This window comes from Ranitomeya variabilis, chromosome 2, assembly GCF_051348905.1.
Source record: "Ranitomeya variabilis isolate aRanVar5 chromosome 2, aRanVar5.hap1, whole genome shotgun sequence".
In the NCBI taxonomy this organism is placed as follows: Eukaryota; Metazoa; Chordata; class Amphibia; order Anura; family Dendrobatidae; genus Ranitomeya; species Ranitomeya variabilis.
In genome coordinates, this window is record NC_135233.1 from 756,434,571 (window position 1) to 756,506,659 (window position 72,089).

Below are 72,089 nucleotides of genomic sequence, written 5' to 3' on the forward strand. Positions count from 1 at the left end.
ATAACAAATTCCCGATTAGAACCTAATCTGGTGATAGCGGCCTGCTCAGCCTTACTGATATTTCTATTTCTATTAGGGTCCAATCTCAACTGCTGTATATCACGAACCACAGCATTGAAGAAATTTTGTACCACTGGGAACAATGAAAAGGCTGGAGTGGCTTGTGAAAGCAACCTACCAGTAAATCTTTTTCTTCTAGGACAACTCTCGTCACCTTCCTCAAGTAAATCCAAGAGATCCCTAAGGACCAATCTATCAGCCATGGAATGTTCATCCAAAACGGAAGGTTGGTGGAATAGCAACTTAAAAGTGAGTTGTCTGCAAAAAAGATAGACATCTTTAATGACAGTAAATTTGTCGAGACTACTGGTAGGGCAAAAGGACAAGCCCTTCTCCAAGACGGTAATTTCCAATTCAGACAAAACATATTCAGATAAATTCAGAATTTGCAGCTTACCCGGGTCCACCCCTGATTCAACCGGAATATCCGTGGCTAGTATCTCTTGTTCGATCGGGTCTTCCTCCCATAACGAGGGGACCAAGCTCTGTAATTCCCGGACTGCTTTTTCCGTACCGTACCTCCTCCTGCGGCACCTCCTATTGCGCCTTCGATGTCGCTTAGATCCGAAGATAAAAAATCGTCACTAGAGGGTTGTTCTGGTGGTGTATTGGTATTTCCTTCAATGGATGCTTTTTCACCAGTGGATCTGTTGTTGCCTCTGTGTACCCATTTAAAGGCCCGTCCTTGTTTGAAGTCAAGCTGATCCCTTCTAAATTTTAACTTTTTTCTATTAATCACATCTTTCTCAAAGATGTCAATAGTAGACTTCAACTGAGCCTGAAAAGGCTCCACCACGGATTTTTTATCAAATTTGTCCAATTTGCCTTCACATGTCTTGATCTTGTTCTTTAGGGAATCTAGAACTCCCCGATCATGTATCAACAACATGTCAATAATGATATTTGAACAAGTCAATAAACCATTTTCCCAAGTCCTCTGAAACTCCCCATCAGCCTCCCAGGCTGGGAAGATCTGTACTCTAAGTCCCCTAGGGACAATCCGTACCTTCTTATACTCTTCTAGTGTTTTTACATTCCACCATGATTTAGTGAGGGATTTATGTAAATTAGTCAACTCCCTAGCCACCTGTTGGAAATCACTCTCACCACCAGTATTACTTATCTCCTCAAAACCACCAGAGAAAATGCCACTGGCCTGGCTGCTCCATGCAGCCTCCCTAGCTGCCAAATCCATACTGTAAAAATTAAACAATCCAACTATATCAAAATACTAAGATAGAATACAAAGTATAGATCCGTGTGCCAACACCCTGAAAATGTAGTGAAAAAAAGCAACTACATATACAACAAGCACAAAATATATACATGTATGGGGGCACCACAGATATATAGTTTTGGGATCCAACCTAGGCCTTAGAATATGAAGATACAAAGAAAAAAGAAAGCAGCAAAGGCCATAAAGAAAATGGGGATCACCAAACAGCAGGAATGTATACAAAAAATCACATTATTTTATTAAGGTATAACACAGGAAAACAATTTAAAAACATTTAAAAACAGTACATGCCCAGAATAGGGCCACATGCCTGAAAACAAAATACAAGGGGAACAATATATGAATAGGTGTACACCTGGTCCCAAGAATCCTATGTGGACAGCATATTGATGAGCAAATATGGTATGAAAAACACCCACATGGGCATAGTGGGAACCATAGATGGAAGCGTGGTGCTATAGAAGTATAAATATAAATACATGCAAACCCAGCAAGTCACAAAAGGACGAATGATAGAACCTCAAAGATAGTAACAATAGAAGGTGTGCCGGCAGTATTTAAAAGCACAAAAATATATACATAGGTAAAACCCACAAGCATATATATATGCATCAATAAATAAATAGTCCTATTTCCAAGATGGTACACATGGACCAAGATTCAACCATCATGGTTGCTTTTTTTCACTACATTTTCAGGGTGTTGGCACACGGATCTATACTTTGTATTCTATCTTAGTATTTTGATATAGTTGGATTGTTTAATTTTTACAGTATGGATTTGGCAGCTAGGGAGGCTGCATGGAGCAGCCAGGCCAGTGGCATTTTCTCTGGTGGTTTTGAGGAGATAAGTAATACTGGTGGTGAGAGTGATTTCCAACAGGTGGCTAGGGAGTTGACTAATTTACATAAATCCCTCACTAAATCATGGTGGAATGTAAAAACACTAGAAGAGTATAAGAAGGTACGGATTGTCCCTAGGGGACTTAGAGTACAGATCTTCCCAGCCTGGGAGGCTGATGGGGAGTTTCAGAGGACTTGGGAAAATGGTTTATTGACTTGTTCAAATATCATTATTGACATGTTGTTGATACATGATCGGGGAGTTCTAGATTCCCTAAAGAACAAGATCAAGACATGTGAAGGCAAATTGGACAAATTTGATAAAAAATCCGTGGTGGAGCCTTTTCAGGCTCAGTTGAAGTCTACTATTGACATCTTTGAGAAAGATGTGATTAATAGAAAAAAGTTAAAATTTAGAAGGGATCAGCTTGACTTCAAACAAGGACGGGCCTTTAAATGGGTACACAGAGGCAACAACAGATCCACTGGTGAAAAAGCATCCATTGAAGGAAATACCAATACACCACCAGAACAACCCTCTAGTGACGATTTTTTATCTTCGGATCTAAGCGACATCGAAGGCGCAATAGGAGGGGCCGCAGGAGGAGGTACGGTACGGAAAAAGCAGTCCGGGAATTACAGAGCTTGGTCCCCTCGTTATGGGAGGAAGACCCGATCGAACAAGAGATACTAGCCACGGATATTCCGGTTGAATCAGGGGTGGACCCGGGTAAGCTGCAAATTCTGAATTTATCTGAATATGTTTTGTCTGAATTGGAAATTACCGTCTTGGAGAAGGGCTTGTCCTTTTGCCCTACCAGTAGTCTCGACAAATTTACTGTCATTAAAGATGTCTATCTTTTTTGCAGACAACTCACTTTTAAGTTGCTATTCCACCAACCTTCCGTTTTGGATGAACATTCCATGGCTGATAGATTGGTCCTTAGGGATCTCTTGGATTTACTTGAGGAAGGTGACGAGAGTTGTCCTAGAAGAAAAAGATTTACTGGTAGGTTGCTTTCACAAGCCACTCCAGCCTTTTCATTGTTCCCAGTGGTACAAAATTTCTTCAATGCTGTGGTTCGTGATATACAGCAGTTGAGATTGGACCCTAATAGAAATAGAAATATCAGTAAGGCTGAGCAGGCCGCTATCACCAGATTAGGTTCTAATCGGGAATTCGTTATCCGGGAAGCGGATAAGGGGGGTAATTTGGTCATTTGGCCAATTGGTTTATATCTGAAGGAAGCTAGATGTCAACTGCTAAATCAAGAGTGTTATCAGACCCTTCCTTCTGACCCCTCTAATATATTTCAGGCTAAATTGCTTCGCCTCCTAGAGGCCGCCTTCATGAATAACATCATTAACAAACGGGAGAGGGACTTTATGTTCAATAGTCATCCGAAACTTCCCACCTTCTATATGCTCCCGAAGGTGCATAAGTCCCTTGCAGCCCCACCGGGTAGGCCCATAATATCTGGGATAGGAGGACTTCTGGAAAGACCGTGTATTTATGTTGATTTCTTTCTGCAGCCCCTGGTCGTCTCTCTTCAATCCTTTGTCAGAGACTCTACCTTCCTGATACAGCAAGTCCAAGATTTGACACTCCCCGCTGGGACGTGGTTAGTGACTCTCGATGTAGAGTCACTCTACACCTCTATTGGACATGATTTAGGGATACAAGCCGTATCCTATTTTCTCGATAAAAACACGTCTGGGGATAGAAAACATGATTCCTTTCTATTGGATCTTCTTCGGTTCATCTTGGACCAAAATTACTTTACCTTTGACCGTGCGTATTACAGGCAAGTTAGGGGGACTGCCATGGGTGCCCGGTGTGCTCCATCTTACGCCAACCTATTTTTGGGTTGGTGGGAGGCAACCAGGGTGTACTGTCTGGAGGGATTTTCCACCTATATTGTCAAATGGTTACGCTATATTGACGACATTTTATTCCTCTGGACAGGCACCCTGGACCAATGTCAACACTTCATCGGCATCCTGAATGACAATCCGTGGAATATCCGCCTTACTTCACACATGTCACAAACGGACATTGAATTTCTTGACTTGAAACTTCATTTGATGAATTCCAAGATCACTACAAGTTTGTACCGTAAGCCTACCGCGACGAATAGTCTGTTACATTTTAACAGCTTCCATCCACAGCACCTTAAAGAGGGGATACCAAAGGGCCAGTTCTATAGACTCAAAAGAAACTGTACCCGACAGGAGGACTTCTTGAAACACTCTCGTGAACTAACATCAAGGTTCAAAGAAAGAGGATACCCTAAAAAGGTAATCTCGCGTGCCTATATAGATGCTAGGGATCAGGATAGGGCCAAGTTATTATGCCCTCGTGTCAAGACCCCTGGTAGACCTTTGGGGATAATTACATCCTATAACAATCAATGGCATGATGTACGAAATATTCTGTCTAGGTACTGGGGATTACTATTAAGTGAATCTAAGTTAGTACCACATCTTTCGTCCAGGCCTAATTTAATAGCAAGGAGAGCTAGGAATCTTAAAGATTGCCTTAGCCATAGTCATTTCCAACGTCCTACTGTGAGTACCAATGGTGGGTTTCGTCTCCGAGGCACTTTCCCATGTGGAAATTGTAACATATGTCCTTTTACGGCTGGAGATATTGATGTTACATTGCCTTCTTTGCCATTTCAGGTTGCCCCCAGAACATACTTCAATTGTAAGACTAAAAATCTTGTGTATGCTTTGGTGTGTCCGTGCCCAAAGGTGTACGTGGGGCAAACAACACAGGAACTAAGAAAGAGAATCCAACAACATTTCTCTAACATCACCACGGCGAAGAAGGACAAGATAAAAGGGAAGGCCCTCACGTCAGTAGCCTCACATTACCTTGTGGAGCACAACTCCCTATGGAAGGGAACGAAGATTTTGGGTTTGGACAAGGTCCCCGTAAATATCAGAGGTGGCAACATAATTTCAGAACTACTCAGACGGGAATCGAAATGGATTTTCAATATGAACTCTGTGGCCCCGATGGGCTTGAATGAGGACCTTTTGTTTACTGGCTTTTACAAATGTATATGACTCCATGCGTGTGTGGGGGAAGGGATAACATACATTTATCTGTATCTTTTGTTTATGTGCAAGTTCTGTCAATTTGGGGCATCTGGTCTCCATACTTTTGATCATGCCTTGAGTTTATGCCTATATGATGTCCTTATTGTTATTTATATCTTTATGGAGTATATTGCCTTTATAGGGAAGAGAGCTATGTATATACTACACGGCCTTCTCTTTAGGTTTTTTCTACCTATATGGACAGCATATTGCATTTTTAGGCAGGAGGTCTGCATTTTAGAGAATGTTCCTTCATTCCCATCTGTTTGGTCGGCTTGCATAACCTCCATTATGATACATTACTTGAGTGATGAGATTTGATAATGAGTGTTGGGGGTTTGCCTGATTCTCAAAGGATGTGTCTATAAGTTATCTGATATTCCCACTATGCTATTTTTCCACCTAATACATGTCCCTTAGTAGTAGTATGTTACCTTCCTCGGGACGTGGTATTTCTAATAGGGCTAGCGGACAATCTCTTTGTTTGCCAAGCCTTTAATGAGATATACCCCCCACTTCTGGGTGATTCCTGGAAATTATGTGGTTTCACTCTCTTTCTTCGGTATACCCCTTATCCTCCTTAATGTGGATGGAGGAAGCCCTCATCATCCACCTTGGCATACTATGTATAAATGTACACTGTTCAATGGTATCTCTTTTTGTGATCCTTACAGTAACTTGACTGGATAAATTCACAACATGAGAGTTGTGTGACTCTATTAAAAGCCTCATACTTAATGATGATTTTTCTGCAATGTTTTCCTTATTTAGGTGTCTTAATACAGGTATTATTTGGACTTACTCATCATTATTATTACTTTTGGTTATGGCATAATCTGGCTGTTGCATGCTTTTCTCTGCATTGGGTAGTCTGGAGCGATTGGTTTGCTCTGGCGTCCTTCAGTGCAAGGCTGACAACCGCGTAACCTGATGGGTATCATGTCCTCTATGCCCCCTACATATCTCCTTTGGTGCTTTTACCGGAATATCCGGTTCTATGCAGCGTATTATACCTCTAAACTGACACATGCGCAGCATTGTGTGGGTGATAATTATACACTGCCCTCACCTCTGAGTGAATTCTTGCCTATGTTTATTGTTGCTTAGCAACTGTGCTTCCCGGTTTAAACATGCTGGTGCCGGCGTCTGCGCAGTGGGTATTATTTACCAGAGACTGGTGTTATGGGCTGATCGCTCTATGCTGCGACGCCGATACCTGCACACATTTGGGCTGCGGTGAGTAATATGTGATTCTCTATCGCCGAAATGTCTGTATAATTATGATATACTGCTACTAGGGATAGGCGGCTTCTTATTCAGAATACTCAGAGATGTGTAAAACAAAACCTACTGTCCACTATCTGCTTAGCTGTCTGATGCCGATGTGTGTACTATTGACGGCAATCTCCAGCTGGTATACTTGAAGTGTGAGCCTATCCTAGCTCATGTTTACTGCCGATAGGTAACGGTTTTTCGGCCAGAATGAGCAGAATACAGTGCATTATACCTTTAAACTGATACATGCGCAGCATTGTGCGGGTGATCACTATATACTGCCCTCACCTCTGAGCGAATCTTCGCCTATGTTTACTGTTGCTTAGAAACTGTGCTTCCCGGTTTAAACATGCTGGCGCCGGCGCCTGCGCAGTGGGTATTATTTACCAGAGACTGGTGCTCTGGGCTGATCGCTCTATGCTGGGACGCCGATACCTGCACACATTGGGCTGCGGTGAGCAATATGTCATTTTCTACCGCCGAAATGTCTGTATAATTATGATCTACTGTTACTAGGGATAGGCGGCTTCTTATTCAGAAAACTCAGAGATGTGTAAAACAAAACCTACTGTTTACTATCTGCTGAGCTGTTTGATGCCGATGTGTGTACTATTGACGGCAATCTTCAGCTGGTATACTTGAAGTGTGAGCCTATCCTAGCTCATGTTTACTGCTGCTAGGTAACGGTGTTTTCCGGCCAGAATGAGCTGGAGCATGCGCAATGATCGTGTTGCACGCCACTGCCTGATTTCTCCTTGTTACACGTGGGAGAACTTCTACAGCTGCGTCTATCAATATGCCACTATGTAAGGTATTTAAACATGGGTATTGTCAGTGAAAATCATACCCCTGATGAAGCCATCCTAATGGCGACACGCGTCGGGTTTTCACTTTGTTACATGCTTGTGGTTATCTGAGGACTATTTGATCCTTTTTGTCTATGGGGGATTGTTTGGTGTGCCACTTTTTCGCCTGGTCTGTATATGGGCAGCTTGATCACTTAGAGTGATAGACTCGGTGTTCATGTCAGCTTGCTTAAGCTGTGTGATAATAATGATGGTTGAATCTTGGTCCATGTGTACCATCTTGGAAATAGGACTATTTATTTATTGATGCATATATATATGCTTGTGGGTTTTACCTATGTATATATTTTTGTGCTTTTAAATACTGCCGGCACACCTTCTATTGTTACTATCTTTGAGGTTCTATCATTCGTCCTTTTGTGACTTGCTGGGTTTGCATGTATTTATATTTATACTTCTATAGCACCACGCTTCCATCTATGGTTCCCACTATGCCCATGTGGGTGTTTTTCATACCATATTTGCTCATCAATATGCTGTCCACATAGGATTCTTGGGACCAGGTGTACACCTATTCATATATTGTTCCCCTTGTATTTTGTTTTCAGGCATGTGGCCCTATTCTGGGCATGTACTGTTTTTAAATGTTTTTAAATTGTTTTCCTGTGTTATACCTTAATAAAATAATGTGATTTTTTGTATACATTCCTGCTGTTTGGTGATCCCCATTTTCTTTATGGCCTTTGCTGCTTTCTTTTTTCTTTGTATCTTCATATTCTAAGGCCTAGGTTGGATCCCAAAACTATATATCTGTGGTGCCCCCATACATGTATATATTTGGTGATTCAACTCATGTTATATCAGCATGCTCTAAACGTACTAAGAAGGTTGATAAGTCTGTTTCAATTGGCACTTTACAGTCTAAGTTTATTCTATCTGTGACCCTGATTTGCTCTTTATCGTCTATTACCGCGGACGCCTATGTCGACTCTGGCGCCGCTTTGAGTCTTATGGATTGGTCCTTTGCCAAACGCTGTGGGTTTGATTTAGAGCCTCTGGAAGTTCCTATACCTCTGAAGGGTATTGACTCCACGCCATTGGCTAGTAACAAACCACAATACTGGACACAAGTAACTATGCGTATTAATCCGGATCACCAGGAGATTATTCGCTTCCTTGTGTTGTATAATCTACATGATGTGTTGGTGCTTGGATTGCCATGGCTGCAATCTCATAACCCAGTCCTCGACTGGAAAGCAATGTCTGTGTTAAGCTGGGGATGTCAGGGGACTCATGGGGACGTACCTTTGGTTTCCATTTCGTCATCTATTCCCTCTGAGATTCCGGAATTTTTATCTGATTATCGTGACGTTTTTGAGGAGCCTAAACTTGGTTCACTACCTCCGCACAGAGATTGCGATTGTACTATAGATCTGATTCCGGGCAGTAAGTTTCCAAAGGGTCATTTATTTAATCTATCTGTGCCTGAACATGCTGCTATGCGGGAATATATTAAGGAGTCCTTGGAAAAGGGACATATTCGTCCTTCGTCATCTCCCTTAGGAGCCAGTTTTTTCTTTGTAGCTAAAAAAGATGGCTCTTTGAGGCCGTGTATTGATTATCGGCTTTTGAATAAAATCACGGTTAAATATCAGTATCCTTTGCCACTGCTTACTGATTTGTTTGCTCGAATAAAGGGGGCCAAGTGGTTCTCTAAGATTGATCTTCGTGGGGCGTATAATTTGGTGCGAATTAAGCAGGGGGATGAGTGGAAAACCGCATTTAATACGCCTGAGGGCCATTTTGAGTACTTAGTAATGCCTTTTGGTCTTTCAAATGCCCCTTCAGTCTTTCAGTCCTTTATGCATGACATTTTCCGTGATTATTTGGATAAATTTTTGATTGTGTATCTTGATGATATTTTGATTTTTTTTGGATGACTGGGACTCTCATGTCCAACAGGTCAGGAGGGTTTTTCAGGTTTTGCGCTCTAATTCCTTGTGTGTAAAGGGTTCTAAGTGCGTTTTTGGGGTTCAAAAGATTTCGTTTTTGGGGTACATTTTTTCCCCCTCTTCCATTGAGATGGACCCTGTCAAGGTTCAGGCTATTTGTGATTGGACGCAACCCTCTTCTCTTAAGAGTCTTCAGAAGTTTTTGGGCTTTGCTAATTTTTATCGTCGATTTATAACTGGTTTTTCTGATGTTGCTAAACCGTTGACTGATTTGACTAAGAAGGGTGCTGATGTTGCTGATTGGCCCCCTGCTGCTGTGGAGGCCTTTCGGGAGCTTAAGCGCCGCTTTTCCTCCGCCCCTGTATTGCGTCAGCCTGATGTTACTCTTCCTTTTCAGGTTGAGGTTGACGCTTCAGAAATCGGAGCTGGGGCGGTTTTGTCGCAGAAAAGTTCCGACTGCTCCGTGATGAGACCTTGTGCGTTCTTTTCTCGTAAATTTTCGCCCGCTGAGCGAAATTATGATATTGGTAATCGGGAGCTCTTGGTTATGAAGTGGGCTTTTGAGGAGTGGCGTCATTGGCTTGAGGGGGCTAGACATCAGGTGGTGGTATTGACCGACCACAAGAATTTGATTTATCTTGAGTCTGCCAGGCGCCTGAATCCTAGACAGGCGCGCTGGTCGTTATTTTTCTCTCGGTTTAATTTTGTGGTTTCTTACCTACCAGGTTCTAAAAATGTGAAGGCGGATGCCCTTTCTAGGAGTTTTGAGCCTGATTCCCCTGGTAATTCTGAACCTACAGGTATCCTTAAGGATGGAGTGATATTATCTGCTGTTTCCCCAGACTTGCGACGGGTCTTGCAGGAGTTTCAGGTGAATAGACCTGATCGTTGCCCGCCTGGTAGAATGTTTGTTCCTGATGATTGGACCAGTAGAGTCATCTCGGAGGTCCATTCTTCTGCGTTAGCAGGTCATCCTGGAATCTTTGGTACCAGGGATTTGGTGGCTAGGTCCTTCTGGTGGCCTTCCCTGTCGCAAGATGTGCGAGGTTTTGTGCAGTCTTGTGATGTTTGTGCTCGGGCCAAGCCTTGTTGTTCTCGGGCTAGTGGATTGTTGTTATCCTTGCCTATTCCGAAGAGGCCTTGGACTCACATCTCCATGGATTTTATTTCTGATCTCCCTGTTTCTCAGAAGATGTCTGTCATCTGGGTGGTGTGTGACCGTTTCTCTAAGATGGTCCATTTGGTTCCCTTGCCCAAATTGCCTTCCTCATCCGAGCTGGTTCCTCTGTTTTTTCAAAATGTGGTGCGCTTGCATGGTATTCCGGAGAATCTCGTTTCTGACAGGGGAACCCAATTCGTGTCTAGATTTTGGCGAGCGTTCTGTGCTAGGATGGGCATTGATTTGTCTTTTTCGTCTGCTTTCCATCCTCAGACTAATGGCCAGACCGAGCGAACTAATCAGACCTTGGAGACTTATTTGAGGTGTTTTGTGTCTGCGGATCAGGATGATTGGGTTGCCTTTTTGCCCTTGGCGGAGTTTGCCCTCAATAATCGGGCTAGTTCTGCCACCTTGGTTTCTCCTTTCTTCTGTAATTCGGGGTTTCATCCTCGTTTCTCTTCCGGTCAGGTGGAGTCTTCGGATTGTCCTGGAGTGGATGCTGTGGTGGAGAGGTTGCATCAGATTTGGGGGCATGTGGTGGACAATTTGAAGTTGTCCCAGGAGAAGACTCAGCATTTTGCCAACCGCCGTCGTCGTGTTGGTCCTCGTCTTTGTGTTGGGGACTTGGTGTGGTTGTCTTCTCGTTTTGTCCCTATGAAGGTTTCTTCTCCTAAGTTTAAGCCTCGGTTCATCGGCCCATACAAGATATTGGAGATTCTTAACCCTGTGTCCTTTTGTTTGGACCTCCCTGCATCTTTTTCTATTCATAATGTCTTCCATCGGTCATTGTTGCGCAGGTATGAGGTACCGGTTGTGCCTTCCGTGGAGCCTCCTGCTCCGGTGTTGGTTGAGGGTGAGTTGGAGTACGTTGTCGAGAAGATCTTGGACTCCCGTGTTTCCAGATGGAGACTTCAGTATCTGGTCAAGTGGAAGGGCTACGGTCAGGAGGATAACTCTTGGGTGACAGCCTCTGATGTTCATGCCTCCGATTTGGTCCGTGCCTTTCATAGGGCTCATCCTGATCACCCTGGTGGTTCTGGTGAGGGTTCGGTGCCCCCTCCTTGAGGGGGGGGTACTGTTGTGAATTTGGTTTCTGGGCTCCCCCGGTGGTTTCTGGTGGTACTGCACTTGTGTGCTTCATCTCCTCTGTTCACCTGTTTTCCATCTGGATGTGGGAGTTTTCTATTTAGCCTTGCTCTTCAGTCATTTCTATGCCGGCCAACAATGTTACCAGAAGCCTTTCTGTTGCATGTTCCTGCTCCTAGACAACTATCAGCTAAGTTGGACTTGTTGTCCTAAGTTTGTTTTGCATTTTTGTTCCAGTTCTCTGTGATTGAATATTTCTGAGGCTGGAAGCTCTTGTGAGCTGAAATTGCCACTCTGGTGTCATGAGTTGATATTAGAGTCTTAAAGTAATTTCAGGATGGTATTTTGAAAGGGTTTTCAGCTGACCGTGAAGTTCCCTTTTCTGTCTTCCTACTATCTAGTAAGCGGACCTCAATTTGCTAAACCTATCTTCATACTTCGTATGTCAATTTCCTCTAAAATCACCGCCAATATATGTGGGGGCTACTGTCTGCCTTTTGGGGAAAATTTCTCTAGAGGTAAGCCAGGTCTGTATTTTCCTCTGCTAGGGTCAGTCAGTTCTCCGGCTGGCGCTGGGCGTCTAGGGATAAAACGTAGGCACGCTACCCGGCCACTGTTAGTTGTGCGGTAGGTTTAGCTCATGGTCAGCTCGAGTTCCCATCTTCCAAGAGCTAGTCCTTTTGTATGCTTTATTACGTTCTCTTGCCATTGAGAACCATGACAGAGCAGAGTGTAGGCCGAAGCCTGCACTGGAGCAAGTTGAAAGGGAAACTTTAACCCCCCCCCCAGGCGTTTGTAGCTGAAAGAGCCATCGTGTACAGCACTAATGCTGGAAAAGGTAAACTTAGCTCTTTTAATTATGGTCCTTGCACATGCTGAACCTAACACTTATAAAAAGTGTCCCCTCCTACCGTGATACCGTCCGGTAGGTGGAACTTTCCTTTGTGATGTGACGCAGCACAGCCGTCATTCTTACCCCCTTGGCGCCGTGCGCCGCCTCCTCAGCGTTGTTTGAATCAGTCCCGGAGCCTGCGCTGTTAGGTTAGCCCTTGGCCATGCACACATTTTGCGCTGCCCGTCTTCTGACATCATTTGGTGTCAGGCTGGCTGCGCCTGTGCGGCCGCGCTGGCCGAGAGCCCGCCTCGTACTGTCTTCTGATTTAATCCCACTGGGGGCCTGAGATCCATGGACATGCGCAGTGCATATCTGAACCTCCACCTCTCACTCATCTCCCTACGGCTTCTTCTGACTGTGCGGTGTCACGGCCGTGGCATGCTATTAGGGACCAGCTGACACCGCACAGTTTGAAGAAGCCGTAGGGAGATGAGTGAGAGGTGGAGGTTCAGATATGCACTGCGCATGTCCATGGATCTCAGGCCCCCAGTGGGATTAAATCAGAAGACAGTACGAGGCGGGCTCTCGGCCAGCGCGGCCGCACAGGCGCAGCCAGCCTGACACCAAATGATGTCAGAAGACGGGCAGCGCAAAATGTGTGCATGGCCAAGGGCTAACCTAACAGCGCAGGCTCCGGGACTGATTCAAACAACGCTGAGGAGGCGGCGCACGGCGCCAAGGGGGTAAGAATGACGGCTGTGCTGCGTCACATCACAAAAGAAAGTTCCACCAACCGGACGGTATCACGGTAGGAGGGGACACTTTTCATAAGTGTTAGGATCAGCATGTGCAAGGAGCACCACGAAAAGAGGCACTTTTTCCCTTTGCATCATTACTGCTGCACAAGGTGGCTCCTTCAGTAACAAACGCCTGGGGGGGGGGGGACAGGTTCCCTTAAATTTAACTTGTTGTGCCTGCGTGGCGGTCGCAGTACACGTTGCCGGCTGCACAGCAGGGGAACAGCTGGCGGTGCGGAACCCCACTAACACATTGGCGAGGTGTTTGGCTCTGTGCGGACAGCACTTCTGGATGGCAACCAGCGGTGTTGGAGCGTTTGTGCATATCCTCGCCTCTCACTCCCCTCCCTACGGCTTCTTAAGACTGTGCGGTGTCACGGCCGTGGCATGCTATTAGGGACCAGCTGACACCGAACAGTCTGAAGAAGCCATAGGGAGATGAGTGAGAGGTGGAGGTTCAGATATGCACTGCGCATGTCCATGGATCCCAGGCCCCCAGTGGGATTAAATCAGAAGACACTGCGAGGCGGGCTCTCGGCCAGCGCGGCCGCACAGGCGCAGCCATCCTGACACCAAATGATGCCAGAAGACGGGCAGCGCTAAGTGTGCCTGGCCACGGGATAACATAACAGCGCAGGCTCCGGGACGGAATCAAACAACGCTGAGGAGCCGGGGCGCGGCGCCGGGGGGGAGGAATGACGGCTGTGCTGTGTCATATTACGAAGGAAAGTCCCACCTCCGGGACGGTTTTACGGTATCAGTGGACACATTTTATAAGTGTTAAGTTCTGCGTGTGCAAGGAGCTAAAACAAAATAGCTACCTTTTCCTTGTGCAGCATTACTGCTGCACAAGGTGGCTCTTTCAGTAACAAACGCCTTGGGGGGGGGGGACAGATTCCCTTACATTTCAGTTGTTGTGTCAGCGTGGCGGTCGCATGACACATTGCCGGCTACACAGCTGGGGATCAGCTGACGTTACTGAAACCCAATAACACTGGGTCGTATGTTTTGACTGTGCAGACGGCACTTCTGAGCCTCAACTGGCGGTGTTGGAGCCCAGGAATTTAAGTTCAGGTGGTAGAAAGATGAACACAACAGGAGACCTGGATAACGTATACAGTGACCTAATTATTTAATCAGGAGGAGGAGTGGCAAATTCCTGCGAGATTCAGGCCTTGTTCATTTTCAGGAAAGTAAGCCGGTCAACGTTATCGGAGGATAGTCGCATGCGACGGTCAGTTAGTACACCACCTGCAGCACTAAAGACACGTTCCAATAATACACTGGCCGCAGGGCAAGACAGCACCTCCAATGCATACTGGCTTAGCTCTGGCCATGTATCCAGCTTTGAGACCCAAAACTTGAAAGGGGAAGAGCCGTCTGGGAGTACAGCAAGAGGGCAAGACATGTAGTCTGTCACCATCTGACGGAACCGTTGCCTCCTGCTGACTGGAGCCGTCTGTGATGGTGTAGACTTTTGTGGGGGGCACAGAAAACTGTGCCACAGTTGGGCCATACTGGTCTTGCCTTGGGCAGAGGCACTGCTTCTGCTCCCTCTTTGTGCAGAGCCTCCACCACTGCCTGGACGCACTGAGCTGCTTTGGAATGCACTAGCAGCACTTCTCTCAGTTGGAATGGAGAAGATGATGGAATTGACCAGTGTGTCTTGGTACTCCCGCATTTTTCGCTCCCGGTTCAACGGTGTGATGAGGCTTTCTACGTTGTCCCGGTAGCGAGGATCGAGGAGGGTGAACACCCAATAATCAGACATGTTGAGAATGTGGGCGATGCGGCGGTCGTTTCTCAGGCACTGCAGCATGTAATCCACCATGTGCTGCAGACTGCCAACTGCCCAAGAAATGCTGTCCCCTGCTGGAGGCGTGATCTCTGCCCGCTCGTCATCACCCCAGCCTCGCTGTACACACTGAGTACTGGACAATTCGGTAACTCCCTCCTCTGGACGGATGTCTTCCTCCTCCATTGACTCCTCCTCATCCTCCTCACAAACTGTCCCCTGCCTACGCGTTTGTGAGGAACCACGTGGCGCTGACTGTCCAGAAGATGATGGAAATGGTGAATCCTCATCCTCCACCTCTTCCACAACATCATCCCTTAGCGCTTGCAGTGATTTTTCAAGCAGGCAGATAAGGGGGACAGTCATGCTGACTAGTGCATCATCTGCACTCGCCATCCGCGTGGAATAATCAAAGGGACGCAAAACCTGGCAGACGTCATTCATAGTGGCCCACTCTGTGGTTGTGAAGTCTGTACGGCGCTGACTGTGACTTCTTTGCGCCTGAAGCAGCTGGTACTCCATTACAGCTTGCTGCTGCTCACACAACCGCTCCAACATATGTAACGTGGAATTCCACCTGGTAGGTAGGTCACATATGATGCGATGTTCCGGCAGGCGGTGTCGGCGCTGCAGAGCCGCAATGCGCGCTTTTGCCGTGCTGGAACGCCGCAAGTGAGCACACTCTAGGCGGACCTTGTGCAGCAGTGCATCAAGATCCAGATAGTCCCTCAAAAAGCTCTGCACGACCAAATTGAGCACATGTGCCAGACATGGGATGTGAGTGAGGTTGCCGAGGCCCAGAGCTGCCACCAGATTTCGGCCATTATCACACACTACCATGCCTGGCTGGAGATTCGCTGGCACAAACCACACATCGCTCTCCTGCTTGATGGCATTCCAGAGGTCCTGCGCTGTGTGGCTACGATTCCCCAAAAAAATTAATTTCAAGACGGCCTGTTGACGTTTGGCCACGGCTGTGCTCATGTCGGTCGTAACAGGTACACGTTCATCACGGGTCCATGTGGAGGTGGACTGTGACGGCTCCTGCAGCGATGATTCTGAGGAACTGGTGTAAGAGGAGGAGTCAATGCGTACAGAATGGATTCCTGCAATCCTTGGAGTGGACAGGACACGTCCTGCGCCACTCGCACGGTCTGTACCCGGCTCAACGACATTAACCCAATGGGCAGTGAGGGAAAGGTATCGCTCCTGTCCATGTTGACTGGTCCACGCATCGGTGGTGAGGTGGACCTTGCTACTGACGGCGTTCAGTAGCGCATGTTTTATGTGTCCCTCCACATGCTTGTGCAGGGCAGGGACGGCTTGCCTGCTGAAGTAAAAGCGGCTGGGCACATTGTACTGTGGGACTGCCAATGACATCAAGTCACGGAAGCTGTCAGTCTCCACCAGCCTGAATGACAGCATTTCCAGTGACAGAAGTTTGGCAATGCCTGCAGTCAGAGCCTGTGCTCGTGGGTGGTTTGACAAGAAAGGCCGCCTTTTCTCCCATGCCTGTACTACCGATGGCTGTAGACTGGGCTGCGAGTGTGTGGATGACTGGGAAAGTGGTGCTGCGGGTGGAATTACAGCGGGTCTCTGGACAACAGGGCCAGAGGTTCTTCCACGGCGATCCTGGGAGGAAGCCGAACCAGCTGCGTGTGAGCTAGAGGAAGAGGCAACACGAGCTGAAGAGGTGGTAGCTGCCGCTGTTGGTTGGCCTAGCTCTTCAGTGTGTTTTTCTAACTCCGCCGGGTGCCTGTTGCGCACATGTTTCCACATGTTGGAGGTATTGAGGTTGCTGACATTTCGACCTCTTTTGACTTTTTGATGACACACCTTGCATCTGACATAGCAAATGTCATCTGCAACTGTGTCAAAAAAGGACCAGGCACTGCAAGTCTTGGGAGTGCCCTTTTTGGCTTTTGGAAGAGACATGCTCCTAACGGGTGCCAAAGCGGAGGCTGCAGGATCCGCAGTCTTCCCCCTCCCTCTCCCTCTTTGGGCCGTACGGGGAATCTCTTCCTCAGAGCTGCTCCCACCACCTTCCTGTCCCTCACGCCAAGATGGGTCAAGGACCTCATCATCTACACTACCCTCTGCCCCCAACTGCTCCTCCTGGGTAGTCTCAGCAGCAGAGCATGCACCAGTAAGTGCACCTGAGTGTCATCATCAGCTGATGCGGCCTGCGATGTGGTGACCGGAGCCACTGGCCCACCCGCCTCTTCAGAGGAAGAGAGAAAAAGCTGTTGGGCATCACTGCACCCTGCCTCTTCTTCCATTTCTCCAATGCTGCTTGGCTGGCCCCCTTGTTATGACCCCAATGGCGAGGGTCTCAGAGAAATAGGTAAGTCTGCGAAGTACAAAAATCCAGCTCATAGGGCAGTGGTAACTGGGTTGACCATATATCTACTCCTAACGCCAACACTAGAAGTAGCCGGGGAACATGCCTACGTTGGTCGCTAGATGTCTCGCGCCAGCCGGAGAACTAACTACCCCTAGAAGAGGAAAACAAAGACCTCTCTTGCCTCCAGAGAAAGGACCCCAAAAGTAGGATACAAGCCTCCCACAAATAATAACGGTGAGGTAAGAGGAAATGACAAACATAGAAATGAACTAGGTTTAGCAAAGAGAGGCCCGCTTACTAATAGCAGAATGTAGTAAGATAACTTATATGGTCAACAAAAACCCTATCAAACATCCACGCTGGAAATTCAAGAACCCCCGAACTGTCTAACGGCCCGGGGGGAGAACACCAGCTCCCTAGAGCTTCCAGCAAGGACAGGATACAGATTAAGTACAAGCTGGACAAAAATACAAACAAAAACAAATAGCAAAAAGCAAGAAAGCAGACTTAGCTTAATCTAGCAGGAACCAGGATCAGTAGACAAGAGCACAACAGATTAGCTCTGATTACAACGTTGCCAGGCATTGAACTGAAGGTCCAGGGAGCTTATATAGCAACACCCCTGAACTAACGGCCCAGGTGAGCATACAAGGGATGACTGACATACCCAGAGTCAAATCACAAGTAACCACTAGAGGGAGCCAAAAAGCAAATTCACAACAGTACCCCCCCCTTAGTGAGGGGTCACCGAACCCTCACCAAGACCACCAGGGCGATCAGGATGAGCGGCGTGAAAGGCCCGAACTAAATCGGCCGCATGCACATCAGAGGCGACCACCCAGGAATTATCCTCCTGACCATAGCCCTTCCACTTGACCAGGTACTGAAGCCTCCGCCTGGAGAGACGAGAATCTAAGATCTTCTCCACCACGTACTCCAACTCGCCCTCAACCAACACCGGAGCAGGAGGCTCAGCAGAAGGAACCACAGGCACAACGTACCGCCGCAACAAGTACCTATGAAATACGTTGTGAATGGCGAACGACACCGGAAGATCCAGGCGAAAGGACACAGGATTAAGGATTTCCAATATCTTGTATGGACCAATGAAGCGAGGCTTAAATTTGGGAGAGGAGACCTTCATAGGAACAAATCGAGAAGACAGCCATACCAAATCCCCAACACGAAGTCGGGGACCCACACCGCGGCGGCGGTTGGCAAAACGCTGAGCCTTCTCCTGTGACAACTTCAAGTTGTCCACCACATGATTCCAGATCTGCTGCAACCTATCTACCACAGAATCCACCCCAGGACAGTCAGAAGGCTCCACATGTCCCGAGGAAAAACGAGGATGGAAACCAGAGTTGCAGAAAAATGGCGAAACCAAGGTGGCGGAACTAGCCCGATTATTAAGGGCAAATTCAGCCAACGGCAAGAATGTCACCCAATCATCCTGATCAGAAGAGACAAAACACCTCAAATAAGCCTCCAGAGTCTGATTAGTTCGCTCCGTTTGTCCATTAGTCTGTGGATGAAAAGCGGACGAAAACGACAAATCAATGCCCATCCTACCACAAAAGGATCGCCAGAACCTGGAAACAAACTGGGATCCTCTGTCCTTCACAATATTCTCAGGAATGCCGTGTAAACGGACCACGTTCTGGAAGAACACAGGAACCAGATCGGAAGAGGAAGGCAGCTTAGGCAAAGGAACCAAAAGGACCATCTTGGAGAAACGATCACATATCACCCAGATGACAGACATGCCCCGAGACACCGGAAGATCAGAAATGAAATCCATAGAGATGTGTGTCCAAGGTCTCTTCGGGACAGGCAAGGGCAAGAGCAACCCGCTGGCACGAGAACAGCAAGGCTTAGCTCGAGCACAAGTCCCACAGGACTGCACAAAAGACCGCACATCCCTTGACAAGGACGGCCACCAAAAGGACCTGGCCACCAGATCCCTGGTGCCAAAAATTCCCGGGTGCCCTGACAACACCGAGGAATGAACCTCGGAAATGACTCTACTGGTCCACCTAGCAGGTACAAACAATCTTTCAGGTGGACAAGAGTCAGGCCTACCAGCCTGAAATCTCTGCAACACACGTCGCAGATCCGGAGAAATAGCTGACAAGATAACTCCTTCCTTAAGAATACCCACAGGTTCAGCGACTCCAGGAGCATCAGGCACAAAGCTCCTAGACAGAGCATCGGCCTTCACATTCTTCGAACCTGGTAAATACGAGACCACAAAGTCAAAACGGGAGAAAAACAATGACCAGCGGGCCTGTCTAGGATTCAGGCGTTTAGCAGACTCGAGATACATCAGATTTTTGTGATCAGTCAAAACCACCACACGATGCTTAGCACCCTCAAGCCAATGACGCCACTCCTCAAATGCCCACTTCATGGCCAACAACTCCCGATTGCCCACATCATAATTTCGCTCTGCAGGCGAAAACTTCCTAGAGAAAAAGGCACAAGGTCTCATAGTAGAGCAACCAGGACCTCTCTGAGACAAAACGGCCCCTGCCCCAATCTCCGAAGCATCCACCTCAACCTGAAAGGGCAGTGAGACATCAGGCTGGCACAAAACAGGCGCCGAAGTAAACCGGCGTTTCAACTCCTGGAAAGCCTCCACGGCAGCAGGAGCCCAGTTAGCTACATCAGAGCCTTTCTTGGTCATATCCGTCAAAGGTTTAACAACGCTAGAAAAATTAGCGATAAAACGACGGTAAAAGTTAGCAAAACCCAAGAACTTCTGAAGACTCTTAACTGACGAGGGCTGAGTCCAATCATGAATAGCTCGGACCTTGACTGAGTCCATCTCCACAGCAGAAGGGGAAAAAATGAACCCTAAAAAGGGAACCTTCTGTACACCAAAGAGACACTTTGAGCCTTTAACAAACAAAGAATTTTCACGCAAAATCTTGAAAACCATCCTGACCTGTTCTACATGCGAGTCCCAATCATCAGAAAAAACCAGAATATCGTCCAGATAAACGATCAAAAATTTATCCAGATACTTCCGGAAAATGTCATGCATAAAGGACTGAAAAACTGAAGGCGCATTAGAGAGCCCAAAAGGCATCACCAAGTACTCAAAATGACCTTCGGGCGTATTGAATGCGGTTTTCCATTCATCTCCTTGCTTAATGCGCACAAGGTTGTACGCACCACGAAGATCTATCTTGGTGAACCACTTGGCACCTTTAATCCGGGCAAACAAGTCTGACAACAGCGGCAAAGGATACTGAAATTTGACAGTGATCTTATTTAAGAGCCGATAGTCAATACAAGGCCTCAAAGATCCGTCCTTTTTGGCCACAAAAAAGAATCCCGCACCAAGAGGGGAAGAAGAAGGACGGATATGCCCCTTCTCCAGAGACTCTCTAATATATGAACGCATAGCGGTATGTTCAGGTACCGACAGGTTAAATAATCTTCCCTTAGGAAACTTACTGCCTGGAATCAACTCTATTGCGCAGTCACACTCCCTATGAGGAGGCAGTGCACTGGACCTGGACTCGCTGAAAACATCCTGATAATCAGACAAATACTCCGGAACTTCCGAAGGCGTAGAAGAAGCAATAGACACGGGCAGGGAATCCCCATGATTTCCACGGCATCCCCAACTTGACACTGACATGGCCTTCCAATCCAAGACTGGATTATGGGTCTGTAACCATGGCAAACCCAAAACAACCAAATCATGCATTTTATGCAAAACAAGAAAACGTATAACCTCCCGATGTTCAGGAGCCATACACATGGTAACCTGTGTCCAAAACTGCGGTTTATTTTCTGCCAACGGTGTAGCATCAATACCCCTAAGAGGGATAGGATTTTCTAATGGCTCAAGAACAAATCCGCAGCGCTTGGCAAATGACAGATCCATAAGACTCAGGGCAGCACCTGAATCTACAAACGCCATGGCAGGATAAGATGACAGTGAACAAATCAAAGTTACAGATAGAATAAATTTAGGTTGCAAATTACCAACGGTGACAGGACTAACAACCTTAGTTAGACGTTTAGAGCATGCTGAGATAACATGTGTAGAATCACCACAGTAGTAACACAAGCCATTCTGGCGTCTATGAATTTTCCGCTCATTTCTAGTCAGGATTCTATCACATTGCATTAAATCAGGTGTTTGTTCAGACAGCACCATAGGTGAATTTGCGGTTTTTCTATCACATTGCCTTAAATCAGGTGCCTGTTCAGACAACACCATAAGGGAATTTGCGGTTTTGCGCTCCCGCAACCGCCGGTCAATTTGAATAGCCAGGGCCATGGAATCATTTAGACCTGTGGGAATAGGAAAACCCACCATCACATTCTTAATGGCTTCAGAAAGGCCATTTCTAAAATTTGCGGCCAGTGCACACTCGTTCCACTGAGTCAGCACGGACCATTTCCGAAATTTTTGGCAATACACTTCAGCCTCGTCCTGGCCCTGAGACATAGCCAGCAAGGCTTTTTCTGCCTGAATCTCAAGATTGGGTTCCTCATAAAGTAAACCGAGCGCCAGAAAAAACGCATCAATATCCGCCAATGCCGGATCTCCTGGCGCCAGCGAGAAGGCCCAATCCTGAGGGTCGCCCCGTAAAAAAGAAATAACAATTTTCACTTGCTGAGCAGAGTCTCCAGATGAACAGGGTCTCAGGGACAAAAATAATTTACAATTATTCCTGAAATTTCTAAACTTAAATCGGTCTCCGAAAAACAATTCAGGAATCGGTATCTTAGGTTCTGACATAGGATTTCTGGTAACATAATCTTGTATGCCCTGCACACGAGCAGCAAGCTGGTCCACACTTGTAATCAAGGTCTGGACATTCATGTCTGCAGCAAGCTTGAGCCACTCAGAGGTAAAGGGGAAAAGAAAAAAAAAAATGAGAGAGAGAAAAAAAAAACTCAGAATTTTCTTTCCTATAATCCCGCTTCTGCAATGCATATAACATTTAATACTGGCCTGGCAAACTGTTATGACCCCAATGGCGAGGGTCTCAGAGAAATAGGTAAGTCTGCGAAGTACAAAAATCTAGCTCATAGGGCAGTGGTAACTGGGTTGACCATATATCTACTCCTAACGCCAACGCTAGAAGTAGCCGGGGAACATGCCTACGTTGGTCGCTAGATGTCTCGCGCCAGCCGGAGAACTAACTACCCCTAGAAGAGGAAAACAAAGACCTCTCTTGCCTCCAGAGAAAGGACCCCAAAAGTAGGATACAAGCCTCCCACAAATAATAACGGTGAGGTAAGAGGAAATGACAAACATAGAAATGAACTAGGTTTAGCAAAGAGAGGCCCGCTTACTAATAGCAGAATGTAGTAAGATAACTTATATGGTCAACAAAAACCCTATCAAACATCCACGCTGGAAATTCAAGAACCCCCGAACCGTCTAACGGCCCGGGGGGAGAACACCAGCTCCCTAGAGCTTCCAGCAAGGACAGGATACAGATTAAGTACAAGCTGGACAAAAATACAAACAAAAACAAATAGCAAAAAGCAAGAAAGCAGACTTAGCTTAATCTAGCAGGAACCAGGATCAGTAGACAAGAGCACAACAGATTAGCTCTGATTACAACGTTGCCAGGCATTGAACTGAAGGTCCAGGGAGCTTATATAGCAACACCCCTTAACTAACGGCCCAGGTGAGCATACAAGGGATGACTGACATACCCAGAGTCAAATCACAAGTAACCACTAGAGGGAGCCAAAAAGCAAATTCACAACACCCCCTGTTTCCAAGCCAAGAGATTCAGAGAACAGAAGTAGAGACGGCTCCTGTCCTGGGCTCTCTGTCTGCCTTGGCAATTTGGCAGGTGGTGAAGAGACAGATGGCTGCTCTCCAGTGCTCTGTGTCTGAGAGGATGTGGCACTAATTGAAGTTGATGCATTAGCTGCCATCCATCCGACAACGGCTTCAATTTGTTCTTCACGCAGCAGTGGTGTACGGCGCTCTGACACAAAGCTGCGCATGAATGACTGTTGCCTGGTGAAAGTGGGTGCTGATGAGTCACCGGTGCCCGCAGCAGGCACAGAATCCCTACGTCCCCTCCCTGCTCCGCGCCCACGCCCACGCCCACGTGCCTTACTCACTGCCTTCTTCATCTTGGTTGACTGATAAAGATAAGCAGAAAAGTACTAACGGCTTTGTGTGCTTATTCCTGAGCAACTCCTCCTAACAGGTATAAGAAACACTAATTTTCTAAAGTGTGGACTAGACTTTAATATGAGCTAATGTGGCCTACACAAATGTAAAGTGGTGTAACTGGTGTGTTTGGTGAACTTTATTATTTATTTATTTTTTTTGGGCTGAACTGACAACGGATAGAGCTGCAGTCACACGGAGACCGTGCAGACAGACGTAAACGGCGCTGCAAGGCCCAAAAACCCTCCTCTACGTTATCCTATGTAGTGTTTTTCCACAAGTTAGCTGGAGACGGGTGGAAAGACACTAATAGGAATTTTTTGAAAAAATGTGCAGCAGCCTGCACTACTTAAAACAAAATGAAAATTGATTTGGCGGTATGACGCAGTGAAGAACCCTGAGCTGGAGACAACCAGGCTATGGCTGCTCACAGACTACAGGGCGAGCTGCAGTCACACGGAGACCGTGCAGACAGCCGTAAACGGCGCTGCAAGGCCCAAAAACCCTCCTCTACGTTATCCTATGTAGTGTTTTTCCACAAATTAGCTGGAGACGGGTGGAAAGACACTAATAGGAATTTTTTGAAAAAATGTGCAGCAGCCTGCACTACTTAAAACAAAATGAAAATTGATTTGGCGGTATGACGCAGTGAAGAACCCTGAGCTGGAGACAACCAGGCTATGGCTGCTCACAGACTACAGGGCGAGCTGCAGTCACACGGAGACCGTGCAGACAGCCATAAACGGCGCTGCAAGGCCCAAAAACCCTCCTCTATGTTATCCTATGTAGTGTTTTTCCACAAATTAGCTGGAGACGGGTGGAAAGACACTAATAGGAATTTTTTGAAAAAATGTGCAGCAGCCTGCACTACTTAAAACAAAATGAAAATTGATTTGGCGGTATGATGCAGTGAAGAACCCTGAGCTGGAGACAACCAGGCTATGGCTGCTCACAGACTACAGGGCGAGCTGCAATCACACGGAGACCGTGCAGACAGCCGTAAACGGCGCTGCAAGGCCCAAAAACCCTCCTCTACGTTATCCTATGTAGTGTTTTTCCACAAATTAGCTGGAGACGGGTGGAAAGACACTATTAGGATTTTTTTGAATAAATTAGCAGCAGACTACACTACTTGAAAAAAAAAAAAAAAAAGAACAGTATGAGGCAATGAACCACCCTCCCTGAACTGAATACAACCAGCTATGGATGGCCTATGTGGCTGCACTCAGACTAGAGAGTGGGCTGCACTCACACACACACACACACAGACCTTGCAGATCGCTGTGAAAACAGCGCTACAAGGCAAAAGCAAGGTGAACAGTAGGTGAACACAGCGGTTGCTAAATTAGCCTTTGGAAAGCACAAAGAAGCAAATCGCTATCTCTAAACTGTCCCTCAGTCAGCAAACAGCGTCCTGTCACTAACTGAATTCACAGCAGAGTGATCGCAAAATGGCGCCAGCGACTTTTAAACTGCATCATGACATCATTTCAGCAGCCAATCACAGCCTTGCCAGTAGTTTCATGCCCTCCATGCTAAACAGGATGTGCCCACACTTGGAATCATTCTCATTGGCTGAATTTCTGCATTTTGAATCTTGGAACTTCCGATTCCGGTATCCGATACGCGGCAAGTATCGGAATCCCGGTATCAGAATTCCGATACCGCAAGTATCGGCCGATACCCGATACTTGCGGTATCGGAATGCTCAACACTAATCCTAACATAATAAAATGATGTTTGAAAAATGATGGATGCAGATGTAAAGTAGACATATGGGAAATGTTATTTATTAATTACTATGTACAGTATGTGTAACTGTGTCAAGTATATAAAGATGGGAAAATTTCGATCTTTACAAGATTTTTTCCAAAATTCAGATATTTTCATAATTAAATGCAAAACTTATTAATCTAAATTTACCAATAAAAAATATCATGGAATATCTGGGATCCATTGAACTGTTCCAGATTTATCACCACATGAAGTGATACTGGTCAGAAATTAAAAAAATTTGGCTTGGTCATTAAAATCAGTCACTAAGAGAATCTGTTACCAGGTCAAAAGTGGTGAGTTGTTCTCATTTTTTCTGCTGCTACCCATGGTATGCTGTTTTCTTGATCTTTTGAACAACTGTCACATTGTTCCAGAGATAATTTTATTTTATGCTCTTATTTATGATTTTTACCAAGGGGCCTTGGCTCACAAAGAAATTTTGCAGAGAAACCCAAAGCCATGTTCCAAGAGAATCCTTGGTACTCCCCCCTAATAAAGACTACAAGATTAGATCCAAATAAAAAAGACCCATCTCTGGAACTGTATGGTGGTCTATGAAAATTGGGCAAAACAAAAAGCCTGCATACTCAGGGAAGGAGTGGGAATAGAATAAACAGCAAAAACTGGCCTTTTTTAATTTCTATTTGTGATGGCCTCTTAAGGGGCCAGTGCCATAGTTGTATAGCAATGGCAAAACTACTGCTACAGAGAGTGACAGACTATTACCATCAGGGGCGGGCTGGGCCGGGTGGCAAAGATGCAAATGCCCCCCGGTCCGCTCCCCCAGCAGCTGCTCAGCGCCGGCCGCCTGGTGGTGGCTGTGCAGCCACACATCAATTTGTGTACGGCCGTGTGCGCTGCACTGTGACGCGGCCGGCAGCAGTCACAGTCAGCGCACATGTCCACGCCGGGTCCGGGAGCTGTGCGCGGCTGTCACCTTGATGGCTGCACAGCTCCTGCTCCCTCCATGATCTCTCTATGCTTCCGGGTCAGATGTCGGGCTTTCGCAATGACGTCATTGCGCACACGCCGACATGTCCCGACCAGGACGCTAGAAGCAGAGAGGCGCTGCAGGGGAGCAAGTGGTGATGTGAGTATAAAAAAAACTTTTTTTTTTATTAAATGGTGGGTAACTGCAAATGAAGAAGTGGGGAGGGGTGAAAGGAGGACTTCACATGATGGAATTTAGGGGGTTAAAGGAGGCTGCACATGATGGAATTTGGGGGGTTAAAGGAGGCAGCACATGATGGAATTTGGGGGGTTAAAGGAGGACTGCACATGATGGAATTTGGGGGTTAAAGGAGGCTGCACGTGATGGAATTTGGGGGGTGAAAGGAGGACTGCACATGATGGAATTTGGGGGGTGAAAGGAGGATTGCACATGAAGGAATTTGGGGCGTTAAAGGAGGCTGCACATAATGGAATTTGGGGGTTAAAGGAGGACTGCACATGATGGAATTTGGGGGGATAAAGGAGGCTGCACATCATGGAATTTGGGGGGTTAAAGGAGGCTGCACATGATGGAATTTGGGGGGTTAAAGGAGGCTGCACATGATGGAATTTGGGGGGTTAAAGGATGCTGCACATGATGGAATTTTGGGGGTTTAAAGGAGGACTGCACATGATGGAATTTGGGGGTTAAAGGAGGCTGCACATGATGGAATTTGGGGGGTTAAAGGAGGCAGCACATGATGGAATTTGGAGGGTTAAAGGAGGACTGCACATGATGGAATTTGGGGGTTAAAGGAGGCTGCACGTGATGGAATTTTAGGGGTGAAAGGAGGACTGCACATGATGGAATTTGGGGGGTGAAAGGAGGATTGCACATGAAGGAATTTGGGGCGTTAAAGGAGGCTTCACATGATGGAATTTGGGGGTTAAAGGAGGACTGCACATGATGGAATTTGGGGGGATAAAGGAGGCTGCACATCATGGAATTTGGGGGGTTAAAGGAGGCTGCACATGATGGAATTTGGGGGGTTAAAGGAGGCTGCACATGATGGAATTTGGGGGGTTAAAGGATGCTGCACATGATGGAATTTTGGGGGGTTAAAGGAGGACTGCACATGATGGAATTTGGGGGTTAAAGGAGGCTGCACATGATGGAATTTGGGGGGTTAAAGGACTACTGCACATGATGGAATTTGGGGGGTGAAAGGAGGACTGCACATGATTTAATTTGGGGGGATAAAGGAGGCTGCAATGATGGAATTTGGGGGGGTTAAAGGAGGCTTCACATGATGGAATTTGAGGGGTTAAAAGAGGCTGCACATGATGGAATTTGGGGGTTAAAGGAGGCTGCACATGATGGAATTTGGGGGGTTAAAGGAGGCTGCACATGATGGAATTTGGGGGTTAAAGGAGGCTGCACATGATGGAATTTGGGGGGTTAAAGGATGCTGCACATGATGGAATTTGGGGGGTTAAAGGAGGACTGCACATGATGGAATTTGGGGGTTAAAGGAGGCTGCACATGATGGAATTTTGGGGGGTTAAAGGAGGACTGCACATGATGGAATTTGGGGGTTAAAGGAGGCTGCACATGATTGAATTTGGGGGGTGAAAGGACTACTGCACATGATGGAATTTAGGGGGTGAAAGGAGGACTGCACATGATGGAATTTGGGGGGGTTAAAGGAGGCTGCACATCATGGAATTTGGGGGGTTAAAGGAGGCTGCACATGATGGAATTTGGGGGGTTAAAGGAGGCTGCACATGATGGAATTTGGGGGGTTAAAGGATGCTGCACATGATGGAATTTTGGGGGGTTAAAGGAGGACTGCACATGATGGAATTTGGGGGTTAAAGGAGGCTGCACATGATGGAATTTGGGGGGTTAAAGGACTACTGCACATGATGGAATTTGGGGGGTGAAAGGAGGACTGCACATGATTTAATTTGGGGGGATAAAGGAGGCTGCAATGATGGAATTTGGGGGGGTTAAAGGAGGCTTCACATGATGGAATTTGAGGGGTTAAAAGAGGCTGCACATGATGGAATTTGGGGGTTAAAGGAGGCTGCACATGATGGAATTTGGGGGGTTAAAGGAGGCTGCACATGATGGAATTTGGGGGTTAAAGGAGGCTGCACATGATGGAATTTGGGGGGTTAAAGGATGCTGCACATGATGGAATTTGGGGGGTTAAAGGAGGACTGCACATGATGGAATTTGGGGGTTAAAGGAGGCTGCACATGATGGAATTTTGGGGGGTTAAAGGAGGACTGCACATGATGGAATTTGGGGGTTAAAGGAGGCTGCACATGATTGAATTTGGGGGGTGAAAGGACTACTGCACATGATGGAATTTAGGGGGTGAAAGGAGGACTGCACATGATGGAATTTGGGGGGGTTAAAGGAGGCTGCAATTATGGAATTTGGGGGGGTTAAAGGAGGCTGCACATGATGGAATTTGAGGGGTTAAAGGAGGCTGCACATGATGGAATTTGAGGGGTTAAAGGAGGCTGCACATGATGGAATTTGGGGGGTTAAAGGAGGATGCACATGATGGAATTTGGGGGTTATGGAGACAGTATATGATGAAGGGGAGTGGGGCCACACATGATGGAATTTGGGGGTTAAAGGAGGCTGCACATGATGAGGGGAGTGGGACCGCATATGATGGAATTTGGGGGTTAGGGAGACTGCAAATGATGAAGGGAATTGGGGCCAAACATGATGGAATTTGGGGGTTAAGGAGAATGCACATGATGAAGGGGAGTGGGGCCGCACATGATGGAGTTTGGGGGTTAAAGGAGGCTGCACATGATGAAGGGAAGTGGGGCTGCACATGATGGAGTTTGGGGGTTAAGGAGACTGCACATGATGAAGGAGGAGTTGGGCTGCACATGATGAAGTGGGGGAGTTGGGCTGCACATGATGAAGTGGGGGTAAGGGGGACTGCACATGAAGTGGGAGGTAAGGGGGACTGCACATGATGGGGGACTCATAAGCTTGCAATATATGAGGTTGCATAATAACCAATTATATATTGATTGTGGGTGGACCTCTGTATTCAGATGTGTAGTGTAGAAGAAAGGGAAAAAGTGGGGAATGTGCTCTGGAAGTGGTGCTCTAGGTAGCTGTGTTATTTTATGCAGAGGCGAGTCCTGGCTGGAAGAAACGATGGTGGTCTGTGCTGCATGAATGAGAAAAGCAAAGATGAAGGACTTCAGCTAGAGATGTCACTGGTGAGTCAGTGTATTACCTGTACACTAACACTATACACTGTATACTATATACAGAGCTCCTGTGTATAATGTCACTGGCAGTGGTGATCACTGTATTACCTGTACACTGGCACTTTTTACAGAGCTCCTGTTTATAATGTCACTGGTGATCTCTGTATTACCTGTACACAGACACTATATACAGAGCTCCTGTGTATAATGTCACCAGTGATCACTGTATTACCTGTACAATGACAGTAAATACAGAGTTCATGTATACAAAAGCACTTAGTATTGTGGGGTTTTTTTTATTACTGATCAATATTCATCATGTGGTGGTAATATGTGGTCTGGACATGGTGCATTAGTATTTGTTTAGTGATGAGTGAGCATACTCGTTACTCGAGATTTCCTGAGTACGCTCGGGTGCCCTCCGAGTAATTTTTAGTCCTCGGAGATTTAGTTTTCAGCGCCGCAGCTGAATGATTTATATCTCTTAGCCAGCATAAGTACACGTGGGGGTTGCCTGGTTTGTAGGGAATCCCCACATGTACTTATGCTGGCTAACAGATGTAAATCATTCAGCTGCAGCGCTGAAAACAAAATCTCCAAGCACTAAAAAATACTCAGAGGATACCCGAGCGTGCTTGGGAAATCTTGAGTAACGAGTATACTCGCTTATCACTATATTTGTTCCTTGTAAGTGGTATTATTCAGTCACTATGTGCTGGTAATATGTGGTCTGGTCATGGTGTGGTGGTATTTGTTACTTGTATGTGGTATTATTCGGTCACTGTGGTGGTAATGTGTGGTCTGGTCATGGTGTGACGATATTTGTCCCTTGTACTGTAATGTAGTATTTATGGTTGTTTAAAACAAAATGTAAATGTATGTCACTCATTCCCTTAAAGAAAAATCCATAAAAATATATTTATTTTTAATAGTTTAGAGTAGAGTAGGGCTCGGCCGAAAGAGTCTACCATGTCGTGGTGTCAACTTAAAAATTCTTTTGGCCAGAACAAAAGCTGCTGGTTATTAATGTGATCTGGTGTTTGATGGGAACTGTTAATATCTGATTGGTGTGAACATGGTGGAGAAGTTGCGTTTTTCCAAGAATGAGCAGTGGGACAGTAGAGGTGGAGCCTTGGCAGAGTCTCAAGGGAACCTGAAAATGTTGCCAGTATGGGGAGTAGTAGGCACTGTGTAGCCATATTGTATGTATGTTTGTAAGTAAGCTCCATTATAGCACCATATCTAAGCAGTAAACTTAGTTCTAGTACTGAATTAATGTAGTAATCTAGATTATGGTACCGTATGTTTGCCGTAATCTCGGTTCTGCTCCAGTTTCTATGTAGCAGGCTTGGTTCCATGTAGTAGACTTATTAAGCTCGGTTCTGTTCCCTTATCTCTGTAGTAAGCTCTGTTCTACTCCATTATCTCTGTAGTAAGCTTGGTTCTGCTCCCTTATCTCTGTAGTATGCTCTGTTCTACTCCATTATCTCTGTAGTAAGCTTGGTTCTGTTCCCTTATCTCTGTAGTAAGCTCTGTTGTGCTCCCATATCTCTGTAGTAAACTCCGTTCTGCTCCCATATCTCTGTAGTAAGCTCTGTTTTGCTCCCATATCTCTGTAGTAAGCTCTGTTCTGCTCCCATATCTCTGTAGTAAGCTCCGTTCTGCTCCCATATCTCTATAGTAAGCTCTGTTTTGCTCCTATATCTCTGGAGTAAGCTCGGTTCTGCTCCCATATCTCAGTAGTAAGCTCGGTTCTGCTCCCATATCTCCGGAGTAAGCTCGGTTCTGCTCCCATATCTATGCAGCAAGCTCAGTTCTGTTCCCATATCTATGAACCAGCCTGTTTTTAAAGCCTGTTATCTCTGCTACTTTAAGGGTATGTGCACACGTTGCGGATTTCTTGCAGAAATTTCCTGAAGAAAACCGGAAATTTTCTGCAAGAAATCCGCATTTTTTTTTTTTTGCGTTTGTTTTCCGTTTTTTTCGCGTTTTTTTAGCATTCTGCAAGCGTAATTAGCTTGCAGAATGCTAAAGTTTTCCAAGCGATCTGTAGCATCGCTTGGAAAACTGACTGACAGGTTGGTCACACTTGTCAAACATAGCGTTTGACAAGTGTGACCAACTTTTTACTATAGATGCAGCTTATGCAGCATCTATAGTAAAAGATAGAATGTTTAAAAATAATAAAAAAAATAAAAAAATGCTTATACTCACCCAGACATCTCCTCAGCGGCGTCCGTTCCTCTTCCTATAGCTGGTCTGTGCGCACAGGACCTTCCGTGACGTCACGGTCACGTGAGCGGTCACATGACCGCTCACGACCAATCACAGGACAGTGACGTCATCGGCAGGTCTTTCACCGCACACCAGCTACAGGAACCGAAGCGACAGCGTGCAGTGGAGGCGGGAAGACATCGAGGGTGAGTATAGGACTGTTTTTTATTTTAATTCTTATTTTTTGACCACTTATATGGTGCCCAGTGCGTGGAGGAGAGTCTCCTCTCCTCCACCCTGGGTACCAACCGCACATAATCTGCTTACTTCCCGCATCGTGGGCACAGCCCCGTGCGGGAAGTAAGCAGATCAATGGACCCCTAGGTGTGCGGAATCCCCTGCAATTCCGCATTTTAATGAACATGTTGCTTTTTTTTCCGCGATGCGATTTTTTCGCGGAAAAAAAGGCTACATTTGCACAAAAAATGCGGAATACACTTAAAATAATAGGAGGCATATGTAAGCGCTTTTTTCGCGTTTTTATCACGTTTTTATAGCGAAAAAACGCTAAAAAAACGCGAAAAATACTTAACGTGTGCACATGGCCTTATGCAGTGGCCAGAGATTATTAGGGAAAAGGAGGGTCACCGCAACTGAAAGGCCACTGCCTTGTGATTGCCCCCCAGGCTGAAAAATGTCAGCCAGCCCCTGATTACCAAACTTTAATTTTGTGATTTTGCCAGCAGCAATACCATGGATTTAGCACACATTGGTATAGCATTCGAAATCAGAAAAACCCTGATCCCGGTTGTTTAATCCCAAAGATCACAGGGCCAATAACAACTTTAGCATCTTAGCGGTTAGACAGAAAGGAGAAGAGTCCATCAGTCATATTTTCACACCTCTTGATTGTCATGGCAGCTGGGCTCTCAGGTCTGTTATCTTAGAATGCATATTAGGCCCTGTCCGATACTGGATTATAGGATCTGTTAGGAGTATGTCTGTAGAGAACCTTGGTGACCAGCTTCCTAGCACAAACATTCACATTTCTTTGTGATATTACTGTTGTGGCTGTATGACTACTTGATCTCTCTGAATGAATTTCAGATATATGGTTAGCTACCATGGCCACATTAAATGAAATATTGTGGAAGAAATTCTACTTAAAAACCTTATGTCAAGATTAAAAATAAATGTAATTTTAATTGTTTTTAGCTCAATTGAAATGTATGTATATTGACAAAAAGAATCTGACTTTAACCTTCAGCAGACTTTGTAATGTAAATGTGTAATAATAAATAATTTATCTAAATGGGTTATGTCAGGAAAACAAGTCTTACAAAAGAAATCAAATTATTTGGTGCACACTAGTATTACAAACTTAGAATTGTGACAGTAATTGAAGGTGATTAAGTCCATTGCTCTCTTGTTGTGACAGTTGTTAAAATAAATAAAGAAGCACACATGGAAAGTTGATTTTTAATCTTAATCATACGTGGTTGAGTTTTAAGCACTTTACCAGAGGGAATATATGTGCTAATATATTATGTAAACAAGTACAAATCTATCATATTCAGACTAGAAAATTATCATTCATCTTGAAACTGCTATTCTTTCCTGCAGACTTTTGTTGTATTTTCTTCACTTCACAAGTATAAATGAGGAAAAAAGAAAAGTATGTGTAACATGCTGTGTCAGGCCTTAAGTTCACGACACATCAATTTAACTTTTTTACACCTTAATGATATCTATATGCATAAATATGGCGGCCGTTAATGGGCTTTAATCCCTCATCGCCATTTTAATACAGCGATCGAGAATAATAGTGCCGGTACACAGCTGAAATCCTTGTGTGTGACAGCTTTACATGACAGTTGACATCTTGCAATATTGAACCTGGTAGGTTTAGGAGCTGATCGGGCCTATTAACCCATTAAATACAGCAGTAAATCGTGACAGCGATATCTAAGTGGTTAAATGCAGGTTTAAAGACCCCTTTGAAGACCCCTTGTGGCTGGATCGACCCCTGCAATAGTAATCACGGGTGTCGATCATTGTCATGATACTCTGAGGTCAATTGATTACCCCAGAGTATTGTAGCCTGTGATATCTTTTTCACTGATTGTTCCTCACCTGGTTTTGGCTTCAAAATACTGATGCAAAATACTGACCAAATACTGACAGTGTGACTGTAGCCTAAAAGTGAGGCACAGAAAGGTCTGACACTGGAGTGCATGAGTACTGCAGTACAAGACACTAGAGATCAAGGTAAAAAGTTTACATGTCCCAGATTGGGACTGCGTGAAAAAGTTAACAATACATAAAATGTATAAAACAGTAAAAAAAAACACACACAAAGAAAGCACATACAAATCACAAAAATAAAATGTTGCCACTAAAAATGCAGTTTGAGTTACAACAAAATAAAGAAAACATGCACATACAATTTGTATCACAGCGTTAAAACCTACCCGATCTATAAAACTAGCATATTTATTCTGTACGGCGAATTCCGTAAAAAAAAAAAAAAAACACACCAAAAATGTCACTTTTTCATGATACTGACATGCAAAAAAAGTGATCAAAAAGTCATCATAAAAAACTTTTTTAGAAATCTGCTTTCAAAAAGCTAAGCAGCGCTTCTTCCCATCCGATCCCTGTTGTGAGCTCAAATAGCAAATAGTAGTGTGCAACCGCATATGGGATATTACCTCATTCGGTAAAAATTGCCTAACAAATTATGAGGTTCAATTTTTCCTATTACTCCTCATGGAATATATACATTTTGTGGCAAAACAGTATTTTATTGGAAAAAATGTCAATTTTTATTTTTACATCTAAATATTGTAAAGTTTTGAGAACCACCTGAAGGTTAAAAATGTTCAATATACCACTAAATAAAATCTTTGAGTGATGTAGTTTCCAAAATGGGTATTTGAGGGGTGCAGTTTTTAAAATAGTATCACTTTTTGGGAGTTTCCAATTTATAGACCCCACAAAGTTCATTTAAATCTGAGTAAGTCCCTAAAGAAACATGTTTTGTAAATTTATTGAAAAAATTAGAAATTGCTGCTAAATATTCAACCCTTCTGACATCCTTACAAAATAACATGACACTTGAAAAATTATGCAGATGTAAAGTAAACATTTTTTTATTAATTATTTTGTACAGCTTGACTAACTGGTTTAAGGATATAAAGATTAAAAGCTTGAAAATTATGAATTTTTCAAAATTTTCAGCAAAATTCCTAGATCTTCACAAATAAACGCAAAACATATTGACCTAAATTTACCACTAGCATTAAATTACAATGTGTCTTGAAAAAAAATTCTCTGAATCACTGGGATACGTTATTGTGTTCTAGAGTTATTACGACATGAAATGACACTGGTCAGATTTAAAAAATTTGGCCTGGTCATTCATATTAAAATTAGCTTAGTCACTAAGTGGTTAACCTTAAGTGAAACCTTTTTGATAGCTATAACATCTTTGTATTCTGCAAGTGTTGTTGAATGAAATTTAGAATTTTTTTTTATGAAATGCAGTGTTATAAAAAAAATGTAATTTATATTCTATATGTGTGTAATGATGAGTAAATCTGAACTGTAAAGTTTCAGGGTGCATAATCAACACCTAGTGTCCGGTACCGAACCATGAACACGGACTTTTTACTGTATGCCCGGTTTCCTGTTTGGGTTCACAAGTCTATTAAAGCTTGTTGAATGGCTGCATCACAGCCAATCAACAAGCTTTTAGACTGTGAGCAGTTCCGGAGCCATCACGGCCATGTCAAGCATTGGCATGGCTGTGATGGGCCGGCACAGCACAGCCAATATAAAGGCCAGATCATGAGTACCACCACCATTATGCTCTCATTAGTGTAGGGATAGGATGCAGCTGGTATGACGAAGATAGAAACTGTGGACCCTGCAAAAAATGCTGCATCGACCAGGGTCGGCATCAGCACCCAGCGCACCCGGGCAAGCACCGGGGCCCTGGCGAGATGGGGGGCCCCACTCATGCTGTCTGGGATACAGGCGACTCACTTTTATGGAGGGCTGTATTACATAACATTCTATGGGGGAGGGCTGTATTATACTCTATAGGGGGCTGCATTACATTCTGGGGGGCTGTATTATATTATAGGGGGGCTGTATTATATTCTATGGGGGGCTGTATTATATTCTATGGGGGCTGTATTATATTCTGTGGGGGGTGTATTATATTCTATGGGGGCTGTATTACATTCTATGGGGGCTGTATTATATTCTGTGGGATGCCGTGCTGTATTATATTCTATGGGGGGCTGTATTACATTCTGTGGGGGGCTATATTATATTCTATGGGGGCTGTATTATATTCTATAGGGGGCTGTATTACATTCTATCGGGGGATGTATTACATTCTATGGGGGCTGTATTACATTCTATGGGGTGCTGTATTATATTCTATGGGGAGCTGTATTACATTCTATGGGGGCTGTATTACATTCTATGGGGTGCTGTATTATATTCTATGGGGGGCTGTATTACATTCTATGGGGGATGTATTATATTCTATGAGGGAGGATTGCATCATACTCTTTTATGGGGCTACATTATATTCTATGGGGAGGTGGGCTCTATTATATTCTATGTATTAAATGTATTCTATGTATTATATTTATTATACTCTATGAGGGGGCTACATTATTTTTTATGAGGGGCTGCATTATACTATATGAGGAGGGTTGCATTGTATTCTATGGAGGGGTTACATTATATTCTATGGGGGGCTGCATTATACTCTATGAGGGTGCTACCATATATTATATATGCAGGGGCTGCACTATACTATATGAGGAGGCTGCATTATATTCTCTGTGGGGTTACATTATACTCAGGGGCTACAATATATTCTGTGGGGTGGCAGCATTATACTATATATGGGTTGCATTATACTGTATCGAGGACAATGGGGAATACATTATACTATATGAAGAACTATGGGGTGCATTATACTATGGGAAATGAATTGTACTACATGGATTACTATGGCATACTATACATTATACTATATGGAGCACTATGAGGAGTGTATTATACTATATGGAGTACTCAGCAGTGTATTTTAATATATGGAGGACTATGAGGAGTGTATTATGCTATATGGAGCAGTGAGGAGTGTATTATACTATATGGAGGACTGATGAGTGTATTATACTATATGGAGGACTGAGGAGTGTATTATACTATATGGAGAACTGTGGTGAACATTACAATATATGGAGGACTATGGGGTGTATTATACTAAACAAACAAAATGCTGCCTATTCATCAAGTTGTATGCATACAGGTCCTGCTCACAAAATTAGAATATCATCAAAGTTAATTTATTTCAGTTCCTCAATCCAAAAAATGAAACTCTGTATTATATAGTCATTACACACATAATGATCTATTTCAAGTGTTTATTCCTGTTAATGTAGATGATTATGGCTTACAGCCAATGAAAACCCAAAAGTATTCTATAATGTGATTTGCCTTTAATATTACAGGTACTGGTACCCTGAGATCTGTGGACCTTAGATCACCAGAGTTAGCCATCTGTTAAAGCACAGGATCTACATGTCACCTACTCCAAGAGTGACCCAGTGCAGAAACACCACTATCAGGACTTATTTTCCAGAACACCCACGTGGACTAGTAAGTGACTAAGTGACCAATCATTGCTATATATTAGGCCGGACTCAGAGTTCCACTTGCGAGAGCCTTGCATCACTTCACCCTGCACAGCCTCCCGTTCTTTGGACAGGAGTGTGCAGCTGCATAGAAATACGGACGTTTCGGGTGATGCAATGCAAGGCTTCCGCGTCGCTCTCGCATAATTGGCATATAAGGGGTTGACTTATATAAAGCCCCTCTGCTTTATGGTATTGTAGAATTTACAATAGCTATCACTCATGTAAGAAGTGAAGTCTGGCATTGTACTATAACTATATTTCACTGCTGTATCTGTGCATCATGAATCGTGGTATGTGTTAAAGGAAGGCACTGAGACTCTTTCGCCCGGGGCCCTCAAAAACCTGGAGTCGACCTTGGTATCGACTCTGCATCCCCCGTCTTTGGGAGTACTGTCCTTTAGGCAGCTGTGTATACTTTTTACCCCATATGTGTTGCAACATTGCACTAGTACTGAACCGAAAGCTGCTGTGTGTACTCTGCACCCATATCTGATAGAGTACTCCTTTAAGTAGCTGTGTGTACTCTACACCCCCCTACCTGTGGGAGTACTGTCCTTTAAGACTCAGTGTGTACTCTTCAACCCCCACCTGTAGGAGTACTGTCCTTTAAGCCACTGTGTGCTCTGCACCTCCTCCTGCCTGTGTAAGTACTGTCATTTAAGCAGCTGTGTGTACTCATAGTGACATAGTATTTAATGTTGAAGGGAGGCTTTAAGTCCATCTAGTTCAACCCAAAGGCTAACATGTTGATCCAGAGGAATGCAAAAAAAACCCATGCGGCAAACACTAAGCTCCACATTGGGGAAAAAAATTCCTTCCTGACTCCACATGCAGCAATCAGACTACCGTATTTTCCTGCGTATAAGACGACTTTTTAACCCCTAAAAATTGTCCCAAAAGTCGGGGGTCGTCTTATACGCCATGTACGGCATGTGCAGGGAGCGATCCTGGATGTTCCCAGGGTCTGAAGGAGAGGAAACTCTCCTTCAGGCCCTGGGATCCATATTCATGTAAAAAATAAAGAATAAAAATAAAAAATATGTATATACTCACCCCTCCGAGAAGCCTGGCTGTCACCGCTGCAAGCGTCTGCCTCCATTCCTAAGAATTGCAGAGCGTGAAGGACCTTCGATGACGTCACGGTCAGGTGACCGGTCACATGAGCGGTCACGGACCAATCTCAGGACTGCGACGTCATCGAGGGTCCTTCATGCTCTGCAATTCTTAGGAACGGAGGCAGACGCTTGCAGCAGTGACAGCCAGGCTTCTCGGAGGGGTGAGTATATACATATTTTTTATTTTTATTCTTTATTTTTAACATGAATATGGATCCCAGGGCCTGAAGGAGAGTCTCCTCTCCTTCAGACCCTGGGAACCACACGCCGTATAAGATGACTGGGCGTATAAGATGACCTCTGTCTTATAGAGCGGGCATATCCCAAATTTCATATTTTATATGGAAAAGTTGGGGGTCGTCTTGTACGCCCAGTCGTCTTATACACCAGAAAATACGGTAGTTCCCTGGATCAACGCCCTATCAAGGAATCTAGTGTATATACCCTGTAACATTATACTTTTCAAGAAAGGCATCCAGTCCCCTCTTAAATTTTAGTAAGGAATCACTCATTACAACAAAATACGGCAGAGAGTTCCATAGTCTCGCTGCTCTTACAGTAAATAATCCGCGTCTGTGATTATGCTTAAACCTTCTTTCCTCCAGACGTAGAGGATGCCCCCTTGTCCCCGTCTCAGGTCTCAGAGTAAAAAGATCATTAGAAAGGTCTTTGTACTGTCCCCATATATATTTATACATTATATAAGATAACCCTTTAACTCCAAACAAAATAACCCCAAGTGTAATAACCTATCTTGGTATTGCAGACCCCCCAGTCCTCTAATAACCTTGGTCGCTCTTCTCTGCACCCGCTCTAATTCATACCGGAGACCAGAACTGTACACTGTATTCGAAATGTGGTCACACTAGTGACATGGATAAAGGTAAAATGATGTTCTCCTCATGAGCATCTATGCTTTTTTAATGCATCCCATTATTTTATTTGCCTTTGCAGCAGCTGCCTGAAACTGGCCACTAAATGTGTTTGTGTTTGTCATCCACCCATACACCCAGGTCTTTTTCAGTGATAGTTTTGCCCAGAGTTTTACAATTAAGCTCATAATTATACATCTTATTTCTTCTGCCCAAGTGCATGACCTTACATTTATCCCCATTAAATCTTCCTCTGATATTAAATTGTCCTCCTCTGTATTCATTACCCTGCAGAGGTCGGCGATGCTTCTCCATTGTAACCATAGAGGTCCTTGAGACCTCTATGGTTACTGATCGCCGGTAGCTGTGAGCGCCACCCTGTGGTCGGCGCTCACAGCACACCTGCAATTCTGCTGCATAGCAGCGAACATCAGATCGCTGCTATGTAGCAGAGGCGATCGGGTTGTGCCTGCTTCTAGCCTCCCATGGAGGCTATTGAAGCATGGCAAAAGTAAAAAAAAAAAGTAAAAAAAAAATGTGAAAAAAATAAAAAATATATAAAAGTTTAAATCACCCCCCTTTCGCCCCATTCAAAATAAATCAATAAAAAAAATCAAATCTACACATATTTGGTATCACCGCATTCAGAATCGCCCAATCTATCAATAAAATAAAGCATTAACCTGATCGCTAAATAGCGTAGCGAGAAAAAAATTCAAAATGCCAGAATTATGTTTTTTTGGTCGCCGCGACATTGCATTAAAATGCAATAACGGGCAATCAAAAGAATGTATCTGCACCAAAATGGTATCATTAAAAACGCCAGCTAGGCACGCAAAAAATAAGCCCTCAACTGACCCCAGATCATGAAAAATGGAAACGCTACGGATATCGGAATATGGCACTTTTTTTTTTTTTAGCAAAGTTTGGAATTTTTTTCATCACTTAGATAAAAAAGAACCTAGTCATGTTAGGTGTCTATGAACTCGTACTGACCTGGAGAATCATAAAGGCAGGTCAGTTTTAGCGTTTGGTGAACCTAGCAAAAAAGCCAAACAAAAAAACCAGTGTGAGATTGCACTTTTTTGCAAATTCACCGCACTTGGAATTTGTTTCCAGTTTTCTAGTACACGACATGATAAAACCAATTATGTCATTCAAAAGTACAACTCGTCCCGCAAAAAATAAGCCCTCACATAGCCATATGGACGGAGAAATAAAAAAAGTTATGGCTCTGGGAAGGAGGGGAGTGAAAAACGAACACGGAAAAATGGAAAATCCCAAGGTCATGAAGGGGTTAAACAATATGTTAAAAAGAAGCGAGCCCCACACCGACCCCTGTGGTACCCCACTGCTAACTGCCACCCAGTCCGAGTGTGCTCCATTAATAACCACCCTTTGTTTCCTATCCCCGAGCCAGCTCTCAACCCACTTGCACATATTTTCCCCTATCCCCATTGTTCTCATTTTATGTATCAACCATTTGTGTGGCACCATATTAAAAGCTTTTGAAAAGTCCACATACATCACATCCACTGCGCTTCCTTGGTCCAGTCCGGAACTTACCCCTTCATAGAAGCTTCATAGAAGCTTCATAGAAGCTTATCAATTAGTCTGACATGAACGGTCCCTAGTAAACCCGTGCTGATACTGGGTCATGAGGTTATTCCTCTTCAGATACTCCAGTATAGCATCCCTTAGAATGCCCTCCAGGATTTTACCCACAGTAGAGGTTAAACTTACTGGCCTATAATTTCCAAGTTCAGCTTTTGTCCCCTTTTTGAATATTGGCACCACATTTGGTTTACGCCAGTCCTGTGGTACAGACCCTGTTATTATGGAATATATAAGATTAAAAATAATGGTCTATCAGTAACTGTACTTAATTCCTGCAGTACTCGAGGGTGTATCCCATCCAGGCCCGGAAATTTGTCAACTTTAGTGATTTTTAGACACCGCCGTAATTCCTGCTGGATTAAGCAGGTGGCATTTAATCTAGAATTTTTGTTATCACTGATCATGTTGTCTGTGATGGGATCTTCTTGTGTAAATACTGTTGAAAAAAGTCATTTAGCATATTGGCTTTTTCCTCATCCTCATCCACCATTTCACCCAGACTATTTTTAAGGGGGGCAACACTATCATTTTTTAGTTTCTTACTATTTATGTAGTTAAAGAATATTTTGAGATTATTTTTACTTTCTCTGGCAATGAGTCTGTCTCAATTTTTACTGACTTAATTTGCTTTTTACAGAAGTTATTTAATTTTCTGTATTTCTTTAATGCCTCATCACACCCTACTTGCTTTAATTCTTTAAATGCTTTCTTGTTGTCACTTATTGCGCCCCTTACAGCTCTATTTAGCCATAGTGGTTTCCTCTTATTTCTAGCATGTTTATTCTCATAGGGTATATACTTTGCACAGATGTTATTCAGGATGGAATAAATGTCTCCCATTTTCTTTGTGTACTTTTATGTTTCAGAATATCATCCTAGTTTACTGCACTTAAGATCATCTCTCAATCATTGGAAATTTGCCTTCCTGAAGTTTAGTGTCCTTGTAACCCATCTTCTACACAGCTTTTTAAATGATACATGAAAACTTATTATTTTGTGATCACTATTACCCAAGTAACCCCCAACCTTTATATCTGACATGCGGTCTGGACTGTTGGTCAATATTACATCTAGCAGTGCCCCTCTTCTTGTTGGGTCCTGAATCAGTTGTGAAAGGTAATTTTCACCATGTGACCCGACCAGGGCCGTATTTAGAGTTTCTGCTGCCCTAGGCACTTTTAGTGCTGATCCCCCCCCCCCCCCCATCGGTGAGTATGACACTATTGGCAGGGACTTTGGCAAGAATCGCTGATCTGAAAGTCGCCTTTTGCAGCAGATGGGGCAGTTTTTCTGCATCTGCCACGTAATGGATCACTTATGGCAACACTGCGGTCGGCCTCATTAATTCCCTATGGTATCTGCGGCACTTGCCATGGTCTGGCAAATGTGGTACTATACCTCCCAACTTTTGAAGAAGGGAAGGAGGTATAAAGTGTGCGGCGCGCGTAGCGCGCCGCGGCAAATTTTAGGCCACGCCTCTGACCACACCCATTTCACAACTAGTCACACCCATATCCACGTCCCAACCACAGCCATTTAGCACTGCTGATCACAATGTTTTTTATACAATAACTATAAACGAAAAAATATGGCCACACAGTGCTCCATACTGTATAATGGCCACACATGATGCTCCATACTGTATTATGATCCCACATGATGCTCAATACTGTATAACGGCCACACATGATGCTCCATACTGTATAACGGCCACACACAGTTCTCCATACTGTATAACGGCCACACATGATGCTCCATATTGTATAATTGCCATGGGCCACACATGATGCTCCATACTGTATAACGGCCACACATGATGCTCAATACTGTATAATGGCCACACACAGTTCTCCATGATACTGTATAATGACCCCCCTCCTGTATGCATGGCTTACACTCCCCCCCCTGTATGCATGGCTCACACTCCCCCCCCTGTATGCATGGCTCACACTCCCCCCTGTATGCATGGCTCATATTCACACACCCCCCTGTATGCATGGCTCATATTCACCCCCCCCCCTGTATGCATGGCTCATATTCACCCCCCCTGTATGCATGGCCCATATTCACCCCCCTCTGTATGCATGGCTCATATTCACCCCCCCTGTATGCATGGCCCATATTCACCCCCCCCTGTATGCATGGCTCATATTCACCCCCCCCCTGTATGCATGGCTCATATTCACCCCCCCCCCCGTATGCATGGCTCATATTCACCCCCCATGTATGCATGGCTCATATTCACCCCCCCCTGTATGCATGGCTCATATTCACCCCCCCTGTATGCATGGCTCATATTCACCCCCCCTGTATGCATGGCCCATATTCACCCCCCCCTGTATGCATGGCTCATATTCACCCCCCCCCCTGTATGCATGGCTCATATTCACCCCCCCCTGTATGCATGGCTCATATTCACCCCCCCCGTATGCATGGCTCATATTCACCCCCCTGTATGCATGGCTCATATTCACCCCCCCCTGTATGCATGGCTCATATTCACCCCCCCCTGTATGCATGGCTCATATTCACCCCCCCTCTGTATGCATGGCTCATATTACACCCCCCCTTATGCATGGCTGATGCCTGATGGCCCATCAGCCATGCATACGGGGGGGGGGATGGAATATGAGCCATGCATATGGCTCATATATTCCCCCGTAGGACCAGGTATATACCATGCCTGCAGCCCTGGCATACACAGGGGTGCCAGAGCAGGACTTGGATGGCGTGTGGGGTGTTTGCCAGTTAGCCAGACCGGGACCGCTCGGCTCTGCTACATCTGCGCAGCACTCACCTTTAGGTGCCCGTTCAAGTCGTGCGGTCCCGGTCCGGCTGACTGTCATGCGATTTCTCCAGCGTCAGCATCGGGGCAGAGGAGGGGCTGAACTCGTCCATGAAGATGCGAGCGTCAGCCTCCTCCTTCTCTAGCCCCATGCCTCCTCCGAGCTGCAGCGCGAGAAGACACTTCCTGGATGGTGCAGCTGCTCTCCACGCCCCACCCCCTCCTATCCGCCCGGTGTGAGTTGTGAGTATTGTCTTCAAGGAGGGCAGGTGGGACTCGGAGGAGGGGGGCGGGGGGCGGGAGGCGGGGGGGCGGGGCGGTCGGTCGCTTGTAACCTGGGGCTAAAAAAAAAAAAAAAAAAAAAAAAAAAAAAAACTTGCTCAGGTGCCGCCCCCCACAATGTCGCCGCCCTAGGCACGTGCCCTCGAGTGCCTAGTGGCAAATACGGCCCTGGACCCTGTCCCTGCACTCCCCTAATGCCCTATGCGGGTCCTTCCACCTGCCACCATCAAGATACCTCATCCCTAGTAGTCACCTATTACAGCCCTGGCTAATGCACTAGCCAGCATGGAGCACTAGCCTCATCTCTGCAGATAATACACACAGGGGGAAGTGACAAACACCAAAGGGACAAGGTAACAAAAACACCACACTTAACTTATGAACACCGCTGCTAAGCTCCACACCACAGATAACAACAGCAACTGGACTCCAATAACCAGACGTGGCTAACACCAGAGAGCTTCTCCTGCTTGGCTGGTCTCCAGAAAGAAACTGTATCACCATCAGTCAGCTGATACATCAGGTGACCTTTTATAGGATGGTGGGAGTGGTCACCACTTGCATCAGCTGACCCAGCAGCACTGTAGTAACATCAGATTGCCAGTGGGGGGAAAGAAACTGATTAACCCCTGATAGTCCAAAAGGAAAAAAGTTTTAAACTGAGTGGAACCAATGCTGCCACAAATTCAAAAATGGATTGTGACAGTAATTGTCTTTTCTAGTTGTCAAAAACCTATTACCTTTGCTAGAACTGCAGGTTTCTGTTAACCAATGTATTTCAGGGTAGTTGAAGTCGCCCATAATAATGACTTCTCCTTGAGTCGCTGCTTCATATTTTTGTTTTACGATGACATTCTCCATGGCTTCCATTATTTTTGGAGACTTACACCAAACTCCTATCAGTAATTTATTATTTTTCCCCCTCCCCTTATCTCCACCCACAGCGACTGTACATTATCATTAGATTCACATATATTATCACGCAGGATGGGTTTTAAGGATGATTTTACATATAAACACACACACCCTCTTGCTTATCTGTATGGTCATTCCTGAACAGACTATAGCCCTGTAAATTAACATCCCAGTCATGGCTCTCGTTCAGCTATGTCTCAGATATCCCCACCATGTCATAATTATGTTCCACAGTTGCCTGTGGAAGTGCTGTCCTTTAAGCCTGTTGTGAATTCCGTTCTGGAGCTCCCTCCTGTGGTTGCTAATGGTATTTTTGTGAGTTCTGCCCTTGGGCTCCCTCTGGTGGTTTCGCTTTTAGGTGGCTGTAGCAGCTTCCTTCACTAATCGCCTTGCCTGGGTTTGTTATTTAAACCTGCTCTGGGCTTTAGTTCATGCCAGCTGTCAATGGGGGGCTGTCTTTCCTTTGGGGTTTTCTCTGAGGCAAGATAGCTTTCTATTTCCTTCTTTAGGGGTAGTTAGTTCTTAGGCTGTGAAGAGGTGTCTAGGGAGAGTCAAGAACATCCCACGGCTATTACTAGTGTTGTTGTTAGGATTAGGGACTGCGGTCAGTAGAGATACCACCTTCTCAGAGCTCGTCCCATGTTGCATTTTAGCCACCAGGTCATATCAGTGCGGCCTCTTAACCACCAGGTCATAACAGTACAGCTGGCCCACAATGTGTTAAATGCATCTCGAAAGAGGGAAAAGAAAGTTCTGAGTCATTTTTTTTTCCTTTGTACCTTGTTTTGTCTTTTTTTCCCCTTAATCTCTGGGTGGTTCAGGATTTTGGTGCTGATATGGAGGTTCAGGGTCTGTCCTTGCGCGTGGATCAACTTGCTGCAAGGGTACAGAGTATCCAAGATTATGTTGTCCAGACTCCGGTATTAGAGCCTAGAATTCCTATTCCTGATTTATTTTCTGGGGATAGATCGAAATTTTTGAACTTTAAAAATAATTGCAGATTGTTTTTTGCTCTGAGACCCCGTTCCTCTGGTGACCCTGTTCAGCAGGTGAAGATTGTTATTTCCTTGCTGCTTTGCGACCCACAGGACTGGGCATTCTCCCTTGAGCCAGGAAATCCTGCATTGCTCAATATTGACGCATTTTTTCAAGCGCTCGGATTGCTGTATGACGAGCCTAATTCTGTGGATCTGGCAGAAAAAACTTTGCTGGCTCTGTGTCAGGGTCAGGAAGAAGCAGAAGTATACTGCCAGAAATTTAGAAAGTGGTCTGTGCTCACAAAATGGAATGAGTATGCCCTGGCAGTGATTTTCAGAAAGGGTCTTTCTGAAGCCCTTAAAGATGTTATGGTGGGGTTTCCCACGCCTGCTGGTCTGAATGAGTCAATGTCTTTGGCCATTCAGATTGATCGGCGCCTGCGTGAGCGCAAGGTGGTGCACCATATGGCAGTGTCCTCTGAGCAGAGTCCTGAGCCTATGCAATGTGATAGGATTTTGACTAGAGCAGAAAGGCAGAAATTCAGACGTCAGAATGGCCTGTGTTTTTACTGTGGTGATTCTGCTCATGCTATTTCTGATTGCCCTAAGCGTACTAAGAGGGTCCCTAGGTCTGTTACCAATAGTACTGTACAGCCTAAATTTCTCTTGTCTGTTACCCTGATTTGCTCATTGTCGTCCTTTTCTGTTATGGCATTTGTGGATTCTGGCGCTGCCCTGAACTTAATGGACTTAGAATTTGTCAAGCGCTGTGGTTTTTCCTTGGAGCCTTTGCAGAGTCCTATTCCCTTAAGGGGGATTGATGCTACGCCATTGGCCAAGAATAAACCTCAGTACTGGACACAGTTAACCATGTACATGGCTCCAGCACATCAGGAAAATATTTGATTTTTGGTGTTGCATAATTTGCATGATGTTGTTGTGCTGGGTTTTCCATGGTTACAGGTACATAATCCAGTGCTGGATTGGCGATCTATGTCTGTAACTGGTTGGGGTTGTCAGGGGATACATAGTAATATTCCTTTGATGTCCATTTCCTCATCCCCTTCTACTGAAGTTCCTGAGTTTTTGTCGGATTTCAAGGATATATTTGATGAGCCCAAGTCCAGTTCCCTGCCTCCTCATAGGGACTGCGATTGTGCCATTAATTTGATTCCTGGCAGTAAGTTCCCTAAGGGCCGACTTTTCAATCTGTCTGTGCCAGAGCATGCCGCTATGCGGAGTTATGTAAAGGAATCCTTGGAGAAGGGGCATATTCGCCCATCTTCGTCACCGCTGGGAGCGGGATTTTTCTTTGTTGCCAAGAAGGATGGCTCCTTGAGACCCTGTATAGATTATCGCCTTCTCAATAAGATCACGGTCAAATTCCAGTACCCTTTACCTTTACTTTCTGATTTGTTTGCTCGGATTAAGGGTGCCAGTTTGTTTACTAAAATCGACCTTCGAGGGGCGTATAATCTCGTGCGTATTAAACAAGGTGATGAATGGAAAACAGCATTTAATACGCCCGAAGGCCACTTTGAATATCTTGTGATGCCATTCGGGCTCTCTAATGCTCCATCGGTATTTCAGTCCTTTATGCATGATATCTTCCGGGATTATCTGGATAAATTCATGATTGTGTATTTGGATGATATTTTGGTGTTTTCCGATGATTGGGAGTCTCATGTGAAGCAGGTTAGGATGGTATTTCAGGTCCTTCATGCTAATGCGTTGTTTGTGAAGGGGTCTAAGTGCCTCTTTGGAGTTCAGAAGGTTTCTTTTTTGGGTTTCATTTTTTCTCCCTCGGCTATTGAAATGGACCCTGTTAAAGTCCAGGCCATTCATGATTGGACTCAACCCACATCTGTAAAGAGCCTTCAGAAACTTTTGGGCTTTGCTAATTTTTATCGCCGCTTTATTGCTAATTTTTCTAGTGTGGTGAAGCCTCTGACCGATTTGACGAGGAAGGGCGCTGATGTGATGAGTTGGTCCTCTGCGGCTGTTGAGGCCTTTCAGGAGCTTAAACATCATTTTACTTCTGCCCCTGTGTTGCGTCAGCCAGATGTTTCTCTCCCTTTTCAGGTTGAGGTTGATGCTTCTGAGATTGGGGCAGGGGCCATTTTGTCTCAGAGAAATTCTGATGGCTCTTTGATGAAACCATGTGCTTTCTTCTCCAGAAAGTTTTCGCCTGCTGAGCGTGATTATGATGTCGGCAATCGGGAGTTGTTGGCTATGAAGTGGGCATTTGAGGAATGGCAACATTGGCTTGAGGGAGCCAAGCATCGCGTGGTGGTCTTGACTGATCATAAGAATCTGATTTACCTCGAGTCTGCTAAGCGGTTGAATCCTAGACAAGCTCGGTGGTCTCTGTGTTTCTCCCATTTTGATTTTGTGGTCTCGTATATTCCGGGATCTAAGAATGTAAAGGCTGATGCCCTTTCTAGGAGTTTTTTGCCTGATTCTCCGGGAGTTCTTGAGCCGGCTGGGATCCTCAAGGAGGGGGTGATTCTTTCTGCCATCTCTCCTGATTTGCGGCGGGTACTTCAGGAGTTTCAGGCTGATAAACCTGACCGCTGTCCAGTGGGGAAACTGTTTGTTCCTGATAGATGGACTAGCAGGGTAATTTCTGAGGTTCATTGTTCGGTGTTGGCTGGTCACCCTGGGATTTTCGGTACCAGAGATTTGGTGGCTAGGTCCTTTTGGTGGCCTTCCTTGTCGCGGGATGTGCATTCGTTTGTGCAGTCCTGTGGGACCTGTGCTCGGGCTAAGCCTTGCTGTTCCCGTGCCAGTGGGTTGCTTTTGCCTTTGCCTATTCCTGAGAGGCCCTGGACGCATATTTCCATGGATTTTATTTCTGGTCTTCCTGTTTCTCAGAAGATGTCTGTCATCTGGGTGGTTTGTGTTATGATCCTTAGTGGTTGAGGATCACAAATTACTCCAGCTAAGTAACAAACATAGGACAAGCTCTAGGGAGGTGGCAAACTGGACTGACCGCAAATCTGAACCTATCCAAACACACTAGAAGTAGCCGGTGAACGTGCCTAAAATCTTAGACGTCTCGAGCCAGCCTGAGGAACTAACTACCCCTAGAGAGAGAGAAAGACCTCACTTTCCTCCAGAGAAATAATCCCCAAAGATATAGAAGCCCCCAACAAATAATAACGGTGAGGTAAGAGGAAGGCACATACACAGGGGTGAAAGCAGATTCAGCAAATGAGGCCCACTAATACTAGATAGCAGAAAATAGAAAAGGGGTCTGTGCGGTCAGTAAGAAACCCTTACAAAATATCCACACTGAGATTTCCAGAACCCCCAACCAGCAAGCGAGGAAATCACATTTTAGCAAGCTGGACAAGAAACATGATGAATGCTGATAATCAAAAAATGAACAAACAAAAACTTAGCTTGTCTTGGAGAGACTGGGAGCAAGGTAGTCACAAGGAATCTGAAGAGCACTGAATACATTGATAGCAGGCAAGGAACTGAGTATCCAGGTGAGCTAAATAGGAAACCAGCCAAGGATAACGAACCAGCTGATGCTGCCAACCTGCAGAAAGACAACACTACACAGTACCGCTTGTGACCAACAGGTTTGTGACCGGTTTTCTAAGATGGTCCATTTGGTACCGTTGCCTAAGTTGCCTTCCTCCTCTGATTTGGTTCCATTATTTTTTCAGCATGTGGTTCGTTTGCATGGTATTCCGGAGAATATTGTGTCTGACAGAGGTTCCCAGTTCGTTTCTAGGTTTTGGCGGTCCTTTTGTGCTAGAATGGGCATTGATTTGTCTTTTTCTTCAGCATTCCATCCTCAGACAAATGGCCAAACGGAGCGATCCAATCAGACCTTGGAAACCTATTTGAGATGCTTCGTGTCTGCTGATCAGGATGATTGGGTGACCTTTTTGCCGTTGGCCGAGTTTGCCCTTAATAATCAGGCTAGTTCAGCTACCTTGGTTTCGCCTTTCTTTTGTAACTTTGGTTTTCATCTTCGTTTTTCTTCGGGGCAGCTTGAGCCTTCTGACTGTCCTGGTGTGGATTCTGTGGTGGACAGGTTGCAGCAAATTTGGACTCATGTGGTGGACAATTTGACGTTGTCTCAGGAAAAGGCTCAACGTTTTGCTAACCGTCGTCGGTGTGTTGGTCCCCGGCTTCGTGTTGGGGATTTGGTCTGGTTGTCCTCTCGTCATGTTCCTATGAAGGTTTCTTCCCCTAAGTTCAAGCCTCGCTTTATTGGGCCTTATAAGATTTCTGAAATTATCAATCCGGTGTCTTTTCGTTTGGCCCTTCCAGCTTCTTTTTCCATTCATAATGTGTTCCATAGATCCTTGTTGCAGAGATATGTGGTACCTATGGTTCCCTCCGTTGATCCTCCTGCTCCGGTGTTGGTTGAGGGGGAATTGGAATATGTGGTGGAGAAGATTTTGGATTCTCGTTTTTCGAGGCGGAAGCTTCAGTATCTGGTCAAGTGGAAGGGTTATGGCCAGGAGGATAATTCTTGGGTTGTTGCCTCCGATGTTCATGCTGCCGATTTGGTTCGTGCTTTCCATTTGGCTCATCCTGATCGGCCTGGGAGCTCTGGTGAGGGTTCGGTGACCCCTCCTCAAGGGGGGGTACTGTTGTGAATTCCGTTCTGGAGCTCCCTCCTGTGGTTGCTAATGGTATTTTTGTGAGTTCTGCCCTTGGGCTCCCTCTGGTGGTTTCGAGTGGAACTGCTGCTCCTTTAGGTGGCTGTAGCAGCTGCCTTCACTAATCGCCTTGCCTGGGTTTGTTATTTAAACCTGCTCTGGGCTTTAGTTCATGCCAGCTGTCAATGTTCTTGGTTGGATTTGGTTCTCTCCTTGGATTTCTCATATGGCCTGTCCTTGTCAGCAAAAGATAAGTTTTTGCTAGTCCTTGTTTGTCCATTTGTTTTGGAATTTATTGCTCTGCAAATATGTCTCTTTTTGTCCAGCTTGTCACTATGTCATATTCAGGCTAGCTGGAAGCTCTGGGAAAGCAGATTTGCCCCTCCACACCGTGAGTCGGTGTGGAGTTCATTTTTGTAAACTCTGCGTGGATTTTGTAGTTTTTAATACTGACCGCACAGTATCCTTTTCTCTCTGTCTATCAAGTTTAGTATTGGCCTCCTTTGCTGAAACCTGATTTCATTTCTGTGTACGTCATTTCCCTCTCCACTCACAGTCAATATTTGTGGGGGGCTGTCTTTCCTTTTGGGGTTTTCTCTGAGGCAAGATAGCTTTCTATTTCCTTCTTTAGGGGTGGTTAGTTCTTAGGCTGTGAAGAGGTGTCTAGGGAGAGTCAGGAACATCCCACGGCTATTACTATTGTTGTTGTTAGGATTAGGGACTGCGGTCAGTAGAGATACCACCTTCTCAGAGCTCGTCCCATGTTGCATTTTAGCCACCAGGTCATATCAGTGCGGCCTCTTAACCACCAGGTCATAACAAAGCCTCTATGTGTACCATGCATCCATATATATGGAAGTCCTGTTCTTTAATCCATTGTGTGTACTCTGCACCTCCCACCTGTAGTAGTACTGTCTGATAAGTAGCTGTGTGTAATTTGCAGCACACATCTATGGTAGTACTGTGCTAATATTGTGCTAAAAGCTGCTGTGAGTATTCCTCACCCATATCTGTGGGAGTACTGTCCTTTAAGCCGATGTGTGTACTCTGCACCTATATCTGTGAGAATACTGTCCTTTAAGCTGCTGTGTGTACTCTGCACCTCACCCTTTGACTGTGGGAGTACTGTCCTGCTGTCCTGTGAGCAGCTATGTGTACTTTGTACCCCCATGCCTGTGGGAACACTGTCCTTTAAGCTGCTCTGTGTACTATGCACCCATATCTGTGGAAGAACTGTCCTTTAAGCAGCTGTGTGTACTCTGCAACTCCCCCCGCCTGTGGAAGTACTGTTAATTTAAACCTCTGTGTGTTTTCTAGTAGTCAGAGTAATAAATAATTTGCAGCAGCCATCTCATTGCCATTAGTAGGCCAAATAAATAATTTTTCAGGACTGCTGTGTTTTTTTTTAGAAGCTTTGCAAATCATTATATTGCATCAGCCGCCTCGTTCCCATTTTTAAGTCACAAAAAATAATTTACCGTATATACCATATAAGCTGAGATTTTCAGCCCACTTTTTTGTGCTGAAAGTAACCCTCTTGGCTTATACTCGAGTCATACCCAGGGGTCAGCAGGGGAAGGGGAGCGGAGCTGTGTAATAATACTCACCTGCTCCTGACGCGGTCCCTGCGCGTCTTTTCCCCGGCGCCGGCAGCTTCTTCCTGTAGTGAGCGGTCACATGGTACCGCTCATTACAGTAATAGATATGGACCCCACTCCCATAGGGGTGGAGCAGCATATTCATTACTGTAATGAGCGATACCATGTGACCGCTCACTACAGGAAGAAGCTGCCGGCGCCGGGGAACAGACGTGCAGTGACCACGCCAGGAGCAGATGAGTATGACGTGGGCAGTGCGTGATATTCACCTGCTCCCCGCTCCACCCTCGGCGCCACTGCATTTTCCGCATCCTCTGCAGTGATGCTCAGGTCAGAGGGCACGATGACGCGATTAGTGCGCACCGCCCTCTGCCTGAACGTCAGTGCAGAGGGCGGGAAGACACAGCGGCGGTCGGCTGTGGAATGGGGAGCAGGTGAATATAGCAAGTGCTGGGGGCCTGAGAGGTGAGTATGCGATTTTTATTTTTTTTTTAATCGCAGCAACAGCATATGGGGCGAATGTCTGTATGGAGCATCTTATGGGGCTACATGCAGCATTATATGGGACAAATATCTGTATGGGGCATTGTGCAGCATTATATGGGGCAAATATCTGTATGGAGCATCTTATGGGGCCACGTGCAGCATTATATGGGGCAAATATCTGTATGGAGCATCTTATGGGGCTACATGCAGCATTATATGGGGCAATTATCTGTATGGAGCATCTTATGGGGCCATATGCAGCATTATATGGGGCAATTATCTGTATGGAGCATCTTATGGGGCCATGTGCAGCATTATATGGGACAAATATCTGTATGGGGCCATGTGCAGCATTATATGGGGCAAATATCTGTATGGGGCCATGTACAGCATTATATGGGGCAAATATCTCTATGGAGCATCTTATAGGGCCATGTGCAGCATTATATGGGGCAAATATCTCTATGGAGCATCTTATGGGCCATAATCAGCATTGGTGCAGCATTGTATGGGGCAAATGTCTGTATGGAGCATCTTATGGGGTCATAATCCACATTTGTGCAGCATTATATGGGGCATATTTTAATATTGAGCATCTTATGGAGCCCATCATGAACTGTATGGAGCATTATATGGGGCTCCTGATTCATAGTTTGTAAGCTTGCGAGCAGGGCCCTCATTCCTCCTGTTATCTGTTTTGAACTGTGATTTCTGTTATGCTGTAATGTCAATTGTCTGTACAAGTCCCCTCTATAAGTTGTAAAGCGCTGCGGAATATGTTGGCGCTATATAAATAAAAATTATTATTATTATTATTATTATTATTATATGGATATTCAAAAACACTTAAACTACTGATGTCTCAATTAATTTTACTTTTATTGGTATCTATTTTTATTTTTGAAATTTACCAGTAGCTGCTGCTTTTTCCACCCTAGGCTTATACTCGAGTCATTAAGTTTTCCCAGTTTTATGTGGTAAAATTAGGGGGTCGGCTTATACTCGAGTATATACGGTATCTTGACTCTGGTGTGTTTTTTATTAGTCTGGGAAATAAATAATTGGCATTAGAAATCTAGATGTCATTTCTAGGCCAAATAAATATTTTTTTAGGACCACTGTGTTACATCTAGTACGCTTGCAAATAAATATATCTACTCTTCCACCATCTCTTTGCAAGTAATGTTTAGAAAATCAATTTTCAAAAATGAGGAGAGCATCAAATAAGCAATGTGGACACGGCCGTGGTGGTGCAGGAGTATCTGCTGATGGTAGTGGTGGTGTAGCAGATGCAGGGAGGGGACATGGTCATTCTGTATTGCTACTTGCCCAAATACAGCACCTTCTTCTGATGCATGCAGGAGACAGGATACTATATGTCCTTTTGTAGACCCAAATACTGCTGCAAGACTGGTGAGGCCACAAGATGTATAAAAGGTCTTAGATTGGATAGCTGAGAGTGGCTCCAGTTTCTTTACATTATCTTCCTCCCGATCTAGTGCAAAAAGTGTACAGTTGGCACCTGAGAACCATGGTAATCCAGCTTCCACCTCACCCTTTTGGAAATCAGCCAAGCAGTCTGAGCCCTAAGTCATGCAGTAGTCTCTTCTGCTTTTTGATGACTCCACTGGCTGGGGTTCAGTGGCCGATCCACCTGCCCCTGCTCCAGAAGAGGAATAAAATGAGCGCACTGATGCCAAACCACTTGTTATGTTGAATTTCAGCCCTGGCATTTGAAATCACACAGGCCCATGGTGTCCCCGTCCCCAAGAACCAAATGGGATATATTACTGATGTTACCCTGGATGGAGAAAAGGAAGATTTACTACAAGACCAATGTTTCTAATTATACCACGGCATGCTGAGGTAAGTGACAGAGTGACCGGCTTTGTGCTCCGTCACAACTGTTAACAGTATGGGTGTTTTCAGAACATTGATTCTGTTAACAATGTAGCACACAAGGCAGCCCACAACCAGACTGGCCCTTCTGGCATTTGCCAGAATTGCCAAATGGCCAGTCCGGCCCTGAGCGGAGACCATCCTAGTGACATGTGCAGTTCAGAGGAAGCAAAGGTTTCCACGCTGTCACAACAGAACAGCAAAAGAGAGCAGTTTGCAAAAGGCAAAGCGAGCAGCCCCTAAGCAGTACCTCAGCTGTTAAACTCCTCTGTTTGGGGGAGAAATCCACAATGAGCAGAAGCTGCGTACTGGGATCAAACAACAGCCAGATGAGTGATTGGTGCCAGTGAACCTCAAGCCAAGCCTGGCGCATGTGCTAAACTTGATGGTGCAGAGCTTCCTGAAAAAATACCCTTGCATGTAAGAGCTTCTGCTGAAAGTGTGGATAGTTTGTGCACACTTTTGGCATTCTCAACCTGCTGCTGCTTGCCTGTCTGTGCTGCAGCGTCACTTCTGCCTTCCCAGTCAGCAGCTGATATGCGACGTACCAACAAGGTGGAACTCCACCTTGGATATGCTGAATCAGGCAATAGTGGAGTTTCAGCTGCAGCTTGTATGGCAGAGTCACAATGCAGAGCAACACCACTTCACCACCAATGACTTGGCTTGGACACGGGACTTGTGTGTCATGTTGCCCAGCTTTGAATATTCAATCAATATGGCCAACACTGATGATGCCATCATCAGCATTACTATACCACTTTAATGCCTGCAGGAAAAAAACAGTTCCGGTCTTGATGGATGAAGTGGTGGCACATGAAGAATAAGAGCAAAAAGGAGGAGCAGAGCCAATTTACACCATTATACATGTCGGCCACACAAAGCTCGGGGGGTGAATTACTGTCCTAACATTGGCCAGGTACCCAACTGTACAGCAAGGAGTCAGTTTGGGTGGATGTGGATGATGATGATGATGATGAGTAGGAGGAGGTGGGGAGGAGGAACAACCATGTTTACAGCAAAGTGGCACTCAGATCAGCTTACAGGCATCACTGGAGCATGGCTGGAGTGATACAGGGTACTAAGACGATATACTTCTCACCAACGACAGCTTGTCGTTATCTCTGGGCAGTCTGGTACATATTAGCCAATACATGCTGCAGTGACTGCAAAATGACTGCCAAGTTGGGCATGTTACTACCAGTGCTGATTATTGGGTGGCCACCCTGATGGATCCCCGCTACAAGGATAACATAGTATCATGACTTCCGTCACTGAAGAGAGATCACAAAATGCATAAATACAAGCACATGATGGTAGCAAAACTACTAATGACTTTCCCACCTGACAGTCAGGGCTCCATGGATCAACAAGGCAGAGTGGACGAAGAAGTTGCCAAAACAGCTGGGGCACCGCCAGCACCTTGTAAAGCAGGGATAGCATGGCCGAAATGTGGCAAAAGTTTATTAGCGTGCCACAATTTCCAGCACCACAATCTGATATGATCCGTATTAGCCGGAGGCAGCGCTACAATCAGGTGGAAGAGTACGTGTCCACATGTCTCCATGTATTAATAGATAGGTCTGCCCCATTTAACTTCTGGGTCTTCAAATTGAACACATGGCCTGAGCTTTCCCTTTATGACTTTGAGGTACTGGCCTGCCATGTGGCAAGTGTATTATCGGAATGTGTGTTTGGCATAGCAGGGAGTGTCATCACAGACAGGAGCATCAACTGTCCACATTCAACATGAGGAATTTAACAATCCTTAAAATGAAACAGACATAGATCAAACAGGACTTGTCCATACCTTTGGATGACTAGACAACTATAACAGACGACACCCAGCCAGTCTTTAACTCTATTTGCCATTTGCTTAATTTTTCCTCATGAAGAGGTCCTGCATTAACCTCAAAATGCGTTGACTTTGTAAATCTGTTAAAATAAAGTTTCTAAGGAAAATATTCATTTATTTCGATTATCAGCAGTGCATCCAGTGACACTTCCCCTGGATATGTTCCTGCTCAGTTAATAGCTCTTGGAAGCTCTCCTGCCTTAAGGCTCTCAGCTGTTCAATGTTGCCCACTCCCGTCCTCTATATATTCTGGGCCCTGACTAGCACTCATTGCCAGAGCACGCTTCATGCTGCACAGTTAGGAGATGGTGGTTTGTGGTTGTTGTTTGAGAAAGCGTTTGGTGGATTTATCTGAGACTGTTGCTAGGTTTTGAGTGTGTAATCATTCCCCTCCTTCTCCTACTTTGGTTTTATCCCATCATCCACTCCCCGGTGTTTTCCTCTGTTGTTTGTGTAAGTATATTTGTATGAGTGATATTTTCCTTTATCCATGTTGGTATTACCTTGTTAATCTGGTTACTCCCTTTTCCTGGGTGAGGGAATGGTACAAACTGAGGGTGGATTCAGGCGCTAACGGAAGGTACATGACCCAGGCGTCTTCAGCATCAGAAGTAATCCAGGGAACGGAGTGAGCTAGGGCGCCCCTTGCATTAGGGACAATGAAGGAGCCCCTGGTCCCGGGACACCCGACAACAGAGTCGTGATATTACCTCTGGCCTAAACCATTTTTTGATCCATTACGGATCCTATCACTGCTTTGACATTTCAACTGCAGTAACTCAGCCTGGAGGTGGCAGATCTACGCACTTTTATTTTGTAGCACTCCAACACATCAGGTTTGTGAACCGTGACTTCCATGCAATCCTTAGTAGAACCCAATACCGCTTTGCCTGACAGGTTCTCTGAGGGATATGACAAGTTTGTTTTTTTCAGGGAGTCCTGTAGGCTTTAATTTAGGTTACATCCTTGTTCTTCAGGAACCAAGGAGCAACAGGTAGGGATAATACTCAGAGGAGTATTGCTTGGAGTTTCGGAGGTGGTCCACTGACACTAAGTGGAATGACCCAGCACTCCTTAGCCAGTTCTTTCAGGGGCTAATAGTGAGGGTGAAAAATGCCCTAGCACTATATGACACTCCAGTTTACCTTGAGGCTGCCATGTGTCTGGTTATCCAGGTGTGGGAGGTCCACTGCCAAGGGAAACCTGGTCTGAGTCATCTGAGGAACACATGCAGTTGGATGGTGTGACACATTTTGGGAATAAAACTGTAGTTAGGCATAAAGTGGAGTGTGTTTTTATTGTAGGAAAAAGGGCCATTTCTAGGGTGAATTACCTTCCCTACCTCATTGTAAACAGCCGCCGGAAACTGTAAACAGTCTGTGACTTAAATATGAGTGTCTGAGCAAAGGGTCTGAATACTTATGACCATGTGATATTTCAGTTTTTCTTTTTTAATAAATTTGCAACATTTACTACATTTCTGTTTTTTTTCAGTCAAGATGGCATGCAGAGTGTACATTAATGAGAAAAAAATGAACTTTTTTGAATTTACCAAATGGCTGCAATGAAACAAAGAGTTAAAAATTTAAAGGGGCCTGAATACTTTCCATACCCACTGTACACAGTACTGGTCAAATATAAAGCAGGAGGACATTTGTCATTAAAGCCATGGGAACATAAGTGTACTGTATATAATAGGAGATTCTTCCTTCCTGACAATACATGACATATAAAGGTAAAATGCCCTCTAGGTCACATTATTAACCCCTTCATGACCTTGGGATTTTCCGTCTTTCCGTGTTCGTTTTTCGCTCCCCTCATTCCCAGAGCCATAACTTTTTTATTTTTTGGTCAATATGGCCTTGTCAGGGCTTGGTTTTTGTGAAACAAGTTGTACTTTTGAACGACATCATTGGTTTTAGCATGTCGTGTACTAGAAAACGGGAAAAAAATTCCAAGTGCGGTGAAATTGCAAAAAAGTGCAATCCCACACTTGTTTTTTGTTAGGCTTTTTTGCTAAGTTCACTAAATGCTACAACTGACCTGCCATTATGATTCTCCAGGTCGTTATGAGTTCATAGACACCTAACATGACTAGGTTATTTTTTATCTAAGTGGTGAAAAAAAATTCCAAGCTTTGCTAAAAAAAAAAAAAAAAATTGCGCCATTTTCCCGTAGCGTCTCCATTTTTCATGATCTGGGGTAGTTTGAGGGCTTATTCTTTGTGTGCCGAGCTGGCGTTTTTTTAATGATACCATTTTGGTGCAGATACGTTCTTTTGATCGCTCGTTATTGCATTTCAATGCAATCTCGCGGTGACCAAAAAAAGTAATTCTGGCGTTTCAAATTTTTTTCTCGCTACGCCGTTTAGCGATCAGGTTAATGCTTTTCTTTTATTGATAGATCAGGCGATTCTGAATGCGGCGATACCAAATATGTGTAGGTTCGATTTTTTTTTATTGATTTATTTTGGATGGGGCAAAAGTGGGGTGATTTAAACTTTTATATTTTTTTTTTTTTTTCACTTTTTTTTTTTTTTTTTACTTTTGCCATGCTTCAATAGCCTCCATAGGAGGCTAGAAGCTGGCACAACTCGATCGCTTCTGCTACATAGCAGTGATCATTATATCGCTGCTATGCAGCAGAAATGCAGGTGTGCTATGAGCGCAGACCACAGGGTGGCGCTCACAGCTAGCCAGGATCAGTAACCATTGAGGTCTCAAGGACCTCTATGGTTACTATACAGAAGCATCACTGACCCCCGATCATGTGACAGGAGTCAGCGATGCGCTCATTTCCGGCCGCCCGGCCGGAAGCGCCGGTTATATGCCACTGTCAGCGTTTGATAGCGGCATTTAACTAGTTAATATCGGCGGGTGAATCGCGATTTCACCCGCCACTATTGCGGGCACATGTCAGCTGTTCAAAACAGCTGACATGTCCCGGCTTTGATGCGGGCTCACCGCTGGAGCCCTGCATCAAAGAGGGGGATCTGACCTCGGACGTACTATCCCGTCCGAGGTCAGGAAGGGGTTAAATAAGAACAAGAATTTCAATTATAAACACTAAAAGTATAAAGCAAGTATATTAGAATTTGTTGGTAAATGTTAAGTCTTAAAAGTAGACAAAATATTTAAAAGTGCTATTAAACTTCTATGATTCTGTTATGGTCATTCTCTCGATGGATAGGTTAAAGGGACTCTGTCACCTGAATTTGGAGGGAACAATTTTTCTCCGTAGTACATGCCTGCACAAGGCAATCTTGCCTTATGCAGGCATGTACTACGGAGGACAGAGAATAAACTTCAATCCAATATTGCAGCCAGCATGCAGCCAGCGGGTAAGGAAAGGGTGAATCAAACACCCGAAAACCCCGCCTCTATGGATGAAAATTGTTCCCTCCAAATTCAGGTGACAGAGTCCCTTTAAGGAAAGTCATTAATTGTCTTCTATCTTCATATGAATCTTAATTACTTGAACAAAAGATTAGCAAAGAAAAATTGCAGATTTTTAATCTCAATTACACAATGTGAACATTTATCACATTTTTGGAGTTATACATAGGCTTTAATTTCTTACGGTTATTTCATTCTCTTTCACACCACTTTGTCGAAATGGTTAATTATATCACACTTTAAGCCACCTAGGGTCAACTGATTTCAATTGGACCAGGAAGAAGATTTAAGCAGATATTAGCAGAAAGAGCTGTCAGTGAACAATTCATTCTTCAACCTATTAATTTGTAAAAAAATTAATTACGTTTTAAAGAGAAACTATTTTATAAAATCAATATGTTCTTCATGATTTAATGTCTCATTATTACCTGACAGTTCTAGCTTAGGATACATGACTATTATTAGCTATTATAAATTTTGGGGAGGTGTCAGGTATGCAAAGCTTTAAGTCATGATTCCCACAGCTATTACTGACTTACATCAATTAATGAGGCCATAAAATCACTGACTTGCACAGAAGCAAATAAAACCAATTGCAGGCATAAACTAACTTCTAGTGCCAATATCACCATAAATGCAATACTTTTACTATGTAATTTAGGCGTTAGAGACTTGAACATGGTATTCTTTATCCAATGTATGTGCATCAGGCATAAACACAATTGGAAAACTTTCAAGGACACTTCTTTAAAAAAAATTGCTACCAATAGGATTCTATAATAAACATTTTGTTGTAAAATGATAATAAAAAAAATTACTGTAAGTGGTAAAGAAACTAGTCAATGCTCCAAGTCTCAATTCTTCTTCATCTACATGATGATGTTAAGAATGCACAGAACATAAAAGCCTTTCTAAAGTGAATGTATTATCAATTACATCTTTACAAATCACATCTTTACTCTAGCGAGAAAATATAAACATATGCCACTTTGCAATAAATCATGCATCATATATAATATATCAATTACTTATTTTCCTTCCTAGTCTTGTTTCACTCCTGGGGCATATTAATTTAATGGTGTAGATAATCCTGAGGGCTCACACTCATCTGCGGGAAAAATGGAAGAGTGCAATCCAATAAAAAAAATCGGAGTGCACTCAATCTAATATTGATCTATGAGTCCCTGCTCATCTGCAAATTTTTTCTCAGCTGAAATCGGACTGAGAAAAAAATCACACCATGCTGAGATTGTCCTCGTATATCATGCAAGACTCTCCAATGCAAGTCAAAGGGTGCGAGAAAAAAATTGCACAGCACTTGGACCATGTGAGTGTGTCCGATATTCACACACCCACGTCCTTGAAAAACCGACATTTCAGCAGCTGCGTGCAGAAAAATCAAAGAGTGACCCGACAAAATAGAATAGATATATTGTATATACTCGAGTATAAGCTGACCCGAAAGTAAGCCAAGGCGTCAAATTTTACCACAAAAAACCTGGAAAACTCGAGTATAAGTCTGGTATGCATGGCCCCCTCATCCCCATCCTTGTATGCAGGGTCCCTATCCTGGTATCCATGGTCTCCTCATCCCTATCCTAGTATGCATGGCCCCCTCATCCTTACCCTGGTTTACATGGCTCCTCATCCCTATCCTGGTTTGCATGGCCCTCATCAGAAAACATGAAAAAAGTAATCCTACTTACCTTTCCTGCACTTCCTCACAGCATCTTGTTCCAATGCCAGCAGCTGCAGCTGCCAGGAGATCACATGTGCCCACTACTAAAGGGATTGAATATTCACCGCACTCCACACTAATGGGGGTGGAGAGCAGTGAATATTCATTCCCTTAGCTAGCAGCCACACGTTATCACCTGGCCTCTGCAGGAAACTTGCGGCTGCGACAACTGTGTCTGCTATTAACCCCTTCCCGACCTCCGCTGTACTAGTACTGCGCTGCGGGAGGTGCATTTCTGACCAGCGCAGTACTAGTAGGGCGTCGCCATTTTCCGGTCACCACGCGGCATCGCGCGGTGACCGAGTTCAGATGGCTGCTGTCCATGACAGCAGACCATCTCTGCACATAGCCCCAGGGGGCTGCACCACCCCCCCACATCGGCGATCGCTGTGATTGGCTGGTCAATTCTGACCAGCCAATCACAGCAATAAAACAATAAAGTTATTTTAAAAAAAAGCATGTGACCGGCTGTGATCTGTGCTGAGTGACATAGCACCAATCACAGCCATCACAGTGGGTGGGGTGATCACCACATCACCTCACCTGATTAACCCCTTGGGCGCTGATTGGCTGAACAATAGCTTCTAGCCAATCAGCACCAAAGGGGTTAATTTAAAATACCGATCTCCACCCTGCATGCCATCTTTACCTCAGATTTGGCATGCAGAGCGGTGGTCTAAGCCTTTCTGTGTACTTTGAGAGAAAGAATCCATTGGTGGCCAGTGTGATCAACCCGGTGATCTCCTGCCTCCTTCTGCAGCGTCCTGCTCCATCTTGTGCTCTGTGCTGTGTGCTCTCTGCTGCCATCTGCCTGCTGTGTGAGGCCTGCGATCACAGCAGAGCAGCAGCACCTCCCCCACCCCTTTCCCATCCCCATCCCTGTTCCAGTACCCCCCCTCCCCCACCCTACAATTGATTTTTTGTAGCGCACTTTTTTGTGCTTTTTTCCTGTGCGAAGTGTCCTGCGTAGAGCATTCATGCTCTTCAGGTGTTCGCAGTGCTCTGACCAGTATCGCTGCTGATCAGAGACTGCGCCACGGGAATTTTTCTTTTTTCAGATAGTTAGCATAGCGGACTTCGCAGTCTAAGCGACATCCGTTTGTTTTTCTTTTAAATAATAATAGTAGTTAGTACAGTGTAGTTTTAGACGTAGCGTAGCCGGCGTCAGTGTTTGGTGACGCCCCCTTTCCCATCCCCCTCCCTGTTCCAGTATCCCCTCCCCCACCTCCAATTGAATTTTTAGCACACTTTTTTTGCCCTTTTTTTTGTGTGCGCTGCATCCTGCGCAGAGCATCTGTGCTCTTCCTGTGTCCGCAGCACTCTGATCAGTATTGCTGGTGATCAGAGACTGCACCACAGGAATTTTTCTCTTTTTAGCTAGTCAGTAGTGTTGAGCATTCCGATACTGCAAGTATCGGGTATCGGCCGATACTTGCTGTATCGGAATTCCGATACCAAGATCCGATATTTTTGTGGTATCGGGTATCGGTATCGAAACAACATTAATGTAAAAATGTGTAAAAGAAAGAATTAAAATAAAAAATATCGCTATACTCACCTCTCCTACGCAGCCTGGAACCGGCAGCGTTGTTTGTTTAAAATTCGCGCTTTTACTTGGTTACGTGAAGTCCCGGCTTGTAATTGGTCAGGGCGGCCATGTTGCCGGGACGCGGACCAATCACAGCAAGCCGTGACGAAATTACGTCACGGCTTGCTGTGATTGGTCCGCGTCCCGGCAACATGGCCGCCATTAACCAATCACAAGCCGTGACGTCACGGGAGGCTGGACTTGCGCGTTTTTTAAAAAGCGCGCGTGTCCAGCCTCCAGTGACGTCCCGGCTTATGATTGGTCACGGCGCCATGTTGCCGGGACGCGGACCAATCACAGCAAGCCGTGACGAAATTACGTCACGGCTTGCTGTGATTGGTCCGCGTCCCGGCAACATGGCCACCATTAACCAATCACAAGCCGTGACGTCACGGGAGGCTGGACTTGCGCGTTTTTTAAAAAGCGCGCGTGTCCAGCCTCCAGTGACGTTCCGGCTTATGATTGGTCATGGCGCCATGTTGCCGGGACGCGGACCAATCACAGCAAGCCGTGACGAAATTACGTCACGGCTTGCTGTGATTGGTCCGCGTCCCGGCAACATGGCCGCCATTAACCAATCACAAGCCGTGACGTCACGGGAGGCTGGACACGCGCGCTTTTTAAAAAACGCGCAAGTCCAGCCTCCCGTGACGTCACGGCTTGTGATTGGTTAATGGCGGCCATGTTGCCGGGACGCGGACCAATCACAGCAAGCCGTGACGTAATTTCGTCACGGCTTGCTGTGATTGGTCCGCGTCCCGGCAACATGGCCGCCCTGACCAATCACAAGCCGGGACTTCACGTAACCAAGTAAAAGCGCGAATTTTAAACAAACAACGCTGCCGGTTCCCTCGCTGAGGTCCCGGCTGCGTCGGAGAGGTGAGTATAGCGATATTTTTTATTTTAATTCTTTCTTTTACACATTTATATGGTTCCCAGGGCCTGAAGGAGAGTTTCCTCTCCTTCAGACCCTGGGAACCATCAGGAATACCGTCCGATACATGAGTCCCATTGACTTGTATTGGTATCGGGTATCGGTATCGGATTGGATCCGATACTTTGCCGGTATCGGCCGATACTTTCCGATACCGATACTTTCAAGTATCGGACGGTATCGCTCAACACTACTAGTCAGCGTAGGGACATCACAGTCTAAGTGACGTCTGATTTTTTTTTTTTTAGAAAAAAATAATAATAGTAGTTAGTACAGTTTAGTTTTAGACGTAGCAAGGTAGCTCAACAGGCGTCACAGTGTTAGTGACGACCAATCTTTTATAGAAAAAAAATTCTATAGAGTAGTTTTATAGGTAGTGTATTAGGTCTAGTCGGCGTCAGTGTTTGGTGACTTCCAATCTTGTTGTAGGGAAAAAAAATTGTAGAGAGTAGTTTTATAGGTAGTGTGTTAGGTTTTGCCGACGTCAGTGTTTGTTGCTATCGCCGGGTAATTTCTAGTGCATTAGGGGAGCGTACGTCACATAGTTGCTGACGTCCATTTTTCTTTTAGAAAAAAAAAAAGAATTAGTTGCATCAATTAACTTTTTAGCAAGTGCAATAGGGGAGCGTACATCACATTGTTGCTGACGTCTGTTTTTCTTTTGTAAAAAAAAAAAAATTAGTTGCGTCAATTAACTTTTTAGCAAGTGCATTAGGGGAGCGTACGTCACATTGTTGCTGATGTCCGTTTTTCTTTTGTAAAAAAAAAAGAATTAGTTGCGTCGATTAACTTTTTAGCGAGTGCATTAGGGGAGCGCACGTCACATCGTTGCTGACGTCCAATTTTCTTTTGTAAAAAAAAGTATTAGTTGCGTCGATTAACTTTTTAGCGAGTGCATTAGGGGAGCGTACGTCACATTGTTGCATTGTTGCTGACATCCATTTTTCTTTTGTAAAAATAATTATTTGTAAAAAAATTATAGGGAGGGCATTAGTGTAGTGACCATCTAATTTTTTTTTACAAACTTTTTTTTTTAACATCTGATTTTTCTTTTCATTTTTTTCTTTTCTACAATTTATCTCTCTACTTTTTTATTTTTGTTATAATAAAGAGTACCTTACTACACAAGCCCCACACATTACACGTGTAAAAGCACCACTTACACACATCCCCAGGGTTTGGGAAAAAAAATAAAAATGGCCCATTCGTCAACGAGGCGCTATTCACCAGAGGAGGCTTACACCATCCTTGCATCCAACACGGATTCGGCCAGTGAGGAAGATCCCACATTCCTCTATTCCTCATCATCCTCATCTGTAGAAAAAGGATCCCCAGCATGGCGCCCTAGGACCCAGGCAACTCCTGCAGCAATCGATCCTGTATGGATTGCACCCCCTGAAAATTTTCAGCCCGTCATTCCGGATTTCAGCAGCAGCTCAGGAATCCAGTTTGACACCACTGGCCTCACTGAAATTGACTTCTTCAAATTATTTTTCAGTGATGAAATAATAAATCTTATGGTGGCCCCGCAAACCTATATGCCCAACAATTTTTCACCCAAAATCCCACTTCATCATATGCCAGATGGACCCCCGTAAATGCAGCAGAGATAATGACATTTTGGGGAATTTAGCTGCATATGGGCATAATAAAAAAACAGATATTCGTCAATACTGGAGTACTGATATTCTCTACAGTACACCGGTATTCCGCATGGCCATGACAAGGAAACATTTTGAAGGGATCCATAAATTTTTGCATTATAATGATAATGCTCAGTGCCCTCCCCGAGACGATCCTAACTTTGGTCGTCTATATAAAATTCAACCAGTGGTTGAACACTTCAGCAGAAAATTTGCTGAGGCGTACATACCCCAGAAGGACATCGCTATTGATGAATCTCTCGTTCACTTCAAATGGAGGCTAAAATTCCGACAATACCTGCCCAGTAAGAGGTCCAGGTACGGAATAAAGCTGTACAAACTGTGCGAGAGTACCTTAGGGTACACCCACAGATTTAGGGTCTACAAGGGGAAGGATACCCAAATTAACCCCCCTGAATGCCCCCCCTGTTGTGAATTTGGTTTCTGGGCTCCCCCGGTGGTCACTGGTGGTACTGAACTTGTGTGCTTCATCTCCTCTGTTCACCTGTTTCCATCAGGATGTGGGAGTTTTCTATTTAACCTTGCTCCTCAGTCATTTCTATGCCGGTCAACAATGTTACCAGAAGCCTTTCTGTTGCATGTTCCTGCTCCTAGACTACTATCAGCTAAGTTGGACTTGTAGTCCTAAGTTTGTTTTGCATTTTTGTTCCAGTTCTCTGTGATTGAATATTTCTGAGGCTGGAAGCTCTTGTGAGCTGAAATTGCCACTCTGGTGTCATGAGTTGATATTAGAGTCTTAAAGTAATTTCAGGATGGTGTTTTGAAAGGGTTTTCAGCTGACTGTGAAGTTCCCTTTTCTGTCTTCCTGCTATCTAGTAAGCGGACCTCAATTTGCTAAACCTATCTTCATACTTCGTATGTCAATTTCCTCTGAAATCACCGACAATATATGTGGGGGCTACTGTCTGCCTTTTGGGGAAAATTTCTCTAGAGGTAAGCCAGGTCTGTATTTTCCTCTGCTAGGGTCAGTCAGTCCTCCGGCTGGCGCTGGGCGTCTAGGGATAAAACGTAGGCACGCTACCCGGCCACTGTTAGTTGTGCGGTAGGTTTAGCTCACAGTCAGCTCGAGTTCCCATCTTCCAAGAGCTAGTCCTTTTGTATGCTTTTCTACGTTCTCTTGCCATTGAGAACCATGACAGTTTGGCCGGCCCGGGGTTAAAATAATTGGCTGAAGAAAGGAGAGAAAAGAAGTCTGCAGAGAATTTTTTTTTTTTTTTTCCTGAGTTTGCTCATTAGTTGATTCACTAGCATCTCTGCTTACTGCAGCCTTCGTCTCTCTCTCCTTCTAATCCTTGAATGGTTCTGATTTCACCTGATTAAAATGGATCCTCAGAGTTTAGCTACAGGTTTGAATAATCTCGCTATGAAGGTTCAAAGTTTACAGGATTTTGTAATTCATGCTCCTATATCTGAACCTAGAGTTCCTTTGCCTGAATTTTTCTCCGGGGATAGATCTCGCTTCCAGAATTTCAAACATAATTGTAAATTATTTTTGTCTCTGAGATCTCGCTCCGCTGGAGATCCTGCACAGCAAGTCAGGATTGTAATTTCCTTGCTCCGGGGCGACCCTCAGGATTGGGCATTTGCTTTGGCACCAGGGGATCCTGCGTTGCTCAATGTGGATGCGTTTTTCCTGGCTTTGGGGTTGCTTTATGAGGAACCTCATTTAGAGATTCAGGCTGAAAAAGCCTTGATGGCCCTGTCTCAAGGGTAAGATGAGGCTGAAATATACTGCCAAAAATTTCGTAAGTGGTCTGTGCTTGCTCAGTGGAATGAGTGCGCCCTGGCGGCGAATTTCAGAGAGGGTCTCTGCCATTAAAAGATGTTATGGTGGGGTTCCCTGTGCCTACAGGTCTGAATGAGTCCATGACAATGGCTATTCGGATTGATCGGCGTTTACGGGAGCGCAAACCTGTGCACCATTTGGCGGTGTCTACTGAGAAGGCGCCAGAGATTATGCAATGTGATAGAATTCTGTCCAGAAGCGAACGACAGAATTTTAGGCGAAAAAATGGGTTATGCTTCTATTGTGGTGATTCAACTCATGTTATATCAGCATGCTCTAAATGTACTAAGAAGGTTGATAAGTCTGTTTCAATTGGCACTTTACAGTCTAAGTTTATTCTATCTGTGACCCTGATTTGCTCTTTATCGTCTATTACCGCGGACGCCTATGTCGACTCTGGCGCCGCTTTGAGTCTTATGGATTGTTCCTTTGCCAAACGCTGTGGGTTTAATTTAGAGCCTCTGGAAGTTCCTATACCTCTGAAGGGTATTGACTCCACGCCATTGGCTAGTAATAAACCACAATACTGGACACAAGTAACTATGCGTATTAATCCGGATCACCAGGAGATTATTCGCTTCCTTGTGTTGTATAATCTACATGATGTGTTGGTGCTTGGATTGCCATGGCTGCAATCTCATAACCCAGTCCTCGACTGGAAAGCAATGTCTGTGTTAAGCTGGGAATGTCAGGGGACTCATGGGGACGTACCTTTGGTGTCATGATTCTCAATGGCGAGAGAACATAGCCCAGCATATATAAGAACTAGCTCTTGGAAGATGGAATCTAAACTGACCATGAACTAAACCTGCCGCACAATTAACAGTGGCCGGGTAGCGTGCCTACGTTTTATCCCTAGACGCCCAGCGCCAGCCGGAGGACTAACTAATCCTAGCAGAGGAAAATACAGTCCTGGCTCACCTCTAGAGAAATTTCCCCAAAAGGCAGACAGAGGCCCCCACATATATTGGCGGTGATTTTAGATGAAATGACAAACGTAGTATGAAAATAGGTTTAGCAAAATCGAGGTCCGCTTACTAGATAGCAGGAAGACAGAAAGGGCACTTTCATGGTCAGCTGAAAACCCTATCAAAACACCATCCAGAAATTACTTTAAGACTCTAGTATTAACTCATAACACCAGAGTGGCAATTTCAGATCACAAGAGCTTTCCAGACACAGTAACGAAACAGCAGCTGTGAACTGGAACAAAATGCAAAAACAAACAAGGACGAAAGTCCAACTTAGCTGGGAGTTGTCTAGTAGCAGGAACATGCAAAGAAAGGCTTCTGATTACATTGTTGACCGGCATGAAACTGACAGAGGAGCAAGGTTATATAGAGACTCCCACATCCTGATGGGAACAGGTGAACAGAGAGGATGATGCACACAAGTTCAATTCCACCAGTGGCCACCGGGGGAGCCCAGAATCCAAATTCACAACAGTACCCCCCCTCAAGGAGGGGGCACCGAACCCTCACCAGAACCACCAGGGCGATCAGGATGAGCCCTATGAAAGGCACGGACAAGATCGGAGGCATGAACATCAGAGGCAGTCACCCAAGAATTATCCTCCTGACCGTATCCCTTCCATTTGACCAGATACTGGAGTTTCCGTCTGGAAACACGGGAGTCTAAGATCTTTTCCACAACGTACTCCAACTCACCCTCAACCAACACCGGAGCAGGAGGCTCAACGGAAGGCACAACCGGTACCTCATACCTGCGCAATAATGACCGATGAAAAACATTATGAATAGAAAAAGATGCAGGGAGGTCCAAACGGAAGGACACAGGGTTAAGAATCTCCAATATCTTGTACGGGCCGATGAACCGAGGCTTAAACTTAGGAGAAGAAACCCTCATAGGGACAAAACGAGAAGACAACCACACCAAGTCCCCAACACAAAGCCGAGGACCAACACGACGACGGCGGTTGGCAAAAAGCTGAGTCTTCTCCTGGGACAACTTCAAATTGTCCACTACCTGCCCCCAAATCTGATGCAACCTCTCCACCACAGCATCCACTCCAGGACAATCCGAAGATTCCACCTGACCGGAGGAAAATCGAGGATGAAACCCCGAATTACAGAAAAACGGGGACACCAAGGTGGCAGAGCTGGCCCGATTATTGAGGGCGAACTCCGCCAATGGCAAAAAAGCAACCCAATCATCCTGATCCGCAGACACAAAACACCTCAAATATGTCTCCAAGGTCTGATTAGTCCGCTCGGTCTGGCCATTAGTCTGAGGATGGAAAGCAGACGAAAAAGACAAATCTATGCCCATCCTAGCACAGAATGCCCGCCAAAATCTAGACACGAATTGGGTCCCTCTGTCAGAAACGATATTCTCCGGAATACCATGCAAACGAACAACATTTTGAAAAGACAGAGGAACCAACTCGGAAGAAGAAGGCAACTTAGGCAAGGGAACCAAATGGACCATCTTAGAGAAACGGTCACACACCACCCAGATGACAGACATCTTCTGAGAAACAGGCAGATCCGAAATAAAATCCATCGAGATGTGCGTCCAAGGCCTCTTCGGAATAGGCAAGGGCAACAACAATCCACTAGCCCGAGAACAACAAGGCTTGGCCCGAGCACAAACGTCACAAGACTGCACAAAGCCTCGCACATCTCGTGACAGGGAAGGCCACCAGAAGGACCTTGCCACCAAATCCCTGGTACCAAAGATTCCAGGATGACCTGCCAACGCAGAAGAATGAACCTCAGAGATGACTCTACTGGTCCAATCATCAGGAACAAACAGTCTACCAGGTGGGCAACGATCCGGTCTATCCGCCTGAAACTCCTGCAAGGCCCGCCGCAGGTCTGGAGAAACGGCAGACAATATCACTCCATCCTTAAGGATACCTGTGGGCTCAGAATTACCAGGGGAGTCAGGCTCAAAACTCCTAGAAAGGGCATCCGCCTTAACATTCTTAGAACCCGGTAGGTATGACACCACAATAGAAGCACAACCCATTTTTTCGTCTAAAATTCTGCCGCTCGCTTCTGGACAGAATTCTATCACATTGCATATTTTCTGGCGTCTTCTCAGTAGACACCGCCAAATGGTGCACAGGTTTGCGCTCCCGCAGACGCCTATCGATCTGAATAGCCATTGTCATGGACTCATTCAGACCCGCAGGCACAGGGAACCCCACCATAACATCCTTAATGGCATCAGAGAGACCTTCTCTGAAAATCGCCGCCAGGGCGCACTCATTCCACTGAGTAAGCACAGACCATTTACGGAATTTTTGGCAGTATATTTCAGCTTCATCTTGCCCCTGAGATAGGGACATCAAAGCTTTTTCCGCCTGAAGCTCTAAATGAGGTTCCTCATAAAGCAACCCCAAGGCCAGAAAAAACGCATCCACATTGAGCAACGCAGGATCCCCTGGTGTCAATGCAAAAGCCCAATCTTGAGGGTCGCCCCGGAGCAAGGAAATTACAATCCTGACCTGCTGTGCAGGATCTCCAGCAGAGCGAGACTTCAGGGACAAAAACAATTTGCAATTATTTTTAAAATTTTGAAAGCAAGATCTATTCCCTGAAAAAAATTCAGGCAAAGGAATTCTAGGTTCAGACATAGGTGCATGAACAACAAAATCTTGCAAATTTTGTACCTTCGTGGCGAGATTATTCAAACCTGTAGCTACACTCTGAAGATCCATTTCAAACAGGTGAACACAGAGCCATTCAAGGATTAGAAGGAGAGAAAGAGAGGAAGGCTGCAGTATAGGCAGACTAGCAAGTGATTCAATTATGAGCACACTCAGAACTAGAGAAAAAAAAAAAAAATTTTCAGCAGACTTCTTTTTTCTCTCCTTTCTCAGCCAATAATTTAACCCTTTTTGGCCGGTCAAACTGTCATGATTCTCAATGGCGAGAGAACATAGCCCAGCATATATAAGAACTAGCTCTTGGAAGATGGAATCTAAACTGACCATGAACTAAACCTGCCGCACAATTAACAGTGGCCGGGTAGCGTGCCTACGTTTTATCCCTAGACGCCCAGCGCCAGCCGGAGGACTAACTAATCCTAGCAGAGGAAAATACAGTCCTGGCTCACCTCTAGAGAAATTTCCCCAAAAGGCAGACAGAGGCCCCCACATATATTGGCGGTGATTTTAGATGAAATGACAAACGTAGTATGAAAATAGGTTTAGCAAAATCGAGGTCCGCTTACTAGATAGCAGGAAGACAGAAAGGGCACTTTCATGGTCAGCTGAAAACCCTATCAAAACACCATCCAGAAATTACTTTAAGACTCTAGTATTAACTCATAACACCAGAGTGGCAATTTCAGATCACAAGAGCTTTCCAGACACAGTAACGAAACAGCAGCTGTGAACTGGAACAAAATGCAAAAACAAACAAGGACGAAAGTCCAACTTAGCTGGGAGTTGTCTAGTAGCAGGAACATGCAAAGAAAGGCTTCTGATTACATTGTTGACCGGCATGAAACTGACAGAGGAGCAAGGTTATATAGAGACTCCCACATCCTGATGGGAACAGGTGAACAGAGAGGATGATGCACACAAGTTCAATTCCACCAGTGGCCACCGGGGGAGCCCAGAATCCAAATTCACAACACTT